The following is a 72,089-nucleotide window of genomic DNA, read 5'->3' on the forward strand; positions in this document are numbered from 1 at the left end:
TCCTTGTTCTCTTCGGTGACTGTATCATCTGAAGATGGAACCTCTGAAGGTAAGACCGGGTCAACTGCCATCTCGACCTTTTGACTTTCGTCTGGTATGGTTTCAGATGGTTCATCTTCAATGATAGATGCTTCGGCCGACCACCTGGGTGGGTTAGCCGGATTTTCAACTAGTGACGGACTCGGCAAGAGTTTTTTATATCCAGGAGGAAGTCGTAACGGTGAAACCGGACGATCGTCCAAAACTCTTTTAGCCTCGTCTAAGAAGGGACAACGGTGGACGACATGATCGCCTTCACATAGTTTACAAGGAAATCTATATTTTCCTTCTTGTCCTGGGGTTTCACTTTCACTAGTCGACGGTGTGTTTTCAACATGATCATCAGAGGTTGACGATACTGGGTTGTGCAAACGAGGAGACCAGTCCCTTAAGATCTGAGGGATGCAGGGACAATGTCTATGATAGTGGTCTCCTTTGGAAATGACACATGGCGATTTAGGCCTGGTCGGTGCAGTGTGTGGATTTTCGCTAGACGACGCTTGGTTGCCCCTTTTTGCCTTTGGCTCCTTCTTCTTCTTCTCTTTCTTCTTCTTTTCTTTCTTCTTCTCTGGTACTTGATTTTTGGCTTTACCAGCCTCATCAAGTGAAGAGGAAGGAGGAGAGGAAGAATTAGAGGAAGTAGAGGGTTGGGGGGTAACTCTGGAATCGTCCAATTGCCGATTCGATTGTTCAGGAATTGTGGTGTTCTGACCGACAGAGGTTGAGAAGAGCCATACGGGCAAGCCGATTGTCAATCCTGGAAGCGACAATGTGGCCATATGGGGTGCACCAACATCTCCCCAAGAGGAGAAGGGACTAGGATTTCCTCCAAGAGGAATTCCTTGGTTTGTGGGCTCCATTCTCTCAATCTAAAACCAACGTAGGAAAGGTGATGATTATTCCGTTTAAAATAAATTTTAGACACTTTGACACAACTTTTTTTTCAATTTTAAAGAGTCGAGAAAAAAACAAAAGATGACTCTAGTCGACTTCGATTTTTAATGAGCCTGAAGTGACAAGTGCTCAGATGGACCTTTTTCGTTAAGGAGTCTGAAAAGGAACGAAAGGGACTGCTCTGGAAATCTAGGCAGAGGGATTACCGAACCAATCGCAAAACTGCAGAATACTTTTTACGGTACGACAGTCAATATTCCCGAATGCTGTGTTCAGTGCATTGCGATTGATAGGGCGGCAGACACGGCTTCCTATGGATAAAGGATTAAGCCTATTGTGGTCTCCCAAAATATACTCGACGGTACGTGGGAGCACAAGTCCGTATTGGCACTTATCGTCTCAAAGTGGAGGAATCAACCAACCAACAGTGAGAACAACAATTACCAGGCTTTACGACACTGGAATACGTCTCTAGCCTAGACTTCTAGATGTTGTGCGTTAGGTTCCATAGCGTTGTTAGATTCATTAAATTTATTTTACAGTTGATCTTGCTTAAGAAATTTTCCTTTCAAGTTCACCGCGTGATGTAGATGTACAATTCCTAAAATGCAATCTAAGATGATAAACAGTCTTTTATCTTCTTTGTGCAATGAAAATCCTAGCTACTAAGGAAAGAGAGACAATATTCTTTCACAAAGAGCATAGAGCACACACTATATGCACTGTCCTAAATCAAACCAATCAAACAGTCTAAATGCAAATGCACATGCATGTATTTGTTTTCAGCCTTCTTAATATGTGAATGATAAAAAGAAAGCTAATGCGCAAATCTGAATTACTTTTCAAGCGACAATTACTAACAAGTTTCTTTTCAAAATCAAAATGAAGACGTGTTTTCGACACTAGAAAGACTAATAATTCAGATCAAATACAATAGTAACAGAGTAATCGACTATCAAGAGCAATCAGACTCTCTTCTATGACTGAAAACGACACTTGCGACACTTTCAAATCAAGAAACGACAGTACAATTACGTTACTTTTTTGCAAAGGAGAACTGAAAATGACTCAACAAATACACAAAAACATTTACAGTTCTTTGCACAATGGAGGCGGAATATCAGCAAGGAAAGGGGTTTCAAACAGAGGTATACTGACTACAGGCAGCAAAATTCATGAATAGAACTGAAAAGAATGAACACAGAAACCAAAATTGAGGAACAATGCCTAGTCTGATCAGCGCACCTGTAACACAGTGAACTTGAAATGCAGCGCACCTACTGCACTTGGGAAGTGCGTTGAATTTCAGATTCACAGAACAGAGACTGCGCTGGGCCAGAGACGAGACTTTGCTTGGGTTACGGGTCACAGTTTGCAGTTCAGTTCAGGGGCTTTGGCCGAGCAAGTGGTAATCAGTAAATCAACAACAGGGGTAAATCTAAGGAGGTTACTAGAGCCACCAAAAGGGCAATTAGAGAGTTTGTAAATCAGTTGTTTAATTCATAAACAAAACTTGGAGATTGACTGAAGCGATATTTATCTACTTTGCATTTGCATAGCAAATGCAGTTCGAAAGCTACCTGGCTCGACTTCAGGCTCCGTCTGTAAGTTTATAAAGTAAACAAAAATGTAGATAAACAAACAACCTAGTCGCTCCCCAGCGGAGTCGCCATTTTGTTACAGGGAAAAGTGTCTATGCAGAACTGCTAATCCCACTAAGGTGTGGTAGCTACCTTAGAAATAAACAAAGTAAAGCTACTTTCGTTTTCCTTTATGAAATATAGATGAGAGAAGAATAAAGGAGACCAACCTCTGTCTTGCGCTTGGCTCCTAGTTCAATTCCTCTCTCTTCTGATAGTCTTTTGCTGCTTGCTTCCTTGTACACCCAGCTTCATAGAGTACCTGTAGAATCAAAGCAGCATAACACTATACAAGAACATGGATCTATTATCATAAACAATCTAGGATCAGATGTAAATTGACCATACAAATGCATAAAACATAAACGACACAAGAGTATGGAGGAAAACTTGAATAGCTTTTATTGATAATCAAGAAAGAGCCAAGAGAGTTACAACCAGTTGTTCTGACCCAGCATCATCCTCTCAGCAAGTAAGCCCTTCTTCACCTCATGCAAATCTTAGATCACCCAACACTATGATGTTGCCTCAAGAAACCAACAACAATTCCTTACAAGATGCAAAATTCCAGCCTCTGGATCTCTGGGATGAGGGATCCATATATAGATATCTGTAAGGGAGATGAGTCAGCTTGTGATTTGATTAGTTTCTTCCCTCTGATAGTTCTTACTTCCACTTGGAGATTGATGATCTCTTACTCATCCTTGGTCGAATTCAGAGAGGCAAGTGTCATAGGAGAAGTTTCTGGAAGATTCCGTGCCTCTCCACCTCGCGGATTGACACTACCATTTGTCACTTCTCAAACCATCGCACCCCATAGAAGGGCTTTTTGAAATGCAACGCACCCACAGAGTGTACTTAGGTGAGATGCAATGCACTTTGCCTATGAAGCAGGTGAAATGATCCTGTTTTGACCAGTTCTGAGTAGTTTTTCATGGAGAACTTCTGGGAGAAGCTGTAATCAGTTGACCTTGTTCCTTTAGGGGTTAGAACAACACTTTTAGGGACTTAGGAGCCCTTGGTTTATGGACATTTTATGCTTGGGGTTGCCGTGCCCAAAAATGTCTATAACAATAGAGAACTCGTAGAGCATTCTTGGAGCACTTTAGCATTCACTTGGATTGAAGAAATAAAGCAAAGGAAAGCAAGGGAGCACAAGGAGATTGTTTGATGAATGGATACAATTGGATTTATTTGCAGCTAATAGGTTTCATGTGTGGTTTCCTTGCAATTTTTTGGATGCATGGTATATGCATATGATTCCTTGGTTATGTGTTGTCATTGGCATAAATGTTTTCATATATTGACAGTGGTTTCAACCTTGCTTTTCCATTTCTTGGATAGGCATAGTTTTGTGGGTTTCCCACGTGTTTTTTTGATTGGTGCTCACGTTCCCTAGGGCCATGTGTTTGAACAAACACTCTGGAAGGCCTAGAACAGTTTGGGTTGAGTTACTAGTTCTTGGAGTCATAGGTTGGGAAAAATGCTCTAGAGCCCTTGGTGGGTTGAGCTATTAGTTCCTGGAGCCGTAGTTGGAACAAACACTTTGGAGTCCTGGACGACTATGGGTTGAGTTACTAGTTCCTCGAGCCTTGGAAGGCTATGGGTTGAGTTACTAGTTCCTGGAGCCCTAGAAAACTTAGGTAGAGAATGATTGGGTCGATGCTATTTATTTATGAATCGTAGACATGGAATCATTGTGGTTGAGGGTTGAGGTAGTTTGGCCTCTAGAAGCCCTGGTTTGGTTTAAGCCACGAGATCCCACATTCATGCTTGGAATATGGCTACGGGGTGATTGGCTAAAAGAGAGATTTGGTTCAGCCCAATATATGGTCGGGTGGTACATGGAAGTCATTGGCTTGGTTGGCACTTTCATACATTAATATGATATATTTCCTAATGTGATCTACGAGCATTTGTGGTGATTATGCTAGTGATTTTATGGTTGATTTTCCATGGTATATATTCCATTTATATTCTAGTTATATGCTGGTTATATGATGTATTCTATATATGGCTATTGAAATGTTTGATAAGTTATTGAGTGGTTGATGAATGCATGGGCTAACAAGTGTTGTTGTAGCTACTTGAGAGGAAATTATACCTTCTTGGTGATTCTCAGATGAAGTTCATAGGTTTATGATCATATATGCATTCATGACCTGTAGCTTACAAGTTTACCATATGTTTGATGAATTGTCTATTATGTACTAGTAAGTATAGGGATAGTTATTAATTCACATTTGAATGGTTGGCGTTGTTGTCATGTTAAATATGATTATGGAAAGTTACAGGTAATTCTAGGTAGTGGGGTCGAGACTAGCCTGGAAAAGTGGCTCAGATCTCACAACCGCTGGCACTAAATTCGGAATTTAAGTCATAACCTATGGCACTGAATTGGGAAATTTAAGTCATAACTGCATGAATGCAAGCTTATGAGTGTATTTATAGCCTCATAATCGCATGCATTCTATGTTGTTGGTGTGATTGGGGGTTAAGCTTGTGAAATAACAATTCTAGCTCAAGATCTAGTCATCAAAGGTTGTGGACTGACTTTTGGGTAATCTAGTGCTCTTGAGGGATGGATATAAGTTGTCGGTATGTCAAACCCACTTCCATAACTAGAACTTGGAGGTCGTGTCATGTCATAATGAAACTCGTCTCATTTTTACCCTGGTGAGATAATGAATTTTGGTAAATGTGGGAGGAGGCATTACAACTAATTTGAGCATCTTATTTATACATCAAGTGGGGAGGAACCTCCTTGAGAGGAGGGTTGCATTACCCTAAAAAAAATAGGATATTTTCCCAGATTCAACTCACAACAATAGGAGGAGGTAATAAATTCCATAAGCTAGTTGAGTTTAGGTCATCCTGCTAAATCTAACAAATCCCTATAATATTTTCAGTGTTGGATCTATTAGAATCTACTCAATATCTCTGTAAATCACGCACAATAAACATGTTAAGTCACATAAAATATGAAAGCCACATTGAATTCTTCTAGAACCAATTAAGTTAGGAAAATATAACATTAAGTACAAAATATGGGTGTATAACATTGTTTTTTGTGCATAGGAGTGGATTGGTGGGCTTTATAATTTACCTATTCTGGAGGCCCATCATAGATTATTAGTCAAATACTACAAAGGATGCATGAGGATTCCCCAATATAGTTACCAATTTTGTTAACAAAATTTCACTTATAGTAGTAAGGTACTTTATACCTATAGGCTTGCTCAGTGCTTGTCACATATAGTATGTTCCCTAATCTATTTACCCCATTATGACACACATGAAAAAAATGGAATGAACAAGAAGAGGGACTATATAGTGCACCTTTTATTTAAGAGGTGATCACTCGATGTAGTCAGATGGAGGTGCACCAGATATCCTTACTCTAAGATCTCTCCATTAATTTTATGTTCACACAGAACTCATAAAATGCATCTTCCTGCAACACTTGTTAACATTGACATGATAAACCAAATTTAAATACATTAATCAATGAAGAGAAACAATTTACTAGGGAGCAAAAGTAGATTGTTTTTGTTATACCATAGCATTACAAAAGTCGCTCCTCCATAGTCCTCGATCAATTTTCCTCTTCACATCATAGCTCATTGTCAAGGCCCACATTGTCTGCGCTTATCATAAGGAAGCCAACAAGTTTGTATTTATCATTTCTTTGTTACAATAAATTTTCCTCCGCTTTGTTCCATGGAAGAAATTTCTTTAATAGATAGTTTGGAGGAGTGGTGACATTGCACCTTGACACTTTATTGACCATGTTTGATATGTTTCTTTCATCCTTATCCTCAAAAAGTGATCAAATTTGACCATATTTTCTGTTATCCATTTGCATTGCCATTGTAACCACCTTCCTCCCACATCTACCCAAGTAACTGACCAACTGGGGTAAACATGAGACGCAGGAGGCCTCTATGAAGGGATTAAACCTCCTTGGTGACCTTAAGGAAATGGAATCAATGAAACACATCAACCATACCTTCCACATAAGCAACAACACCCTCAAGAAACATCTTAGCCACTCAGGCATCCTGCCCTTGGGTCCCATTGATCTTTTAGACCTCTTGACCTCTGGACACTCTCATGCTATGGGCATGCCAGTGTCCAGGGACCTATGGACACTCTCACAGGCCTGCAAGCCAACATCCAAGGAATTTTCCTAGTAGACCTATGCCAGCGTCTGCATAATTCAAGGCACTTTTGTAGTCCAAAATTCGGCCACTACGCAAAACTTGTTGTAACTTTCAGAATCCATCAAAGACATGATAACAAGACTATTAAACCAAAAATCAACCTCAGGACTAGGCCTGACCATCCCCAACTGGGACTGACATTTTTTCAAACACTTTGCATCAAGGCAATCTACAAGTCTAGGATACAAGACAGAGCATGAGTGACTGTAAACTCTTATGAAACATGACAATAAGGATCACCACCTTCTCCCTTGAACTATTATAACACCAATTAGGTCTTGCATCCATCATTTTAACAATTACAAGTAAATACATGAAATAACCATGACATGAACCAATCAATTAACCATGCTTATAACCAACATAAAACCATGTAAATAACAGAGATATAACAACCAATAAATCCAAATATAAACAAGTGCAAAAGAAATAGAACTTAGTTTTCATTAATCATAGGAAAATTCAACCAGGTTCGGGACTTCCACGTACCACCCAACCATAGACATGGCTGAAACAAATCTTTCTTTCAGCTAGTCACCCTCGTGCCATATTCCAATCATGAATGTGGGATCTCATGGATAAAACAATCCAAAAACAACCAAGGGAATCCAAAGGTTAAACCACCTCCACCCTCACCAAACCGTGACCACACCATAATTGGTGCTTCGATCACAAAACCAAATCGAGATTGGAATTCCATTCGGAATCCATCACTATCCTTGAGGAATTTTCCATCTCCTTATCTCTCAGGCTTTACCGCAATCCAATCCCAGATCACCAGGCCCTAAACCAAGACCAGTCTCTTAGGCTTTATCATAATCCAAACTTGGATCACTAGACCCTAAATTGAGACTCCTCCCTCAGTCTTTACTGTGTATCCCGCCAAAACCAGTCAAGGGATTCCTAGGCCTTTGGGAATGAACCTTGAGACCACCTTCGCCCCAGATTTTGAAATCCATCTAGAAAATTCAAATATCAAAACCAAGATAAACATCCCAACGCACCATGGCATACACAAAAGGAAAGTATAGGTTGAAAACCATAGTCATAACCCGACAAAACCATGCCACCAATAGAAAGAGAACGATACACCAACATACAAAGCCATGCATGTCAAAACCAGCTAGGAAATCATGCATACAATATGTTACCTGCAAGTATTCCTATTGAAGATACTTGATCCTGCTCTTCCTTGCTTGATCCTTTCTTTCCTTACTTTCCTTGCTTTCTTTTCCCTTCCTTTGTCTAAAACCTGAGAAAAAGCTTGATCCAAGAGCTTGCCAACTGATCCTCAGAAGCCTTTTTATCAATGAGGCCTCTATTTTCTTCATTTTCCATTATTTTCCTTCAATTTCTTCCTCACATGCAACCAATGACCTTTCACCTTACTTTTCTCCTAATTTCCTTTATTTTAATAAATAAATGTGCGAAAAATGAACTTTTTCCTTTTAATGCCTTTTCCTTTTCCTTTTCCAATCTCCTTAGCCATAATAAACCAAAATGAACACCCACACCAAAATGTCCTACCCAACATTCAACTTGGAATACATGTCCCTTACCTGTGGTCTTATTTTTTCCTTTATTAACTTTTATTACATGGAATTTTCACCAGGGCTGTTACAGAACCCTCCCCCTTAGGGAACACCCTCCTTAGTGTCAAACCACACCAAGACCTCAACAAAACCAATGAAAAGAAAACATACTACTCATGGAGCTTTATAACTTAGCTCATTGCAGTATTTACAATGAAATACCCACTCAAAATCAAAACATCATGACAACATTACAAACATACCATTTGTTGGAGATTTACAACACAACTCTTTACGGTATTTACAATAACCACATATACACATATGCACATTTTCTAAACTAGGAAATTAAATGATACGATGCCTGTATCAATTAACAAGGGAATCCATAGGCTCACACCTCCACTCTCAAAGTAATACTAGGATTCACCTCCTTTCGAGGAAGTCCAAAATCCATTGTCATAGTTAAAGCTGCATCCAATGTCCAACGCTATAATCCTGCGCCATTTATCCTCTAAGTGAATATTTACCAACTCATTGTTTTAGGGCACACTCCCAATGTGCATCTGATTCCATCTAACAATGCTCATGACCAAAACAAATATATCCTTGACTTTCCCTTCTCTGCTACATAATCCCTCAGGAAATCTGATCACCCCCTTTCATGCAGTCACTCACCTTCCAAGTCCCCCAGCATCCCCTATCCCAGGCGATCCATCCCTTGGAAAGGCTTCCTCGCATCAGAAAGTCAAATAACCAAGGAATTTACCTACCTCAAATCATCATACTCGTCATAACATGCTCATGGAAATCAATGGACACTATTGGGTACCAGTGTCCCGCAATGGCCCTGCTCCTAAAGTGCTTTACCAACATACTACTGCATGTTACAAATCATTTTGTCATTGTTGCTAATGCTTGCAGTCAATTTCAACCACCCAACTGGGCATGTTCTTGCATTCCTTTTCTAAGCACATAATTTCCATTAGATTCAAAATAATTTGAAATAAACTCACATCATACCTAATTGGTAGCTCGTCAATAAGGTACACTTGCAATATTATTTAATTCCTATCACAACAAGTCAAACTAACATATTTGATCAAATCATCATGTATAAACATATTACATTAGGTTAGCTCAAAACACAACCATCATAGATCAAAATTGTAAATCACATGTAACCATCATAAACCAGAATCATAGATCACATGTAATCATCATAAACCAGAATCATAGATCACATGTAATCATCATGGACTAGAATCATAACTCACATGCATAATAAAACTGAAGTAAAACACTGATACTTATCCTTTAATCAATCCTTAGCTTCTACCTTTGTCCTTATTCCATACGCACTCCAGATCGATTTCCACACTCGGAAAACACCTAGTGCCTTATCCTCAACCATGTCCATAGACATATAGTGTGCATCACACACATACAACCACACAGGACATACAATGACATGTAATACATGCACCTATACTTGACATACAATGCATACACCTACGCCTAGCATACACGAAAAAACAATACAATGTATGAAACAATACATATACGTACACAGAGTACAACATAATGAATACACATGTCACAATACCATGACTGCACAATGTGCATACATAGTACCACATGCCCTCAATACAACATGTAGAACATACACACAATACCACATTTACACTAGTACCATAGGTACAACATGCACACAATACCACATGTACTCAACACCACCTGCACGACGTGTGCACAACATTTCATGTACATGGCATCACCTGCAAAATGTGTACACAACACCAAACGTACATCGTACCACCTGTACAATGTGTACACAACGCCAGACACACATAGCACCACATGCATGACATGTACACAACACCATATGCATGACATGTACACAACACCACCTACACACAACGCCACTTGTATAGCATGTACACAACACCACATGCACACAACACCACTTGTACAATCATGCACACAACACCATATGTACATAGCACCACATGTACAACATGCACACAACACCACATGTACATAACATTGCATATCCAACATGTACATAACATCATATGTACACAACACTACATATCCAACATGTACATAGCACCATCTATGCCCAACATTGCATATACAATATTCACACAATGTTATCTGTACCATCCTGTACACAACATTGCATAACAACATGTACACACTATATATACAAAACACCGCATGCAAAGAACATCACATATGCAACATGTACAACATTACAATATATGCACAATAGTAGTACCACACATCCAAAACCACATTGTCTCTACCAAGCAACCTTGTTTCCAGTGCCTCTCCACCATCCATGCTTATCCTAGCATGTCGCAAACCACAATTCTTTCATTTCGTTGATGTATGCCTCGATATAGCCTATCCATAACTTAGACATAATATAATCACATAATATCAATTCATATCCACGTGATAATAACCTTAGAGATCTGTCAGTGTAATATATTTAACCTACAAATATATGATAATGAAAATATACCCAATAATTGCAAATAATCCCAGGAGAAATACAAGAACAAGTATAAAAGCTTCAGATCTTTATTAATAAAATACTTGAGGTAGGGTAACCCCATACAATTACTCCTTAAGGAATGAGATCACTCCACAAGCCATCACTTGTCAATACAAAACCAATACTTGACATGTCTCAATGAAGAGTCTCTAGCCTCTATATAGGCTTCATACATACAATACCATGGGTAATTACCATGGGTCTCTTGATAACAAACATGCATTACAATGGGCTTATCACATTATTCCCTAACTACTTGTGGACCCTTGCATAATGTGGGTTGACCAATTTATTTATTAACTATGGCCCATTATATTACTACATCACATTATTCCTTTGGGTGCCTCCCTTTGTACCCCATATGCCCCCCTAGGTATACTACATTCCACCCCCCTTAAACATGTTTTGTCCCTGAAACATGAGAAGAACACAAATAATAAGATCTACTCAAAAGGGTAGTCCACTGGTACCCTGCACATGCATATAACCATCCCAGAGAAAGGTGAACACTTGATCTAGATAGTGTCTCGCTCGCTTGAGATGGAAGTTTATGCTGGTAGTTCCTCTATGTTGATGTGTTGTGGGTGGATAGTTGCACCTCTCTATTTGGCGTCCCGGGGTTGTTGTCCTTGTCGCTAATTCGTTGCTGCCTGGTTGGTTGTTGTATTGTTGGGTGATGTGGGCGGTGATATGCTGAAGCTTTAACTGATGAAATATCTCTCGTTAAGTCCTTTATTAATGGTGCCTAAGTGGTGTCTGGTGCTTTTTTTGGTACCTCCATGATTGGTGCTTGAGTGGTGTTTGATGCTTTTTCTGGTACCTAGTTTAAAGTTTTTGTTTGGTTGTTGACCATCAAAGGCTCAACATCTGGTATGTCAGTGTTGTTAGAGCTTTGTGCTTTTTCCTCCACAATATTTTCCTGGTTCTTAATGGAAATATTCTGCAATGTAATTTTCTTCTTTTTATACCAGAGCTTCATGAATTTCTTCTGCACATTAATATTGGCAGTACCCATAGATTCCATCCAAGGGTATCCCAAAAAAAAATCCACATTATCTGTATATAAACTATAAAAATTAGAAAGCAACACATACTTATCCAGAGAAATCTTCAAATCCTTATAAATTTGCACCTCGTCATCATTAACTTGTGTCTGCTTCATTTGTTTTGCTAGAACTTGCAATCTTTTAGCCAAATGAACATTAATAAAATTATGCTTGCAACTAGGATTGATAGACACAATGATATTCTCTTTCTGAATACATCCATGAACCTATAATAAGGATATACCCACAAAAAATAGCCCTTAATGTTTCTTATTGTCCTTTTTTTGAGTATGAGACCATTTTTCCAAAAGGATTTTTTCAAGTTCTTCACCAAGAAGTAGCCTCATTGAACTGTCAAGTGAGAACCACCATTTAACAACCTCATCTTTCATATCAAGCCCTAGACCAGTTGTCCAAAAATATTGGGATTGAGACTTTTGATATTGTATAAATTATTCAATAGTGGGACCATCACCTTTTCATGTAAAAATTAGCTTAGTAGAAGCCATGAAGAAGAATGAGGGTTTTGAAAAAATTACCTACTTTATGGGGAAAATTTAAAATGGCCACAACTCGGTCAATATGGATCAAAATCCTTATTATGGCCTATTTTTAGAAATTACATGACCATTCTGCATCTTCCCATATGATTGAAATCCCAATCTGGGCACTCTGGAACTCAAATTCATGCTGCAGCTGTCCAGCGGTCACAAAATTTTCTAAAAAAGGAGCTGATTTTAAATCAGCGATATATCCCTCATCTAGACTCTGATTCAACCATTTTTTCTTTTGAAATTGGGTGATATTTCAAAAGGAGCTCAGATCTAAAATTAATATTTTGAAATTCTACACAAAATAACAAAAAATGACTAGAGATCCACCGTCCACGAATGGTCATCAGAAAATTTTCTGCAACCAACTGATTTTAAATTAGTGCTATCTCTCTCATTCGGACTCCGATTCAACTAATTATTTTTTGAATTTGGGTATTTTTCCGCAAAGAATCTAGATATGCTACTTTTTTTTGCAAATTTTGCATCAAATCTTTCATATATGATCTTCAAACTTTCTACCCCAAAAATTACTGCAAAAAATGAAAAATGAATCTCCCTGCTTTGCCCTAGAAAGAGCTATGATATCAATTGTAGTATATATGAACTGAAATATATGATAATGAAAATATAACCAATAATTGCAAATAATCCTGAGAGAAATACAAGAACAAGTATAAAAGCTTCAAATCTTTATTAATAAAACCCTTGAGGTAGGGTAACACCATACAACTACTCCTTAAGGAAGAAGATCACTCCATAAGCGATCGCTTGTCAATACAAAACCAATACTTGAAATGTCTCAATGAAGAGTCTCTAGCCTCTATATAGGCTTCGTACATCCAATATCATCAGTAATTACCATGGGTCTCTCAATACCATACATCCACTACAATGGGCTTATCACATTATTCCCTAACTACTTGTGGTCCCTTGCATAATGTGGGTTAACCACTTTATTTATCAAATATGGCCCATTATATTATTACATCACATTATTCCCTTCGGTACCTGTTTGTTATGAAACCGGCTCAAGAAAAGATAGAAAAGATAGATCAACGCCTTAGAATTTAGCCTCTTCGAGGGGGCAACCTCCTTTACATTACATAAATGAACAATTCTTGGATGATACAAATGAAAAGACCTCCTTTCTATATATAGGAGTCTAAGGGGTCATAACATAATCAGAGCCGACATAACAATAATAATGTAAGGGCACAATAATAACGATATTGGGCTTCTATGGGGAACAATAGTAACAATATGGGCACTACATGGGTACATCAATATAATAAGTGGGTTATACTAATAACAATAAGGGGTTACACTAGTAGTATAGGGGCCTAACATCCCCTCTCCTTCAAAAAGCATTGTCCTCAATGCTTGAGTAGTTCTTGATGCTTTTGTATAAAATTCTTGTCCTGCCATGTGGAATATTCAGCAGGTAAGTTCTTCCACTTGATGAGATACTCTGAAATTGATCGATTTCATAGCTGTCGGGTTCTTGTTTCTGTGACTGCTCTAGGTTCCAATATGATTTTTTCTTCATCTTTAATTTCTGGCAATATTGTTTGAATTGGGATCTTTTGCAACTTTTGAATAAGTGGCCATACTTCTTTGTCCTTCTTCCATTCATCCCTTGCTTCGTTTATCCAATCTAGTTGGATAATATAAATAGCACAAAACAATGCTTCCACATCCTCATCCTTGAAGAGTCTTCCCATTCGGTAAGGTCGCCATTTTTTAAGTGCATGTAGTATTGCCAACATTTCCTTCTCATAAATAGATTGCTTGAGATGTAGCAGTAAAAAGTTATCCTTTAAAAGTTGGAGAACTTGTTGTTGATGCTAGATGTGATCTTTCACTGCTTGAACCTTTTTCTTCTTGATATGTCCTTCTATCTCTAGAGTTTGAGGAGTGGTAATTTCTTCCAATCCTTTACAAGATATGTTCGGATTCATTTCTTGATGCTCGATGCGATCTTTCACTTCTTAAACATTTTTCTTCTTTATATGTCCTTCTATCTTGATAGTTTGAGGAGTGGTAATTTCAAACAATGAATTACAAGATATGGTTGAATTCATTTCTTCTTTCTCGATGTGATCTTTCACTTCTTGCACCTTTTTCTTCTTGATATGTCCTTCTATCTTGAGAGTTTGAGGAGTGGTAATTCTTGCCAATGCTTTACAAGATATGGTCTGATTCATTTCTTCTTTCTCTGGGGTGGGGTCCTGGCGTATATATTCTTCTTTTGTTGTTTCTTGATCCTTTTCTTCCTCCTCTTCATATTCTATGTAAAAGAATCTCTTCTCAGCACACTTATGACCTTTAGTGCATTTGCTATCACAATTGTAACAAAGCCCTTTTTCTCTTTTTTCTTCCAATTGTTGTGGTGTAACCCTTGTAGGTTGTGGAAGACTAGGAGAAACAACACTTCCATATTTATAGTTGTGAGGGGTACACTTCCTGGTTTCCATAATTTTGCTTTCCACTATGTCACAAAGGCCTTTTACTCTTTCCAATTGTTGTGGTGTTGCTCTTTGTATCCTCATAATGTGCTATCATTTCCTTCGTGAAAATTGACCACGTAACAAGTTGTTTATGAGAACAAAGCCCTTTGTACCATAAAAATTGATCTGGTTCTAAATATGAAGATGCAATACATACCTTTTGTAATAGTTTTACACCATGTAGGTCAAAATATTGCTCCATCTGAAGTATCCAATTTACCGGATCCTTGCCATCAAACTTCCTCATCTTGCTTTTTCTTGATTTTAGGTGCTCGACCTTGAAACGACTGTAACTCTGTACTTTCGAATCTTTAAGTTCTGAAATTGTGATCTGTAGTAGCCCTCTGTGTTCTCTTTCCAATGCCACCAGTCTGATCCAAATTGGATTCTCCAAGAAAGAGTTATGCACAATCTCCCAAGATGACCTGATTATAGACTAGTTCAGTAGAGCAAACTTGTATGACGTTCCACGAGTCACTGTTTCCACCTTTGGATTTGAAAAATGCATACAAGAAACTACAATCCGTCCTCTTTCTATAACTTCTTACGAAATTTCAATCTGATCCCCAGAGAGAAAGTTATGATGATTTTCCCCAGGTCACCTGTTTTGAATGTAATTCAGGAGTCTGCAAAAATACCAACTTCCTCAGATCATATCTCCGCAAATATTAAGCGAAAATCTTTGAAATTCGGACCCAAGGTTCAGCGCGATTTCTTCTCAAATGGGTTTTTTTGCGACTTCTGAAACGTCACAGAAAAAAAGTTATACTGGAAATGCCACGATGACCTGTTTGGAGCAATGAAACCCTAGAATCCAAAGCTCTGATACCAAATGTTATGAAACCAGCTCAAGAAAAGATAGAAAAGATAGATCAACGCCTTAGAATTCAGCCTCTTCGAGGGGGCAACCTCCTTTACATTACATAAATGAACAATTCTTGGATGATACAAATGAAAATACCTCCTTTCTATATATAGGAGTCTAAGGGGTCATAACATAATCAGAGCCGACATAACAATAATAATGTAAGGGCACAATAATAACGATAGTGGGCTTCTATGGGGCACAATAGTAACAATTTGGGCACTACATGGGTACATCAATATAGTAAGTGGGTTATACTAATAACAATAAGGGGTTACACTAGTAGTATAGGGGCCTAACACTCTCTTTGTACCCCATATGATCCCCCTAGGTATACTACAGTCAGGCTACTCTTCTCACTTGATTCCTTGTGAGCCAGGAATCTCTTCATGCCATCCACCTGCATAAGCAATCATTTCACCACAATAATGATTCCTGATGACCCTGACAAATAGTGACATAGATAAATATATATAACATTATCACAAAACAGTCATGATCTCGTCAGAAAATGCTACCTACATACATGCATGTATACACACACACACACACACACACACACACACAGAGATATATATATATATATATATATATATATATATATATATATATATATATATATATATATACATATACATCGACACAATCATGATCACAACATAATTACCAGATATCATAAGGTCAAGGTTAAGAGAACTTTCTTTATCCATGCAACGCATGTACAAAATCAAGAATAAAAATACCCAATGTAGCTAAGGCATCTGATGCCTCAAATATATATAATTTACCTTTCTTATTAACTTTCTCATGTTTGTCCTACCACCATCCATTTAGACTACTGGATCCAACCAACTTAGTCAACTGTCATACTCTTGCCTTCAACTACCCTTATACATGCATCGAATTCATCTGAGTCTTACATCACCTGTTGGACTTCATTAGGCTCTCCCCAAACTCCACTAACTTTTCCTCTTTCCCAACCAATTTCCAAGACTCAAAACTTAAAAGGAAATCACAAGAAACAAACAAGAAGAAAACCATGAAAACCAATAATAATACAACACCACAAACAAAGTGGCATGATCATGCACTAGACATAACAAAAATGAAAATCAAGCACAACAAATCACCAAAAGATAAAAAGCACAATACTGACAACATATGCCATGAATCAATCCCCATGGTTCCTAATGCTTCCAAGGGAAATATCAACATGAGCCTTCTTTGAGATTTCATGGTAGCCTCTTTTCCATTCAATCCCTTGCATCATACTTCCATCAACACATAACAGCCATCACATAAATAAAAATAACAACATACTAGTTACCTTACCTTTTTGTGCCAAGCACATTGCCTTGTAAATTAACACATCCATGCCATCTTTCAAGGGACTCCAATTCCCATGACAAATCCACCTGTAACTAGAGACTAGCTAATATACCTACCAAGTACATGTTCATGAATATAGCACATATCCACATAATGTCAGACAATATTAAGGTTAAGAGTACTTCCTGTATGAAAAGAAGTCATTCGTTTGGAATTAGGGTTTCCAAACATAGACAAAGGAATTCTTGTCCAATTCATTTCTTTTACCTTTTTACCTTATTGCAATCAAGGCTATGTACTGTCACATCACCCAACTGTTAGTTATATAAACACATCAATTGTTACCTTGTCACGCTAATACCAAGCATGTTTCCTGCAACTATTTACACATGTCAACCACATGTTCCAAATATCAAGACAATCATATCTATCAATTTGAAATAAACCTTTACCAAGACTAACAATCATGTCATAATCCATAGTCAACTCATAGTCATTAGACATAATGCTACAACTATCACCTACTACACTCAAGTACATATCAACTGTCTCAACACATATGTGTTAGTACAATCATCTTAAAACAAGATCATTTGAACACATACTCATATTATGCAATTCAGCAAACATTCAACCAACTTGAAAACATACCATGTTAAATAAATCAACTAGATGACATAATAGACACAAAACATTCAAACACCAAATATACGACATAAGAAAACTCATACCTTAATGTATCTTAGGGGAGGCTATATTATATGCACAATCAATCTAGATTAGCATGATATAGCTTTACGACATATCAACTAAAACATAAATAAGGTCATGATATCCATAATAGTCACTAGCTAACATGTTCACATCATAAACTCATAAACAATTATCATTCATACATAATAATCACATCTGCATAGTCATCCTAGATTAGTATGACATAATATCACATCATATTAACTCATATTTGAATGTCATAACCCTAACCATTTTCATAGACCATTCCAACTTAGTATTATACATATAGCATCAAGGTCTTAATGTAATAACCCTAATCATCAAGTTTACTAGCATATAAAAACAACAAGTTATATATCATGTTCATCAACAACATATAACCATCAAGTTATCTAACATAAACCAACACTAGAAATGCATACAACAACAAGTCACTGACATTCACGACTATCTGACACATGTGCATATGAATACACTAATCAGCTAGCATCTATCGTGTATGTAACCATAACATCAATAGAATGAAAGGCATACACATAACCAATGAGTAGGTATTTCATTGTAAATACTCACGATGTTTTGATGATGCAATATTCACACCATATGCACACAACGCCTCATATCCAACATGTACATAGCACCATCTATGCCCAACACTGCATATGCAATATTCACACAACATTATCTATACCACCCTATACATAACATTGCATAACAACATGTACACACACTATATATACACAACACCATATGTGTACAACATCACAGATGAAACATGCACAACATATACAATATATGCACAACAATAATACCACACATCCAAAACCACATTGTCACTACCAAGCAACCTTGTTTCCAATATCTCTTTGCCATCCATGCTTGTCCTAGCATTGTCGCAGACCACACTGCTTTCATTTCGCTGATGTATCCCTCGGTATAGAATGTCCATAACTTGGACATAATATCAAATTCATATCCACATGATACTGACCTAGGAGATCTGTCAGGGTACTCTTCCCACTTGATTTCTCGTGAACCAGGAATCTCTTCATGCCATTCACCTGCATAAGCAATCATTCCTCCACAAGAACGATTCCTGTTGACCCTGTTAGAAAGTGACATAGATACATAGATATATACATACATATATATATAACATTAGCACAAAACAATCATGATATCATCAGAAAACTACATACCTACATACATACATGTATACATATGTATACATCAACATAATCATGATCACAATACCAGATATCATAAGGTCAAGGTTAAGAGAACTTCCTTTATCCATGCAACACATGTACAACATAGAGAACAATAATTCCCAATGTAGCTAAGGCATCTAACGCCTCAAATCTATTTACTTTACCTTTCCTGTTAACTTTCTCATGTTTGTCCTGCCACCATCCATTTACACTAATGGACCCAACCAACTTAGCTGATTGTCATACTCTTGCCTTCAACTGCCCCTATACATGAATCGACTTCATCTAATTAGTCTTACATCACCTATTGGACTTCATTTGGCTCTCCCCAAAATCCACTAATTTTAATGTTCCCCAACCAATTCCCAAGACTCAAAAGTTAAAAGGAAAGCATAAGAAACAAACAAGAAAAAAACCATGAAAACCAATAACAATACGACACCACAAAAAAAGTGGCATGATCATGCACTAGACATAAAAAATTTCAAATCAAGCACAACAAATCACCAAAAGACAAAAAGCACATACTGACAACATATGCCATGACTCAATCCCCATCGTTTCCAATGTTTCCAAGGGAAATCTCAACCTAAGCCTTCTTCGAGATTTCATGGCAGCCTCTTTTCCATTCAATCCCTTGCATCATACTGCTATCAACACATAATTTTTAGTGCTTAAATAAACATAACAACATACTATTTACCTTACCTTGTTGTTCCAATCACATTGTATTGTAACTGAACACGTCCATGCCATATCTCAAGGGACTCCAATTCCCTTAACAGATCCACCTGTAACTAGAGACTAGCTAATATACCTATCGAGTACATGTTCATGAATCTAGCACATATCCACATAATGTCAAACAATATTAGGGTTAAGAAGACTTCATGTATGCAAAGAACTCATTCATTTGGAATTAGGGTTTCCAAACATAACCAAAGGAAATATTGTCCAATTCCTTTCTTTTACCTTTCTACCTTGTTGCAATTGAGGTTTACTATGTACTATCACATCACCCAGCTGTTAGTTATATAAACACATCAATTGTTACCTCATCATGCTAATACCAAGCATGTTTCCTCCAACTGTTTACACATGTCAACCAGATGTTCCAAATATAAAGACAATCATATCTATCAATTTGAAATAAACCTTTACCAATACTAAGAATCATGTCATAATCCATAGTCAACTCATAGTCATTAGAAATAATGCTACAACTATCACCTACTACACTCAAGTACATAACAACTATCTCAACACATATGTGTTAGTACAATCATCTTAAAACAAGATCATTTGAACACATACTCATATTATGCAATTTAGCAAACATTCAGCCAACTTGCAAACATACCATGTTAAATAAATCAACTAGACGACATAATATACACCAAACATTTAAACACCAAATATACGACATAAGAAAAATCATACCTTAATGTATCTTAGGGGAGACTATCTTGTTTGCACAAACAATCTAGATTAAGATCATATAGATTTACGACATATCAACTAAAACATAAATAAGGTCATGATATCCATAATAGTCACTAGCTAACATGTTCACATCATAAACTCATAAACAATTATCATTCATACATAATAATCACATTTGCACAGTCAGTCTAGATTAGTATGACATAATATCACATCATATTAACTCATACCTGAATGTCATAACCCTAACCATTTGCATAGACCAATCCAACTTAGTACGATACATATAACATCAAGGTCTTAATGTAATAACCCTAATCATCAAGTTTACTAGCATATAACAACAACAAGTTATATATCATGTTCATCAACAACATATAACCTAATCATCAAGTTATCTAACATAAAACAACACTAGCAATGCATACAACCACATGTCACTAACATTCATGACTATCTGACACATGTGCATATGACTACACTAATCAACTAGCATCTATCATGTATGTAACCATAATATCAATAGAATGAAAGGCATACACAACCATAATGAATATAACAATCCTTAACGTACATACATGCATTCCCAACATACAAGCTTGTATGACGACATGCTCTTGCCTCGAGGTCCAATGCTGCAACTTCACTTTAATGATATGCATCTCTTGCTCTATCTCAACCAACACATTAGCATCATAACATACCAATAACATCATGATGACCTAATTGCATACAATGAGCTCATGCACGACAACCTTCACCAAGACGATGCATGCCTAACAACATATACACACTGACATTCGTAACAAATGCATAACTAACATGCACTCATGACAATCACATCCAACAACAACACCATCAACTTCCACATGGTGAAACAACTGCCATAATGAGAACCACCATGCATACAAAATAATCACATAATCCACAAACATACAGAACACATATGCAACTGACATGTATGCATGAAAAACACATTCACCCAAGGAGAGCACAACCACGTTTTGATACCAATCTATAACCACCTGCCTCCCACATCTACCCAAGTAATCGGCCAAATGGGGTAAACATACGATGAGAAAGGCCACTATGAAAGGATTAAAACTCCTTGGTGACCTTAAGGAATTGGAATCGATGGAACACATCAACCATACCTTCCACATCAGCAACAACACCCCCAGGATACATCTCAACCACTCAGGGATCTTGCCCCTACGTCCCACTGATATTTTAGACCTCTTGACCTCTAGACGATCTCACGCTATGGGCATGCCATCGTCCAGGGACCTCTGGACGTTCTCAGAGGCCTGCAAGCCAACGTCAAGGGACTTTTCCCAGCAGACCTGTGCTAGTACCCACAAAAATCAAGGTAGTTTTCTAGCCTAGAATTCTGGCCACTACCCATAACTTGTTGTAACTTTTCGAATCCATCAAAAACATGATGAAAAAACTAATAACTAAAAAATCAACCTTCGGACTATGCCTGACCATCCGTAACCAGGATTGACATTCTGCCAAACATTTGGCATTAATGCAACTTATAAGTCTAAGATATAAGACAAGGCATGAATCACTGAAAACTCTTATGAAACATGACAAGAAGGATCACCACATTCTCCCTTGAACTGTTATAACATCAATTAGGTCTTACATCCATCATTTTAACAATTACAAGTAAATACATGAAATAACCATGACATGAACTAGTCAATTAGCCATGCTTATAACCAGCATAAAACCATGTAAATAACATAGATATAACATCCATTAAATCCACATATAAACAAGTGCAAAAGAAATTGAACTTAGCTTTAATTAATCATAGGAAAATTCGACTAGGTTCGGGACTTCCACGTACCACCTCGACCGTAGACATGGCTGAACCAAATATTTCTTTCATCCATTCACTCCTCAAGAATGAATGTAGGATCTCATGGATAAACCAATCCAAAAATAACCAAGGGAATATAGCTGTTATAGACATTTTTGTGCCTTGCAGCTCCAAGCATGAAATGTCCATAAACCAAGGGCTCCTAAGTCCCTAAAAGTATTGTTCCAACCCCTAAAGGAACAAGGTCAACAAATTACAGCTTCTCCCAGAAGTTCTCCACCAGAAATTGCTCAGAATAAGTCAAAACAAGATCATTTCAGCTGCTCCACTGGCTAGCTGCGTTGCATAGCACCTAAATACACTAGCTGGGTGCATTGCAACGCACATAAATGCACTATCAGGGTGCGTTGAGCGGGAAATGACAAATGGCAGTGCCATTCCGCGAGGTGGAAAGACAATGGAAGCTTCCAGAATCTTCTCCAATGACACTTGCCTCACTGAATTCGACCAAAGATGAGTAAGAGGCTTTCAGTCTCCAAGTGGAAGCAAGAACTGACAGAGAGAAGACACTAATCAAATCATAAGCTGACTCATCCTCCTTGCATACATCTATATATGGATCCCTCATCCCAGAGATCCAGGGGCTGGAATTTTGTACATTGCAAAGACTTGCTGTTGGTTTTGAGATAGATATTAGAGTATTGGGTGATTTATGCTTTGTTGGAGGTGAAGAAGGGGCTTCTTTGCTGGGAGGTTGATGCTGGGTCAAGAATCATCAGTTGTAACTCCTCCTGGATCTTCTTGCATATCAATAAAAACTATTTGAGTTTCTCCTACATGCTTGTGTATCATTGATGCTTGTTACATTTGTATGTTTAGCTTAAATCTGATCCTAAGCTGTTTATGAATATAGATCCATGTCTTTGTATAGTTTTCTTCTTCTGTGATCTTACAGGAACTTGGTGAAGCTGGGCAAGTAAGGGAGCAGGTATCTGGAAGCTGCCAAAGAAGAGAGGGATTGGATCAAAGGATTAACGCAAGACACAGGTCGGTTCTTTCTATCCCCCTCTATCTTTAATTCATAAAGGAAATACAAAAGTAGTTTTCTCTGTTTGTTTCTAAGGCAGCTGTCACACCTTAGTGGGATAGAGCAGTTCTAAATAGACACTTTTCCCGGTAACAAAATGGCGACCATACTGGGGACGATTGTCTAATTAGTTTGTTTGTGTATCTTTTTGTTGTTTGTTTCATAAACTTATAAGTAGCATTCGAACAGCATTTGCCATAACAAATGCAAAGTAGACATCTGCTACTTCAATCCATTCACTAGATCTGTTTATGATTTGAACAGCTGATTCACAAATGATCTGATTTCCCTTTGTGATAGCTCTTAGACCCTCCTTAGATCTACCCCCTGATTGTGCATTACTGATTGCTTTTACTCGGCCAAAAACCAAAGACTAAACTACAAACCGTGACCCAGAACCCGGATAGAATTCTCGTTTCTGCCCCAGCGCATGTACTGTGAAGAGTTCCTGCATTTCAGCGCAGTTCCCGAAAGGGAAACATGCGTTGCAATCCAGTTTCTCTGTGTTACAGGTGCGCTGATCAGACTAGCCTTTTGCAGCTGAGGTTCTTGTGCTTCATTCTTTCTAGTTTTGTCTCTGATTTTTGCAGCCTGTGATCAGTGTATGTGTCTGTTTTAAAACCCATTTTCCTTGCTGTTATTCTGCCTCCTTTGTACAAAAGAATTGTAGATGTTTTTGTGTGTTTGTTGAGTCGTTTACAGTTTTCCATTGCAAAAGTAGAATAGTCGTACTGTTGTCCTTTGATTTAGATCTGTCGCAAGTGTCGATTTCGATCTTAGGAGAAAGTTTGATTGCTATTGATGGTCGATTATACTTTTACTTTTGCCTTTGGTCCGAATTTGTGTTTTTCTAGTGTCAAAAACGAGTGTTCATTTCAAAATCATAAAGTGTCGTAATCGTTTTTATCTTTTGATTTCGAAAAGAAGCTTGTTTGTGTTTGTCGCTTGAAAGCAAATTCAGATTTGTACATCAACTTTCTTTTTAGCATCAATACTAAGAAAGTCGAAAACAAATACATGCACATGTGCATTTGCATATTGACAGTCTATTTGGCTTGATTTAGGAAAGTGCATTTACAGTGTGCTCTTTGCTCTTTGTGAAAAGATTGTGTCTTTCTTTTCCCCTAGTAGCTAGGATTTTCATTGTTGAAAAGAGATAAAAGTTTGCTTATCATCTTTAGATTGCATTTTAGGAATTACATCTACATCTCGTGGTGAACACAAAAGGCAAACTTCATAAGAAAGATCAACTTAAAATAAATTCAATGAATCTAACAACACTTTGGAACTTAACGCACAACATTTAGAGGTCTAGGCTAGAGACGTATTCCAGCGTCGTAAAGCCTGGTAACTGTTGTCCTCACTGATGGTTGGGTGATTCCTCCACTTTGAGACGATAAGTGCCAGTACGGACTTGTGCTCCCACGTACCGTCGAGTATATATTGGGAGACCCCTATAGGCTTAAATCCTTTATCCATAGGAAGCCATGTTTGCCGCCCTACCGATCGCAATGCACTGAACACATCATTCGGGAAGATTGACTGCCGTACCGTAAAAAGTATTCTGCAGTTTTGAGATTGGTTTGGTACTCCCTCTACCTAGATCTCCAGAGCAGTCCCTTTCGTTCCTTTTCAGACTCTTTAACGAAAAATGTTCATCTGAGCACTTGTCACTTCAGGCTCATTAAAAATCGAAGGAGACTAGAGTCATCTTTTGTTTTTTCTCGACTCTTTAAAACTGAAAAAACAAGTTGTGTCAAAGCGTCTAAAAATTTATTTTAAATGGAATATTCATTACCCCTTTCCTACGTTGATCTTGGGTTGAGAAAATGGAGTCTACCAACCAAGGAATTCCCCTTGGAGGAAATCCTAGTCCCTTCTCCTCTTGGGGAGATGTTGGTGCACCCCATATGGCCACATTGTCACTTCCAGGACTGACAATTGGTTTGCTTGTATGGCTCTTCTCAACCTCTGTCGTTCAGAACACCACTATTCCTGAACAATCGAATCAGCAATTAGACGAGTCCAGATTTGCCCACCAACCTTCTACTTCATCTAATTCTTCCTCTCTTCCTTCCTCTTCGCTTGATGGGGCTAGTAAAGCCAAAAGTCAGGTTCCTAAGGAAAAGAAGGAAAAGAAGAAGAAAGAGAAGAAGAAGAAGGAGCCAAAGGCGAATGGGGGAAAACGAGTGTCATCTAACGAAAATCCACACACTGCACCGACCAGGCCTAAATCGCCATGTGTCATTTCCAAAGGAGACCACTTTCACAGAGATTGTCCTTGCATCCCCCGGATATTAAAGGACTGGTCTCCTAGATTGCACAACCCGGTGTCGTCAACCTCTGATGATCATGTTGAAAGCACACCGTTGACTAGTGAAAGTGAAGTCCCAGGACAAAAAGGAAAATATAGATTTCCTTATAAACTGTGTGAAGGTGATCATACCGTCCACCGTTGTCCCTTCTTAGAAGAAGCTAAAAGAGTTTTGGATGATCGTCCGGTTTCACCGTTACGACTTCCTCCTGGATATAAAAAACTCTTGCCGAGTCCGTCACTAGTCGAAAATCCGGCTGGCCCGCTCAGGTGGTCGGCTGAAGCACTTATCATTGAAGATAAACCATCTGGATCCATACCAAATGAAAGTCAAAAGGTCGAGGTGGCAGTTGACCCGGTCTTGCCTTCAGAGGTTTCATCTTCAGATGATACAATCACTGAAGAGAACAAGGATGACACCATCCAAATTCTCTTCATAAGCACAGACTCCAACGAACATGGGGGCAATATACCCTTTCCTTTACCGCAGGAAGGAAGTTCATCAGAGTCATACCTGGCCGTCTATTCGGTCCCACCTCCAAGCAACCTAGTTGTCTCCTTCGACTGGAATCAACTAGGCAGACCCCGTTTACCAGCTAGCGTACCATTCTGAATTATTGTCCAAATATATAGAATGGTTATGGCTGGTACCATCATAGATGAGGGGGTTTCTGTGAGTATCCTTTCCTCGACTGCTTGGAAAGCGCTTGGTTCGCCATCGCTTTTGCTTGAGATGAGAAATCTGACAGGCTTTGATAAAGGAACCAGTCGACCTTTAGGGATCCTTCCTGATGTGCCCACAACATTGAGAGGGAAAACCGTTTACTTGAACGTAATGGTAGTTCAAGGACCCCTAGATTACAATCTACTCCTTGGACGAGACTATATTTATTGCATGGGAGCGATTGTCTCCTCACTCTTTAGAGTAATTTGTTTTCCGCACGAAGGAAGAGTGGTCAAGCTCGTGGACCAGCTTTCATTTCCCAGATCATACCGAGCAAATAGTCATATACCATACCTGAATGGTCTTTTCACGCAAGAAATGTCTCAATCTCCAGTCCATCCTCCCGATGAGCGCGAGTAATTTGGAGGGATATGACTAAAACCCAGGGGGCATGCATCCTGGTCTGCTTCGGCAGGAAAACTTCGGGTATAGGGTAGGTTTCCGCGGGAGAATATGACTAGTCTGTACCCCGTCCGTGATTGGAAGAGGGGTTATTCTAGAACAAGATTCTCTTGTCAAAGTTATGTGAGTTGGCGGGCATCGTCGCTCACCTTTGTTTGTTTCGATAGACATCACCGAAGAAGTGTTTTGTTTGCAGTGCGAATAGAACAATCTTTGGGTAACCTGTAAGAGGTAGGCCTCTCTCGTCAAAACAAGTGTTTTGACGGAGAGAAGTAGAGGTAACCTTGAAACTCTGTTTTATACCTGGGGGCATGCAAACCTTTTGGAGTGCAAGCAAAGAGCGACTATTTATTTTATAAATTTTTAGGACCTCTAACCCTTTAAACTCGTAGGATTGGTCGTCTCCTAACTTTCATAAAGAAAGGATGTGGGGCAAAACTCTAAAAAATTGCCGTTTTTATATGAGACATTCTTATCATACGACTGGATTAATCGAGCAGTGTTACTGCGAGGTTCAAGCTTGTTAAAAAATAAACCCGGACCGAGCAAATGTTCCACCCGCGTTTAAGCTCGTTAAAAAATGAACTATTCCCTGGTAAATAACCACCGTGAATGTAGTACTTCAGCCATTAAAGCCTTGGTCGTGTTTGCACCGTCACCTCCACTTTTACAATTGGCCGATCATTCACCTCCATTTGATTGTTTAGCTATTTTGAGGAACAGCTGCGAAGAGTGATTTCACTAGCCATCCTTGTGACACTGCCGTGATTTGAAAATTACAAACCTTACCTGGAATCAGCTGCTACCCATTTTATCACTCGTTCCTCAAAAGACGAGTCTCCTTTAAGCTCTTTTCAACTGACTCGTAAAATATAAAAAGATTGCCGAGCCATTGGCCTCTCCAGCTCGTTAAAGGGACAAGAAGTGCTATCCCTCCTCTAGATTTTAATCTTTTTGGACTTGAGGGATTATTGCACAAAAAGATCGAGTGCTTGTTTTATTCGACTCGTTAAAACTGTAGAAAATTCATCCCTTCTGTATTGTTTTATACTTTTTCGGACTTGAGGGATTAGATGACGAAAAAGGAATTTTGGAGTTACCTTTACGTACCTTTTCAAACTCTCTAAAAATGAAAAGGACCGAGTTATCTTTGTCGTTAAACTCGTTAAAAAGATTAATAGCGACGAAGTTGTCTTTAGACGAGAACGAGTTTCACTATCGCTAGGCTCGTTAAAACATAGCGATGGGTTTTCCCGAAGGGCAAATTATAGAACAAGCATATGTTATCCTCCTCAAGCTTGACAAAAATAAAGAGGTACTGGTCAGCAATGACTGGGGAAAAATTGGGAAGAAAACTCAAAGAATCTTTATTGGTAGCAAGTAGCTCTTGAACATGACACTTCCACTCCATGTCCGAGTCGGGTTGGGTTGTTTCATTCACCGGTCACATCACCATGGTCGCACCATACCATCTACATTTGGGGTTAATGCTACCAATCCATCACATCAGTGTCACCGACATGTTCAAGAGAAGTCATCCAGAGAAGCCACCTGCGTCCCACCCACTACCATACATTATACTTCATTCTTTCATGACCGCCATCCTGAACCGTATATCATCAGATTGTTTTCACCTCCATCAAAATCATTTGCTCCGTTCCGTGTCATTGATGTGGGATTCATTAAGGCCCTCCTTTGACGGATCACTTCTTGTCGACATCAGCTCATTATCCAAGAAGTTGGTCTAGGAACACCCCATTCAGTACTTTGAAGCTTGCATGCCTCAATGGCAAGTTTCTCACTTCCGGCGACAGGTTTACATCAATGGCCTTCGACCGAAAGATTTTGCGTGGTGTTCGACGCCAAGTCCTTTATTCACACCACATGAATTGTACTGTAGTACCTTGAGGGTCATTATCATTATCGGTGATTCCTCTTGCACTTGTTAACAGTTTACATCATTGACTGGTAATCAAGCGATGTCTTTCCATGTTCGACTTCAGAACATTTCTCACATGGATTGACTTGTACTTCGAGTGAAGATCGGACGAGATTGAAGACCCCGGATCTAGTTTCATCCATCCGGGCTGCGATATATATTCAGGAAAATAAAGACATTAAAATGTACAGCATTGCAGCACAGATAATCATCCTACCAAAAGGATGATGGCTCTATCAGAATCATCAGTCTACACTTAGACGATTGTCTGTCCTATGTACATGAAAATGAATTTATAAAGCTGAGCATGGGAATGCCCGCCTCAGCTAGATCATGAAAAACAGTATGAAGATAATGTATTGTATTGTATCTTATTACAGGTCTCCTCCCAGCATTGAAAGAACTTCGGATCCTCATAATAAAGCATTTCACCCGATTAACGACCTCATACTTTAGGGGGCAACTGTTATAGACATTTTTGTGCCTTGCAGCTCCAAGCATGAAATGTCCATAAACCAAGGGCTCCTAAGTCCCTAAAAGTATTGTTCCAACCCCTAAAGGAACAAGGTCAACAAATTACAGCTTCTCCCAGAAGTTCTCCACCAGAAATTGCTCAGAATAAGTCAAAACATGATCATTTCAGCTGCTCCACTGGCTAGCTGCGTTGCATAGCACCTAAATACACTAGCTGGGTGCGTTGCAACGCACCTAAATGTACTATCAGGGTGCATTGAGCGGGAAATGACAAATGGCAGTGCCATTCTGCGAGGTGGAAAGACAATGGAAGCTTCGAGAATCTTCTCCAATGACACTTGCCTCACTGAATTCGACCAAAGATGAGTAAGAGGCTTTCAGTCTCCAAGTGGAAGCAAGAAATGACAGAGAGAAGACACTAATCAAATCATAAGCTGACTCATCCTCCTTGCATACATCTATATATGGATCCCTCATCCCAGAGATCCAGGGGCTGGAATTTTGTACATTGCAAAGAATTGTTGTTGGTTTTGAGATAGATATCAGAGTATTGGGTGATTTATGCTTTGTTGGAGGTGAAGAAGGGGATTCTTTGCTGGGAGGTTGATGCTGGGTCAGGAATCATCGGTTGTAACTCCTCCTGGATCTTCTTGTATATCAATAAAAACTATTTGATTTTCCCCTACATGCTTGTGTATCATTGATGCTTGTTACATTTGTATGTTTAGCTTAAATATGATCCTAAGCTATTTATGAATATAGATCCATGTCTTTGTATAGTTTTCTTCTTCTGTGATCTTACAGGAACTTGGTGAAGCTGGGCAAGTAAGGGAGCAGGTAGCTGGAAGTTGCCAAAGAAGAGAGGGATTGGATCAAAGGATTAGCGCAAGACACAGGTCGGTTCTTTCTATCCCCCTCTATCTTTAATTCATAAAGGAAATACAAAAGTAGTTTTCTTTGTTTGTTTCTAAGGAAGCTGTCACACCTTAGTGGGATAGAGCAGTTCTAAATAGACACTTTTCCCGGTAACAATAGCGGTTAAATCACCTCCATCCTCAACAAATCGTGATCACACCAAAACTGGTGCTCCAATCGCAAAATCGGACAGAGCTTGGAATGCCATCCAGAATCCATCACTATCCTTGAGGAATTTTTCGTCTCCTTGTCTCTTGGACTTTACCGCAATCCAATCCCGGATCCCTAGGCCCTAAATCAAGACTAGTCTCTCAAGATTAACTGCAATCCAAACCTGGATCACAGGCCCTAAACTAAGACTATGTATCCTGTCAAAATTGGTCAAGGGATTCCTAAGACTTTTGGATTGAACCTTGAGACCACCTCCACCCTAGATTTCGAAATCCATTTGGAAAATCCAAAGCTAAAAACTGAGATAAACATCCCAACACTCCATGGCATCCAGAAAAGGCAAGGCTAGGCTAAAACCCACTGTCATAAACCGAAAAAACCATGCCACCGATAATAAGAGAGCCATACACCAATGTGCAAAGCCATGCATGTCAAAACCAGCTAGGAAATCACGCATGCAATATGTTACTTGCAATTATTCCTGTTGAAGCTGCTTGATCTTGCTCTTCCTTGTTTGATCCTTGCTTTCCTTCCTTTCCTTTCTTGTTTTTCCCTTCCTTGCTCTAAAACCTAAGCAAAATCCTGAGCCAAGAGCTTGCTAACTGATCCTCATAAGCCTTTTTATCAATGGGGCCTCTATTTTCTTCATTTTCCATCATTTTCCTTCAATATTTTCCTCACATGAAACCTGTGACATTTCACCTTGCTTTTCTCCTTATTTGCTTTATTATCATAAATAAATGTGCCAAAAATGCCTTTCTTCCTTTTAATGCCTTTGCCTTTGCCTTTTCCTTTGCCAATGTCTTTAGCCATAATAAAATGAAATGAACACCCACACCAGGATGTCCTACTCAACATTCAACTTGGAATATGTGTCCCTTACCCATGGTCTTATTTTTTCCTTTATTAACTTTTGTTACATGGAATATTCACCATGTTTGTTACAACCACTTCAACTCTATTTTGTAGAATAACTGGAGACTTTTGATATGATATTTTTGAATCCATCACGCTAATTTTTTTGGTTGATGTTTTAAGCCAGCAAGTGTGGCTCGTCTTTAGGACATTGATAAGAAACCTAATCTAGATTTGAAGAATAAATAGGTGAGAGATGGGGGTTGAAAATGAGAAAAAGACATCAGGTTAGTTAAACGTTATAAAGTCAAAGATAAGGAGATTGAATAACTAATAAAACAGATCATAAGATCAAGATTCAAATGACCATACTAATTATTTAAACACAAATATAAAAAATAAAGAAAATTATTATTAAAGAAGAAAATTATAACCAGAAGAATAAATAAAACAGATGAAAATATATATTAAGAATCATTAATAAAAGAAAACATGTCAAGAAAAAGGAAAGATTCAAATGGTAAAAAAATATTAATTAATAAATATATAAATATCTTAATAAAATAGTACAATGATATGATTATTATATTATTAAATAATACCAATAATAGAGGAATGTATTTATACTAATAATAACAACAAAGAGAAGAAATTAAAAATATAAATATAAATATTATCGTCCTATTATTAAACATATGTATTAATATAAAAAGAATCAATTAATATTAGTATAGGGATATTAATAACAAATACAAATATAATAAATGTATAATTGGAGAGTTGTTGAGCCCTTCAATTATATCTCTCGAGTCACTTGGAGCATTGTTAAGCCTAAAAATTTCATCTACTGGTGCCTGAGGAACATTGAAGGTACAAAACATTAGTTTTTATGAAGTTTGCATGGACCAATATTTGCATTCCAATTCTTAGTATGATGTTCTTCCCTAATGAACCCAAGGGGGTGACATTTTGAGCTATAAAAAGGGGGTAACAATTATATCCAAATCAACCAAGGAGGGGTTGATTAGCGTGATCTATTGTTGTACATGTAATTTTCTTAGCTGGGTCATTATCTTAGGATGAGAGCCCAACTAGGTTTAAATAATTTTAATGATAAACTAATTTAATTGGGCATAATTTTTTGTGTCAATATTTTGAGACTAGTTATGCTTTTGTTTTCACTAATTAATGTTAGGAACCTAGTTGTGTATTCATTTAGTAGATTTGTAATTTTCTAGGTTAATGGATTTTCGGGTCCTAGGTATGCAGGAGATTTAACATTGGAAACATATCAAAAAAAGAATGAATGAATTCAAACCTAAGAAGATCCACATTTCTAAGAAATTTTCATGATAAAAATGTTAGTGGATCATTGCACCATCTTTAACGTGATTTCAATCAAAGATTATTTACCTTGGAAATCAATCATTATGTTGAAAAATACTACAGCTATATCAAACTAGTTCAAATAAAAAAGGGTAGCATTTATACAAAGCAATAATAAGAATGTAGGCTATATTTATCTTTATGTAAGTTGATTTCATTGATTTTCATATATTATAAGGAGAGAGAGAGAGAGAGAGAGAGAGAGAGAGAGAGAGAGTATTAATTACCTTGGAAATCAATCATTATGTTGAAAAATGCTACACCTATATCAAACTAGTTCAAATAAAAAAGAGTAGCATTTATTCAAAGAAATAATGAGAGAGAGAGAGAGAGAGAGAGAGAGAGAGAGAGAGAGAGAGAGAGAGAATTAATTACCTTGGAAATCAATCATTATGTTGAAAAATGCTACACCTATATCAAACTAGTTCAAATAAAAAAAGTAGCATTTATTCAAAGCAATAATAAGAATGTAAGTCATATTAATATTTATGTTGATTTCTATTTCATGGCATTGATTTTCATATATTTTAAGGAACCTAGTTGTGTATTCATTTAGTAGATTTGTAATTTGCTAGGTTAATGGATTTTCGAGTGCTACGTATGCAGGAGATTTAACATTGGAAACATATAAAAAAAAAGAATGAATGAATTCAAACCTAAGAAGATCCACATTTCTAAGAAATTTTCATGATAAAAATGTTAGTGGATCATTGCACCATCTTTAACGTGATTTCAATCAAAGATTAATAACCTTGGAAATCAATCATTATGTTGAAAAATACTACAGCTATATCAAACTAGTTCAAATAAAAAAGGGTAGCATTTATACAAAGCAATAATAAGAATGTAGGTCATATTTATCTTTATGTAAGTTGATTTCTATTTCATGGCATTGATTTTCATATATTATAAGGATGGTGCGAGAGAGAGAGAGAGAATTAATTACCTTGGAAATCAATCATTATGTTGAAAAATGATACACCTATATCAAACTAGTTCAAATAAAAAAGAGTAGCATTTATTCAAAGCATTAATAAGAGAGAGAGAGAGAGAGAGAAATACTACAGCTATATCAAACTAGTTCAAATAAAAAAGCGTAGCATTTATACAAAGCAATAATAAGAATGTAGGTCATATTTATCAAGTTGATTTCTATTTCATGGCATTTATTTTCATATATTATAAGGATGGTGCGAGAGAGAGAGAGAGAGAATTAATTACCTTGGAAATCAATCCTTATATAATGCTACACCTATATCAAACTAGTTCAAATAAAAAACAGTAGCATTTATTCAAAACAATAAGAGAGAGAGAGAGAGAGAGAGAGAGAGAGAGAGAGAGAGAGAGAGAATTAATTACCTTGGAAATCAATCATTATGTTGAAAAATGCTACACCTATAAATCAATCATTATATTGAAAAATGCTACACCTATATCAAACTAGTTCAAATAAAAAAGAGTAGCATTTATTCAAAGCAATAGAGAGAGAGAGAGAGAGAGAGAGAGAGAGAGAGAGAGAGAGAGAGAGAGAGAGAATTACCTTGGAAATCAATCATTATGTTGAAAAATGCTACACCTATATCAAACTAGTTCAAATAAAAAAGAGTAGCATTTATTCAAAGCAATAATAAGAATGTAGGTCATATTAATATTTATGTTGATTCATTGATTTTCATATATTTTAAGGATGGTGCATGAGAGAGAGAGAGAGAGAGAGAGAGAGGATTCAAACATGATCCAAATGATCACCATAAAGTAAGTTGGTTATAATATAACACTAGATATATTTGCTAGCAATGTAACTTGAGAGAGATGCAGATCTAACAACCTAGATGAAATTTGGTAAATCAATTTCTAATTTGTGGGAAGGTTGTGATTCTATTTTATTTATTATTATTTTTACTTCTTGATTAGGGGCTAGTTTGAAATGAATAAGTGACATAAGTCCAACCCTAGAAAGAAACTAACTAGAAAAGATACTCAAATAAAACTATATTAGAAAATAAAATAGATCTGAATCATAAATGAATGTGACGTTAAATGAAAGATTTCAAATCTGGTGATATATATCAATTAATTAGATAAGTTGAACCTTATATAAAAAATGAAACAAGGAGAAAATGATATAGATTTAAAGGAAAATAAATTTACTTTATTTTTATTTTGAGGTGGTTGAAGGCAAGATATACCATGGATTGAGGGTTATGGAGACACACAAGTAACTCAAAGTGATACCAGGGTTTAATATGGGGTAATGTTTATGAAACTTGAAGGATTATATTTCAAGAATTATCCAGGGTGAGTAGGTTTCTTAGGATCTAGTAGGGGGGTTATCTAATTTAGGATAATATCCAAGTGCAACAAGCTGAACTCGAAGGGGGTGCACAATGAGAGGGAAGAGTCCCTAAACATTTAAGCTCAATGTGATACTACTTATTGTTTAATGATGAAAGGAAAACTAAGAAGAAACCTCACCTTGAAATTTCTTTCTAGTGGACCATGGTTCCCTTCTTTGGCCTTCAATATAGCTCTATCCTCCAACAAACCTATAAGAAAGATAGAGTCTATCCTTTTACCAATTCCAATAATCACTAAGAAAAGATAATGTGCTTAAAAACTGTATTAGGAATATTTCTCATTATTCTTTGACAATTTGGAAGGAAGGATGATCCTTATCCTTTATATTGAATTCCAAAAGGAGGGCTCAAAACCATGAACACTCAACCACTTTCTCAAATTATGGGAAATGTTACATTAATAATAAATCCACCCTTTGAATTCTCAGCAATGGGATTTATGACAATATAATAATCAAAATTCTGATTTATAAGGGTTTACAATACATATCATGGGCCATAAAATCCTTCTTTCCTCAAATCATGGATTTAATTATCATTCATGAAACTAGAAGCTGGCACAATCTTCAAATTTCATTATCAATTCAATGTTTATTGGGTTGTGCAGAGATGTCCAAGGTAAATAACTGATGCAATATTCTTCCTTGCTAATGGAATGTTCATTAGAGTGGTGATAACAACCTCTTTTTGATTGGTAACATGGTGTAAACCTAATGGCTTTTTCGACAAAACATAGTAATGGTCATTTTGTTGGTTTTCATAAGTAAAATCTAAGGGGGGACAACAACAACAATCAATACATGTGTCAAATATTAGGTTAGGTCCTTCTTCCTAGGAGGCCACAAATGTATGTTAAATTTGGTAAATTTATAGTAAGGTGGATGGGAATGAATCCTTCATAACTTGATCTTTAAGGTCAACTTTAGACATAGGTCAGATCATTTTCATGTCTATCATTGAAGATAGGATTATTTACATCCTTTCTCAAGAGGAAGCACTGAATTTTCATTCCTTGGCATCATTTAATATACCCCATCGCTTGATTAATTAATTATTTGATTCATTGAATACATCCTTTTCATTTTGATATTTTTTATACAAGTTGGGGACTACGGAATAGGCACATAATGAGGTGGACTAAAACTTATTTTGTTTAATATTTTCCTCTTCACCTCTTTTCCCCTTTTAATATTTGATAGGAAACCATGGAAATTTTTTATTCAATTAAGTCTTTCATGCTTGCATTAGAAATTAAATGATTGAACCCTTGAGAAGCCATATTATGAAGGGGGAAAGATCATTTTTCATTAGTGGAATGGAGGTGAAGGGAATGAGTGGAAAGTGTTATGTATGAGAAGAATATGGAACAATACTTAAGCATGCCAGTGGCCACCTAGTAACATAACCTAACCATGGGAGATGCCACCCTTAAATGATATAAAAACCCCAACTTTAGACATAGATCAGATCATTTTCATGTCTATCATTGAAGATAGGATTATTTACATCCTTTCTCAAGAGGGAGAATTGAATTTCCATTCCTTGGCATCATTTAATATACCCCCTATTTTGATTAATTAATTGTTTGATTCATTGAATACATCCTTTTCAGTTTGATATTTTTTATACAAGTCAGGGACTAAGGAAGAGGCACATAATGAGGCGGACTTAAACTTCTTTTGTTTAATATTTTCCTCTTCACCTATTTTCCCCTTTAAATATTTGATAGGGAACCATGAATTTTTTTTATTCAATTAAGACTTTCATGCTTGCATTAGAAATTAAATGATCAAATCCTTAAGAAGCCATATTATGAAGGGGGAAAGATCCTTTTTCATTAGTGGAATGGAGGTGAAGGGAATGAGTGGAAAGTGTTATGTATGAGAATAATATGGAACAATACTTAAGCATGCCAGTGGCCACCTAGTAACATAACCTAACCATGGGGGATGCCACCCTTGAATGATATAACAACCCCAGGTTAAATTTCCATGAAGATATAAGGACATTATCAGATAAAAAATAAAACCAAGATCATGGGACACGTATTCCAAGTTGAATGAAGGGGAAAAACATTACATTGGGGTCCACTTGTGGTTAATTATTGATTGGCTATGGAAATCAGCATTAGCAAGATGCAAAATGAAATAAATGGAAAATTAATTATTACAAGCCAACAAGGACATGAGGCAAAAATGCAAAAGAAATAAGGGAAAATGAAATAAATTCCACTTCAGAAAGTGGGGAAGAGGAAGAGACAAGAAAAGGACAAAAATAATAAAAGAATATGCATCCAAGGAAAAATTAAGTTAAAAGGAAAAGAAAGGAAAAGAAAATGGAGAGACAACATTCTAGGATTCTCTTTGGGAAACAGAGAGGAAAAAGGAGATAAGAGCTACAACACTAGAGGACTTTGGGCACAAGGAACACAAGCAAGACGAGCAAGAGAAAAGCAAGGAAATCAAGGATCACAAAAGGAATTCTAGGAAAACCAAGAAGAAGGTTGGAATAATAGCCAGTAAGGGACGAAAAGAGTAGCCAATAGGAGGATTTTTGCAGGTAATAATGTGCATGTTTGATTATCTTGCTAGGATTGGAATACTTGGTTCATGCATTGGTTTACCAATGTTTTTGCTATCATGGGTATGGAAATTTTCCTGGATTGGCAGTCATGTACAACCTTACCTTATGTCATTTCCTAGATAGCCATGATGTAGTGGGTTCCCTATTTGGTTGAGCTTTATATGCCAATATATTTTGGATCTTGGTTGAGTTGGTCTCAAGAAAATCCAAAGGGTCGAGGGTGGAGATGGATTTCTCTTAGAAGCCCTTGACATGTGGGTGGAGAAAGGAAAATTCCTTTGGGTATGGTGAATAAATCCTGAGGCATCCAAGCTTGTATTGGTTTTATTGATTTCCAGACCTAGTATTATGTGAAATCATTTTGGCTTGAGGGTGGAGGTAGTTTTCCTCTGGATTCCCTATTTGGTTATGTTTTGTTTTATCCCATGTAATCCCAAATTCAGGATTGGAATATGGCACAAGGGTGATTGGGTTGGAAGAAAGGATTGGTTCAACACAATCTATGATCGGGTGGTACGTGGAAGTCCCTGACTTGGTTGGTACTATGCATATGTTAATATGTGTTATTCTTTAATGAATATCAATGAGCACAAGTTTTGGTTTAATGTGTTAATTATGTGACTAGTTTGTCATGGCTTCATTCTGGTTAAATGCTTGTTACATGCATGGTATATTTCTTATTATATGAAGTGCTCTTGTTATTGATCTTGCTTATGGTTGACAGTCTCTTGGATGTTTTATATGGACATATGAGTTAATTTATGTTTTATGCAACTAGTATGAGAGGGAAATAAGACTCCTTGATGAATCTCTCACAAAACTAATGAAACAATGAAAAAACTATGCATTCAAACCTAAAGGCACCTTGGTTACAACATGTTCGTAAAAATGAATAACTTGTACCGGGAAAGCTTGAGTAAGAACAGGGCTTAGAAATGAAGCATGAAGACTCAGGAACCTTGTTGACATAGTTTTGGGCAGTTTTGGATAGTTGACTCGAAGGCTGGCCTTAAATTTCTAGAACAGAGTTTCTGTCCACACTGTGAAAAGTGGGAAATTTTGGCCACAATAGCACCGAGGAATTCTTAGCCGTGCGGCTGGAGCCCTTTGGCCAGACTGACAAGACTATATCCATGTGAATGGGGTGTAAGCTAGGATAAAGAGTAGAATGATCTCAGGAGAAGCGAACACCAAGAAAAATTAAGATGATAGTAGTGTGATCATGTGTCTTTTAGCGTTTATAGTAAGTGTTGGACAAGTGGACCCCATTTCCATAACTTCATCTTCGATGTTGCAGCATACATAGTAAATATATCCTCATGCTTACCCTGGAAAGTATGTCAAGTGGGTGAATGTGGGGTGGGGTGTTACAGAGTGGTATTAGAGTAGGTTCATAGAACTGGACCTCGAGGTAAATGCATAATGTTATGCGGATCTATATGTTTCTCGTGCATGCATGTCAGTTATTTTGTAGTTATTGTTGCTATATCAATGTATGTGATGTTTTTATAATTTTAGTGTCATTATCTTGATTCATGCATGAACTGATATGTGCTTGATATTATTATGTATCATGTTAATCTGGATTGACCTATGTAGATGCAATAGCCTCACTAGAAATAAAGTGAGGTAACGATTTTGATTATACCTTTTAGTTGGTCTATCTAACAATAGTATGTTGATGGAAAATAAAAGGCCAAGAGATGAAGAGAAGAATGGTTGAGTATAGTTCATATGACTCCTCGTATAGGCCAAAACCGAGATCGGTGGGATGGGAGAAATAAGTTGAGCAATAGGGAGAGGGAGACTCTCATGATATAGAGGATACATTAAGAAGTCTAAGGGAAGATACCAGAAGTAGTAAAGTTGATAATGAGCAGTTGATTGAAACCTACGAAAGACTTACTAAATCTCAAGAAAATCAAGCTGAGGTTAATGCAGCTATTCTTCAAAGCCTTTGAAATTTACAAAAGCATGAATAGTTGGGGATCAATCATGTATACAAACAAGAAGAAAAGACTAATGGGGTAGATGGAAGCCGGTCTCAGAAGAAGTACAAGATGGAAAATGATGGTACATTAAAGAGTGGCAGATCCTTGAGGACACCTGAGAAAATGGCTAGTACACATGTATTTTATTCTATATCTACTTCTAGGATACATCACCATCAACATCATTATAGGATGAGTGAGAAGGGGTATTTGGCAGAGGAATTCAAGAAAGCTAAGCCTCCTACTTTTGATGGTGAGATGACCAAATCAGAAGATGCAAAAGCATGGCTTCTTATAATGATAAAAAAAATCAGACTTCATGATTACTTAGAGAATATGAAAGCTAAGATAGCTACTTTTAGTCTCAAAGGAAAAGCATATATTTGGTGGGAAGATGTCAAGCATGTCAAGGGCATCAGGGAAGAGAAGTTGACTTGGGAAGAATTTGAAAGACTCTTCAGAAAGAAGTACCTATCTGAGAGGTATTATGATGGAAAGGCCAAGGAATTATATGAGCTCAAGATGGGTTCCATGTCAGATGAAGAATATACAACCAGATTTCTAGAGCTATTGAGATATGTGCCATATCTCAAGGATGAGAAAGCAAATATCCAAAGGTTCATCAATGGATTTCCATTATCATTCAAAGACCGGATTGACTTTGATGAGCCTCAATCATTAGAAGAAGGCATTAGGAAGTTGAAGAATTTCTATGAGAAGTTGTTACACTAAAATTTGTCACCATGACTATTTGCAGTCAGTATGGCTCCATCAATTGTCATACTGTCCTCCTTGGCAAGTCTTATACCTCTGCTCCTCATGTCAAACTCCAAGAAAGAGAGAAAGTCCTTAAAAGTCAATATAACTCTGGTTACGCAGCTTCTCTTACCCTTACCTGCGTGTACGCACCTCAAGTTCATAATACCTGCGTACTTGTACGCTCTGTCTGTAAAGGGGTGGGTGCGTACTCCTGTAAAGGTCAAAAGGCGCAAGTTTTACTTCAAAAAAGTTACTTGTGGTCGAATCTAGAGCATTCTAGAAGATGGTTTGACGTGGATTGAGCGCCTCCAGATGGTTCATGCATCCCAAAGAAAGAGGAACTTATCCCATCAAGAGGGGAGCTATCCCATTGAAAGAGGGGTTTATCCCATTGATGGTGGACCTGATTAACTTCCTCCAAAGCATTATAAATACAGGCATTGGGCCAGAGGGAGGGGAGGTTGAAAAGTTGAACATTCCTAAGGGTAGATGCTGTTGAAATTAGGACTCCCTTTTAGAGCTTGAGAGGAGAGATTCCCATCCTTTCTTAGCTTCATTTGGAAGTGGGTGAGCTGATCAAAGTAAAGGAGAACTCTTGCTGGACCCTGGGAGGGACCTGCACAACACCAAGGCACTGGTTGTAATGGTTTCTTTTGTTTCCAATTAATACAATTAAGTTCATTTTTCTCAACAAGTTGTTATATATAATTTGTTTCATATACTCCTTGGTCTTTATGATGAATATGTTTTATTATATGAGTTATTCAGGTGTTATGTAATTGTTTGCTTGTTAGTGAATGCAGGCTTCAAGGAGAAGGAGGAGCTCATCTGGATCAGAGAGGCTTGGCTGCTACAAACAGCGTTGGACTAAAAGTATGCTTTAAACACCTGGTTTCTCGTATTTTAAACGCATATTTAGGGAAAGATAGTGCTTGATTGTTTTGTTTGTCACTAGAAAGCCTTAGCTTCTAGGGAGGTCGGTTTTGTCCGCAAAATTGACTCTTTACGCATGACAAAATGGCGACCATACTGGGGAAACCATGGATTTGATTGATTTCTCTTTTGATTGATACTTTGATTTGAGAAAAGTCGATTTCTTTCTGGTTTTCGACTGATTGACTGTGAATTTGAGTGGAATAGCTTAGGGTTGAGTTAGTTTTTATTTTTCTTGGTTTTGAGAGCAGTACGCACCCTCTGCGTTAAGCATAGTGCGTACCTGTACGCACTTCGATTTTGTACACAGAGCGTGGCCGCACCTGTGCAAACAGGCTGCCTGTGTACCCTGTCAAAAGTCTAGAAATTTTCCATTTTTTCCTTTTTACCCATTAGATTTTGTTTATAATTTGTTTTTTACTGCCCAGATCCACTGGTTACCTGTCAGAAGTCTTCATCTAAGCTTGTTTCATTAGCATCAAGGTTTTTAGTGAAGTTCATAGAGATTCTAGCCCTAGGTTTGATTTTTGTATTGGTCCTGTAGTGACTTTGGCTTTAGAAGTTGTAAAAACCTTGGATATCCCTAGTCTTTTCAGTCTTCTAGGAGTCGTACCTTTCATAAAATCCACCTTTGTGAGAAACCTACCTTTGTGTTGTCTCTTTGCGGAATTTCGAGAAGGCTTGTTGGTTAAGCTGTGAATTTCATTCTTAAGAAAAAGAGCAAAAGCTTTTTATTTTTGTTTTTGACTAGTTTATGATTCTGCATGAATTAGTCCTTGGTTGAATTGTAACTGAGTAAAACATCCTGGAATTATATTTTGTAGGCTTTTACCTCATTAGATTTGCTTTTAGGTAAATTTCTCTTAGATTTTCATAGATCTTAAAGTTGATTTTTGTTAAGTAGTTTTACATGCTTTGTTAAAATAGGAAAAATACAAAAATCTCTTTTGAAGAAAAGTTTGTTTTAGTAGCATTTGAAGTCTTTGAAAAGAGAAAGGAAGTTTTCGTGAAATAATTAGTGGTCATGAGTTGTGTGCTTTGGAAAAGATAAAGAGATTGTTTCTTTGATTTTCATTGCCAAGAAAGTTGTATTTATAAGTTTTGCATTCTCCAACTCTCTTAGCTAGGGAATTCATTGAAAAGGAAAGATAATTTAAATCATCCTAGGTGCATCTTTTAGTGGATTTGAGTCGAGTCTACACACCATCAGTTTCATCTCCACTACCTTTTGTCCTAAAGAAAAGCCATAAAAATTAACGCTTAAAGTAAAATTAACTTAGTAACTTTTTATTTACTAGGGCTCTGAAACACCAATATAGATCAGGCTAGTGTCTTGGAGTAGGAGAGTAATTAACTCTCCAAGACAGCAAAACCAAACAAGTAGCTCATCTTGTGGTAGGATAAATCCAATAGTTACATTTATGCTCTGGGAAAGCTCCTCTTAAAGGAGAAGCACGAGATCGTGTCTGAACCAGTGAGGGGATCAATCCTCCTTCATTGGGAACGACGCCAGATACGCACGTACTACAAACGGTAAACCTCAGATTGACCATTGTCGAGGAGCCTGGGGTCACTTGTCGGTAAACCTTGGATTATTGTCAAGGAGCCGGCAAGGGGATTGAGCTTGTTACTCTGCCCTTGCGTGCTATCAGATCGTAGACTGTTCCCCCAGGTATATTTGTTTCTTTTGGTGACCTTAGTGACCATTATCTTTAGGGTTATACCCAAGGTGACGGTGGAGGGAAGATCCCACTGTACCTAGAGCAGACGTCGGCTAGACTCACTTGGATTTTCTGGGGGGTTCACTTCACTCGAGACGGCTAAAGTGGAGGAACTTGTGCCAGTCTATTCATTAAGCAGGTTGCCGGGGTAACTGTTCCACCCGCCACTTCTGTACTGAATTCTGCGATGTTGGATTTCATCACCAACTAGTGTTTTCGATCCGGAAAGTTACTGTTTGTGTGTGGTTTGACACCCTAGATTCTTTAGGCGTGTGATTCGAATTTGTTTGGTTCTTTAGAGACTTTAGGCGGTTTGCTTTGAGATTTTACTTTGTTTGCGTGTGCAGTAGTTAAAAGTTTTAACTGTGGCTGAATTACCGAGACAGTCCCGTAGACTTCGGGGCCAGTCTCCTGAGGTTGTAACTGTGGCTGATTTGTTGAGGAAGTCCCGTAGACTTCGGGGCCAACCTCCTGAAGACGTCCCGGGTCATTACGAAGGTTTGAAAGTCCTCGTAACTCCTAGTGGCAATAAAGTAGGTTCACCTGAAGAAGGAGAGTCTTCGTTGGTAGTTCATCCTGATTACCAAAATCTAGGAATAGGTTATAATCCTGAAGCTATTGCAGTTTCCGAGCTTGCTGGTAGTTTTTCATCTACTAGTGATATAGGCGAAGAACCTTAGATATATGAACCTATTACTCCAACATCAGGGTTAGTCTCTCCAACGTCTAGTGCTCCTGATTCACCTAGGGTAGAAAGAGTCATCACCGAAAATATTCCTTCTGGTCTGATAGCTATTGAAGAACTTGCTCCAGAAGAAGAAATAGGCATCCCTATCCCTGAAAATCAACCTACTATTGATCTAAGGGAGCGTGAATCCATTTTTTACAGTCCACCTAGAAGTACTACTTGGTATCTTTCTTTAACTAATTATTTGGACAACTCAGGGTTAAGTTTTTCTCCACCTCGTGCTCCTTATCCACCTGGAGGTCTTTATACTCCCGTAAATATGTCAGGTCAGTCGTCCATGTTTACTCAATCGCCTGAATCTTTTTTGTACAGCGGTCCTTCTGTTCCCTCAGGGTATTAGTCACTTTCTGGTACTTTTGCGGGAGCATCTCCTCAACCCATTGAACATGGGTTATTAACTGGAAACAATGGTAATAAACCGTTGAGCGTAGGAGACATTTACATGATGTCAGGTTCAATTCCCAGTTCTCAACCTCAAGGTGGCCAGTTACCGCCTGGGGGGCAGCCTCAATTAACGCCTGGGGGGCAACCTCAAGGTACACAAATTGCGTCTGGGGGGCAACCTCAAGGACAGTATGTACCCGTGGTGCAGTACATTCCTCAAGGTCAACCCCAGCTTCAATATGTACCCCAAGGTCAACCTCAGTATCAATTTATACCTCAAGGTCAACCCCAGTATCAGTACCTACCTCAAGGGTATATACCCCAAGGTCAATACTCGAGTCAAGGTTTCCAGCCACCCCAAGGTCAATCTTATGTTCAAGGTATGGGAAATGTACCTTTCAATTATCAATCCTACCCTCAATCTGGTTATGGATCTCAATATCCTCAACCTGTTATGGGTCAATACCCCGGAATGAACATAGTGTGGGATCCATCGCAAATTCAACAGGTGTTGCAGCCAAGTGTACAGTTGTCATCTCAAACTAGACAACCCTTAGTTTCTGGTTCACCCCAGCAAACCAGCCCAGTCTAATATTCAAACTTATGTACTTTCGGTAGTTTCTTAGTCTGGGCCTATTGCACCTAGTACTCCATCTCAAACGACTGCTGCAACTACCGCAACATCTGTTCAATCTACCCCACTTACTTCTGGAGTATCGACAACTCCGGTTTCTACTGTCTCTGTATCTACTCCTCAGACATCTTTACCATCGTCTGGATCCACGATTCAAACTACGGTTCAGATGCCTATAGGACAACCTGGTTTAAGTACGGTTGTCACTAGTCAACCACAATTCACTTATCAACCGTACCAGGGACAGTACCAATTCGGTCCTGCTGTCCAGCAGCCAGTTTACCAGTATCAACAGTATCCTGGGTACACTTATCAACAATCACAACAACCCCAGTACGGTCCGGTTAATCCTGGTTTTCCAGGAGGATACAATATCCCGAACGCGATTCCTATTCCTAGTTATCCTGGATATCCTCCTCCTGGGACTGGTCTCGTGACCCAGAGTTTTAGGGATCCTAATCGGCAGTTACAATTTATCGCAACTTTGGATTTACCAGACTTGTCATGCCTAACGAATGATCCAATAAATTATCTTCCGTTTTGGCCGCCAATGCCAAATAAGTTGCCCAGTGACATTCCCAAGTTCGAAGGTAAGTCTGGAGAGGACCCGTCAAATCATGTGATGACTTACCACCTTCTGTGTGCCTCTAACTCCATCTCGGATGATTCGATCCGCTTACGTCTTTTCCAGCGTACTCTCATTGGTCTTGCGGCCAAGTGGTACATTGAGTTACCACGGGCCTCTTTTTATAATTTTAGCCAGTTAGCTACCTCATTTTTAACTCATTTTCAGTTGCCAGTCAGATATGATAATGGCATGGAGTTACTAACTTCGTTAAAGCAATCGACGTCCACTTATATTTCCGATCATATTCATGAATGGAGACGTCGAAGGCGGTTAGTGAAAGTTTTTATCCCGGACCAAATCTTAGCTGAATGGTTTGTTAAATCATTGTTACCGAAGATTACTGAAGATGTAGCTAAGGCCGGAGTAGTTACTGAGGAGCAAGTGATTGCTCAAGCACAGTACCTTGACTTATTTTATACTCAGTCAGGTACGTTACACGAAAAGATCCCAGATCTTCCTAAGTCAAATCAAATCGCTGCTGCTCCTTCGGGGTCTCATGCCGCTGATGGTATGATTGGTACGGTGAACACTAAAAGTAAGAAGAAGTCTTCAAAGAATTCTTCTCCTATTATAACCTTACCAGACTCCCCGACAGGAGATTCTTCTGCTGAAGTTTCCGCTGATATTCACGCTGTAGAGTCATCTACAGCTAAATCAAAATCCGGTGGGAAAAAGAAAGGCAAGAAGAAGAATAAAGCAGACAAAACTCTAAAGGAGAAAACTAAAAAGTTGGAAACCAATGACGAAAAGCGCAAACCTCGTTATCCTTGTCTTATTTGTGAAGATGATCATTTTACAAGAGATTGCCCTCATCGGGCAGAGGTTGTGAAAGATTGTTAAAGGTTCCCAAACTCCTGCTGTTTTGAAAGATCCATTTCCAAAGCAGGAGAGTAAGATGATAGGTTCTTCCTCGAGTGCCAGTGAAGAACCCATATTGATGATGTCTCATGTAAGGATTGCAACTCGATCGCAAGATTATGGTAGTAAAAGTCCTGTTGATGGCAAATAAGCAGAATCTTCTCATTCTAATCCATCAACCTCAGCTCCCGGTTCCGATCCACTACAGATCGAGAAACCTAACCCGGACTTAGTAATCAAACCACCCGCCAAGGGTATACTTCGAAAGTCTGCTTTCAATCCACATGCGAGAGCGGGCCCAGAATTATAACATTGTTGAGGACTTAGCTGTTTCACCCTCAGCAATGTCGGCTTTGGAAGTGCTGCAATCATGCCCAGCACAGCGCAAATTACTTTTGTCGGCTATAGCTGTTGTTGTTCAGGACCCGAACCTAATAATCTTTGATCTAGAAAATAGTACACCGCGTTTGCCTCATCAAATGGCTTTCCAGATCCCAGTGATAGTAAAAAACAGGCCTATTCATCGGACTGTAATTGATGAGGGAGCTTCCACGTGTATTATGTCGATACAGTGTTGGAGATCGCTTGGTTCTCCTTCACTAAATCAATCCCCGACAATTCTTAAGGCCTTTGATGGCCGTGGGTTCCATCCTTTTGGCATTCTTCAGGATTTGCCTATTGGGGTTGAAGGAAAAACCGTTAGTCTGGATGTGGAGGTGGTTGATGCCCCTCTAGACTACAACCTTCTCTTGGGTCGAAGTTTGTCTTACGCTATGACAGCGGTCGTTTCATCGGTCTTTCGAGTAATAAAGTTTCCACATAATGGAAAGATCGTAAAAATAGACCAGCTGGCTTATTTTTCATCCGACCCATCCTCTTCAGAGAGTATTCAGTATGTCGGTAAAATGACTATCCCTTATAAGGATGTTGGAGTAGGATTAGTTAAAGATGCCGGTTTACTGGGAACTTTTCTTTTTCCTCCAATCAATGCATTGTCTTCGTTTGCATCCATTCATATGATTACATCAGACACCATTGTTTATGACGATCCTTGGATCGTTCCTTCTGAATCTGAGATAGACTCATTTGGTGATGCTATGCCTTTAAGTCCATATGAAATTTCCTATGAAGCTGTGCAGTCTTTTACCAACCCGCGTTCAGCCAAAATCGACCAAATGAATGTGGTCCGTGAGGAATCACTTTTCACATCAACCTCGGAGTTAATAGCATTTCCCGGAGTTGTTTCATCTGACGAGCAACTTCGTGAAGTCCTGTGTGTAGACGATTTACCATGGGAAGATCTCCATCACAGATCTTCGTTTTTACCTGAGGATGATCGTTTTGAAAATGATTTTTGATCAATCTTTACAGCTGAATATGTCAAAGAAGCTCAAAATCCAATGAAACATCCTGATTCAGAGCTGAATTTGGGAAACATTTCTCGAACTATTCCCATTGACATTTCAGTCAAGCCTGGAATTGTTGAGAACATTCATATAGGTGCCTTGTGTACAGATGATGAAATTCAGACATACAAGGCCCTATTTCAAGAATTTTGCGACGTGTTTGCCTGGTCCTATGAGGAAATGCCAGGAATTGATCCCGCGATTGTTGTCCATGAGATCAAGACTTACCCGGACGCTAAACCCGTCCGGCAATGTTTGCGTCAGATTCACCCACGAAAAGCGGCTGCAATTAAAGCAGAAGTTGAGAAGCTGTTGAAAGCAGGTTTCATTTATCCAATCCCGTTAACGGATTGGCTATCGAATATTGTTCCGGTTAACAAAAAATAGGGAACAATAAGAATATGCATCGACTATAGGGACATTAATCGAGCTTGTCCAAAGGACAACTACCCAACACCCTATATCGATCAAATAATTGATGATTGTGCCAGCAGTGAAATATTTTCCTTTATGGACGGTTTTTCCGGTTACAATCAAATCAATATTCTACCTGCCGATCAACCAAAAACGGCTTTCATTTGTCCATGGGGGACATTTGCTTATTGCAAATTACCTTTTGGGCTTAAGAATGCCGGAGCAACTTTTCAAAGGGCGATGTCTTATGCGTTTCATGACATCAAACACATTGTGCAACCGTATCTCGATGATTTGCTCGCTCATTCATTTCATCGAGCTGACCACCTTGTCCATTTACGAGCAATCTTCATGAGGTGTAGGCATTATCGTATTCGGTTGAACCCACACAAATGTGTCTTCTGTATAGAAGTGGGTCGATTACTGGGATTTGTAGTTTCGAAAGCCGGCATTTGCGTCGATCCCTCGAAGGTCGAAGCTATCATCAAATTGCCTCCTCCTTCGAGTCTTCGCCAACTCCAAAGTTTGCAGGGGAAAGCAAACTTTTTACGACGATTCATTCCTAACTACGCCGAGGTTACAAAAGGTTTTACCCGGTTGTTGAAGCAGAACGCTCAATTCTCTTGGGATGAGATAGCTCAGAAATCTTTTGATGCACTCAAGCACGCGTTGACCCATGCACCGTTGCTGCATCCTCCCAACTACAACTAGGATTACTTTTTGTACCTCGCCGCTGCTCATTCCACCATTGGAATGGTCTTAATTCAGGAAGATGAATTCGGAACGGAACATGTGATATATTACCTTAGTCGGACGTTAAATCCAACTGAGCTAAAATATTCACATGTGGAGAAATTGGCATTGGCAGCCGTTCAAGCTGTCCAACATTTTCGTCACTACATTTTACTCCGTAAAACTACAGTCATTTCGGATTGCAACCCTATGATCTACATTTTGACTAAAAAATTGCTAGGGGGCAAGTACTCTAAATGGATTGTTATCCTACAAGAGTTCGACTTGGAGTTTGAGAAATCTAAGTCTAAGAAATCTTTAGTTTTTGCAAAGTTAATGTGTGACTTCCCGCGTGCTGACATGGAAACTGTGGCAGAGGAGCCCATTGCGGACGAATCTTTGTTTCTCATCAGCACTTTAGATCCGTGGTATGGGGATATCATCGTCTATCTCCAGACCCAATCCTTTCGGCCTGAAGTTTCAAAGACGGAACGTCGGAAAATTCGATTCCAGTCCCAACAGTACAAAATTATTGGAGATACTCTTTATCGTCATGGGGCGGACTTGGTTTTTCGACGTTGCTTAACTCACGAAGAAGCTGAAAGGGTTCTGAATGACTGTCACTCTGGAGCGTGTGGCGGTCATATGTCTGGGTATGCCACAGCCCAAAAGATATTGCGCGCTGGCCACTTCTGGCCGTCCTTGTTTAAAGATTGTATTACTGTGGTCCGAAAATGCCACAACTGTCAAGTGTTTGATCGAAAGATGCGTGCTCCACCTGCTCCTCTCCACCCTATAATTGCCGTTGGTCCTTTTGCCAAATGGGGTATCGATTTTATTACATGTAACCCTCACTCAGCCAGGGGGCATGCGTATATCATCCTTGCGGTAGATTATTTTACTAAGTGGGCCGAGGCGATGCCTACATTCGAGGCAGACGGCAAGACAGCTGCAATTTTCGTGTTCAATCACATAATTGCTAGGTTTGGTGTCCCACAAGCGATAATCACTGACCATGGACGCCATTTTTGAAACTTTATGATGACAGAACTTACAGGCCAACTTGGTTTGCACCATGATAGCTCAACTCCTTATTATCCACAAGCGAATGGTTTGGTTGAGTCCATCAACAAAGTTTTAGTTATCATGATCCGACGAATCATTGGTATTCATCGGTCGAATTGGCACAACATGTTATTTTCAGTGCTTTGGGCATACCGAACCTCAGTGAAAACATCAATAGGGTTCACTCCTTTCCAACTAGTTTATGGTTTGGAAGCTGTGCTACCCATTGAATGCGAAATCCCGTCACTGCAAATGGCCATCGAGTTACTTCCAGCTACTTCCGAAGAGGAGAAGCGTTTATTATACTTAGCTCAATTAGATTAGACTCTACGTGATGTTGCATTGGCGATCGAGACTCACGCAAAACGTATGAAAGCTCAGTATGATCGAAATGTGACCCCTCGAAATTTTTCGGAAGGAGACCTGGTGTTATTGTATGATCAAGCTAATGATAAATTAGGTGCTGGAAAATTCGTTCCTATGTGGCATGGGCCTTATATTGTCAAGCGAAAGCTAGCAAAAGGGAACTATGGGCTGGTAGACTTTAACGGGGACTCTTTGGGTAAACCCAGAAATGGACTTTACCTAAAGAGGTATTATGCTTAAAGATGGATATGGAGATTTTAGTTAGGTTAGGTTTTTCTTTCTAGCTGGTGTGTTTGTTAGTTTAGACAGTGTGCTTAGCTTAGAAAGTGTGTTTTTCGTCATTATTCTGGCTTATCTTGGTTTTACTCTTGATATTGCAGATGTCGATGCCTCTCCAAACATACATTGGGTTTGCTGATGGTGCTTGTCGTAGTACACGTAATATCTCTTCCGCAGCTTGGGTTATCTATTCGCCCTCTGACGAGTTAGTTTCTATGCATGGGGTGAGCCTCGGTCAAACAACAAACAACATTGCCGAGTACAGTGCAGTGATTGAGTTATTGTCTGAATCTATTTCATTTGGGATTCAGAGTTTGATAGTGAGGTTAGATTCTGAACTCGTTGTATAACAGCTTAATAGAGTGCATGCCATTAGAAATCCAGTGTTATTAAGGTTATTTTTGAGAGTGCGTCTCTTGGAACCTGAATTTGATTACATTGAATATCAACATATTCCAAGGTCTTTAAATACATTAGCAGATGCAATTGCTTCTCGAATGTTAAATAGACATTTGCAATAATCATACATGTAAATTTAAAAACATTTCATCACACATGTTCAACAGATAAGCCGGTAATAATGATATATATAGATAGGAGTGTGTCAAAAAATACATCGTCTTCGATCATAGGTTGAAAAACACCTTATGATCGGCAAAAATGATAAGTACAAAAAACCAAAATGTCACATGTGTCTACAAAACGACCATACAATCACTGGTGATGATCTCTATATGACACCACTGCACGGGCCACCCTACATAAGAACCTCCTAAAAGGTCCTGGGACCCCGACTACATAGCGCTGAAGCCTAATAGGAATATCATCTATAGTAGTCTCCGGTATATCTGTTGTAAGACGCTCTAGGTCTTGTTCCAACTCAGCTAAGGTCTCTGTGGCCTTGTCCTGTGGGGCCGGCGCCGCTGCAACTGGTAGTCTCCTCTCGAAAGGCCGGAGATTGGCTGGACGACGTGGGCCTACATCTACATTTTGAAAATTATTACTATCAGTTTTAAGACGATATAAAAACAAACAAAAAAAAAATAGATAGTTTAAAAACTTGTGAAAAATGAATTACCTGTGTCATCCCATTGTTCTCCCAGTGGAAGAACCATGTCCGGATCTCCACGAAAATCAACTCCGGCATAAGGAAAATCCTGTATAGAAAAGACCTGGTCCTCTAACCAGTGAAAGTACTCCGGAGTAAATCGGACGACCTCCGTGCCCTCATCAGGATGACGGGCCATAACCGCAACCCATCACATCAATTTGGGCTCTCGGGGAAGCCCAGCCTCAACAGTTAGCTGCTGTGGGATCAGCATTGGAACCTTCTCTAAGCCAAAACTCACAATTAAAGGCCCATAACCAAAAGTCTTTAGCTGTCCGTTTTTTGCTCTAGTCAGTTGGCCCCTTAAATTGGCCAACACAGCATCACACCAGTTGAAAATGGTACCTCGATAGCAATCAATCGCCATCCGCATCTGGGATCCAGTGGCAATGTGTAAAGCGGCAGCCCCGCAAAGTCTGGTAACTGTAAAAGCAATCACCATAAGTTCAGGGCGGGATATAGTTTTGATCTCTATCCCCTTCTCCTGAGATTGAGTGTTACACCACTCTAGTCGAAGACTTGCGATGGACTGGCCACCCGGCCTAGTCCTGAACAGAGTCAAGTGTTTGCCTCTCTTGGGCAAACCAGTGAGAAAGTAGATATCTGCGAGCTCTATCTTGAGCTGGTGCCCTCCAATATAAAAGCACTGGTCCTGAACGTTCCATCTTTCTACCAGCCACTCTAGAAAGCGCACTTGGGCCCTCATGCCAGGTATGGCCCAGTATTTGTAAAGGCCGCATGCCTTAAAAGCATCAATTGACGGTTGATGATTAATGGCGGCCAAATCAACATCTTCGTGCTATCTCTTGCGCCAATCAAGCATGGTGAACAATCTACACACCAGAAAACATCCATTAGAATCCATGAAATCAAAAAATTTTGGTCCAATTTGGAGAATTTGGGGTTTGAAAACTTGTTTCGCGGGGTACGCACCCCGCCTTTAGGAACAGAGCGTGCGTACGAAGGTTCCCTTAAGGCAAGGTGAATACGCCCGACATTTTCCCAACTGAGAAAATGTCGGGGTACGCGGGTCCCTAGTGTGGCACCTGCGTACCCCGAAAAGCGGATCTTGAAACCCCAAAGCCTCCAAAAAATAAAATCTAGGGCCTAAAAAATAATTCTAAACGGATGAAAATGAAGAGGAGGATGTTGTAGAATACCTGAAAGAGACGGCGTTCGATTTCGACGGTCGGATTCTCCGCAATGTCCACGGGAAGTTTCTTGCCAAAAGCCCTTTTTCTCTCCTCAACAGTAAAATGGTAAAAATGAATTGGTAAAAACCCTTTTTATAGGTTTTTTGGGTAAATAAATGGTAAATTTTTTTATTTTTCACCACGAAAAGGTATTTTTCAAAGTATTTTTATCTATCTTCAACAGGTATGAGTAATGTGTTGGTTTTTGTGCAGGATAAAAGACTTTCAGGGAAAATTGTCATTTTTCACAAACAAAAACATCAGAGTCATCTTTAAGCCCTTTTCTGACTCCTAAAACATGAAAATATTGCCGAGCGTTTCTTTTACACTCGTTAAAACGGAATTAAAAGACGGTCCTCTTACAGCCCTTTTCTGACCGTAAAAACATGAAAAGATTGCTGGATTTTTGTCGTTTCAAATTCGATATTGGAAATAAAACGACGTGTCCTTGATCGCTTTTTACTTTTCAGGTCAGAGACACTAATCATGAAAGTACTCCTTGGTCATAAAGATCAAGCGGTTCTCTCAAGTATTATTTTATACTTTTTCGGGCTTAGGAGACACAAATTTACGAAAAAGGACAACCCTGGAGTCTTCTTAAGTTTTTCAGACTCTCTAAAATTGAAAAACGCCAAGTTTCTCCTATACTGGACTCGTTAAAATTTCATAGTAAAGGACCTGTTTGATTACAAACAGGAACGGACCACTCCTTCTTAGGGTTCGAATCTAAACTAAGTTGGACTCATCCGAAGGATGAGCTTATAATCAAGCATATGTTATCCTCCTCAAGCTTGTAAAAAATAAAGAGGTACTTGCCAGAAATGGTGGGGGAAAAGAGAGGAAAATGAGCCTATTTGTTATCCTTTGTCTCAGAAAAACCTTATCACCACTCTTGAACACGACACTTTTCATTCACCTGGGTTGGGAAATCCTTTGCCTAATAGTTGATCAAACCACATTGAAAATCTTCAGCCGGTTTCTGGGTATTAACTTTGGGTCAATTGTCACCAAGCCATCTGTTGTGTCGTTATGTGTTCAAGAGGTCACTGCAAATAAACCATTCATCTGCAAAATACCTGTCATCCATCTTGACCATCCCTGAGTCAGTCCTTACAGCTACATTTCTTCAACTTGATCTATGATTTCGTGTTGTGGGCTTGCCTGCAACGGATCGCTTTCTATCGACATCAGCACATTATCTAGAAAGATGATCTAGGAATCGTCAGTACCTTGAAGTCTACATGCATCAATGGCAGGTTTCTCGCCTTTGACGACAGTTTACGTCATTGACTTTCGATCGAAGGATTCCGTGACATGTTCGACATCAACATATTCATTCACATCTCATGGATTGTGCTGGGTACTTTGAGAACCATTGACATCACTGGTGGTCTCTCTCACACTTGTTAACAGTTTACATCATTAACTGGTAATCAAGTGGTTTCTACCATGTTCGACATCAACTCATTTATTCGCATGGATAGAATCGTACTATTTCGGGAAGTAGAAATGAAGACCCTGGATCTAGTTTCCACCATCCAGGCTGTGAGGAGTTTTGTATTCATTATACAGTAGACTAATCATAAATAGATGGCTGCGTCCATACTCTGTCTACATGAGTCTATGATTATGATGTACTGCGAAATCATTCCTATATCAGAGCAATAGTTAGTTTGTTAGTTAAAGTTTTCAATCTGAGTATGGGAATGCCTACCTCAGCGATGATATGATCTTATATATGTATTTTGTGTTGAATATTTGCAAGTTCCGACTGGGCTCTCCAAAAGATAATCCTTGAAATGATAAAGTACTTCACCCTTCCTAGATGATATGAAACCCTAATCTACTACAGGCTTCGCACTTTAGGGGGCAATCTGTTACACAAAATTTGTCACCATGACTATTTGCAGTCAGTATGGCTCCATCAATTGTCATATTGTCCTCCTTGGCAAGTCTTATACCTCTGCTCCTCATGTCAAACTCCAAGAAAGAGAGAAAGTCCTTAAAAGTCAATATAACTCTGGTTACACAGCTTCTCTTACCCTTACCTGCGTGTACGCACCTCAAGTTCATAATACCTGTGTACTTGTACGCTCTGTCTGTAAAGGGGTGGGTGCGTACTCCTGTAAAGGTCAAAAGGCGCAAGTTTTACTTCAAAAAAGTTACTTGTGGTCGAATCTAGAGCATTCTAGAAGATGGTTTGACGTGGATTGAGCGCCTCCAGATGGTTCATGCATCCCAAAGAAAGAGGAAATTATCCCATCAAGAGGGGAGCTATCCCATTGAAAGAGGGGCTTACCCCATTGATGGTGGACCTGATTAACTTCCTCCAAAGCATTATAAATACAGGCATTGGGCCAGAGGGAGGGGAGGTTGAAAAGCTGAACATTCCTAAGGGTAGATGCTGTTGAAATTAGGACTCCCTTTTAGAGCTTGAGAAGAGAGATTCCCATCCTTTCTTAGCTTCATTTGGAAGTGGGTGAGTTGATCAAAGTAAAGGAGAACTCTTGCTGGACCCTGGGAGGGACCTGCACAACACCAAGGCACTGGTTGCAATGGTTTCTTTTGTTTCCAATTAATACAATTAAGTTCATTTTTCTCAACAAGTTGTTATATAATTTGTTTCATATACTCCTTGGTCTTTATGATGAATATGTTTTATTATATGAGTTATTCAGGTGCTATGTAATCGTTTGCTTGTTAGTGAATGCAGGCTTCAAGGAGAAGGAGGAGCTCATCTGGATCAGAGAGGCTTGGCTGCTACAAACAGCGTTGGACTAAAAGTATGCTTTAAACACCTGGTTGCTCATATTTTAAACGCATATTTAGGGAAAGATAGTGCTTGATTGTTTTGTTTGTCACTAGAAAGCCTTAGCTTCTAGGGAGGTCGGTTTTGTCCGCAAAATTGACTCTTTCCGCATGACAGAAGTTAAAGCGCAAGCGTGATTGGAAGGGTAGCGAGAAGACTAAAGGAAAATGACCTAAGAAGTGAGGAAGATATCAGGATGCATATGAGAAGGAAAATATGGCTCCTCATAAGAATTCCAATGTAGCTGAGAAAGGACGTGGGCTTTAGCCTGTGGAGCAACAAAATAATGGCAGTGGAAAAGAACTATTGAGGTGTTATACTTGTGGTAGAGACCACCGAAAGAGGGATTGTCCATCATATCAAGGTGGCAGGCCTCAGATCTAAAATGCTCAAGAGGCACAGATAGTTGGAAATGTAGCTCAGAACATTCCCAAAATCTATGCAGTAGTTGATAATAGGTAGGCATACCACCAAGCATCCATCATCGAGATGGAAGGTAAGCTTTTTGATCTAGTTGTTTCTGTTTTGATTGATCATGGGTCAATTATAGCTAAATTAGTCCCCAGATGGTGGATCAATGCTTTTTGGATAATGAAGTACATGCAAAATATTAGTTGGTGAAGTTGGCTACAGGGACCAAGAGAAGAGTTCACCATTGGGTGAAGCCTTGTGCATTTGAGATTAATGGCATGCCTACAACAAAAAACTTGAATTTGCTTCGTTTGGGTGCATATAGTATGCTAATGGACATGGGTTGGTTGTTTATTCACAGGACCAAGATAGACAGTTATGAGAATGCCATTGAGTGATTGGATGAGATTGGAAAAAGGCAAAAATTGCATGGGAAGTAGAAGCCTACATCAGTGAGGACGATTATAGCCATGCAAGCTAAGCACAACCACCAAAAAAGATGTTTATTGTTTGTAGTACATGTCTCCAATGACAAAAGGTTGGATAATGAGGATGGTGAATTCTTGAGGATGTATCCTATCTTACAATAGTATCAGGATGTGTTTCCAGTAGAGATTATAGGGCTACCTCCTCATAGAGAGGGAGATTTCTCTATTGAGTTGATACCTCGAGCAACACCAACATCTAAGGCACCATACAGGATGAACACTCCCGAGTTGGTGGAATGGAAATTACAACTTAAAGAGATGCTTGATAAGGGATACATAAGTCCAAGTGTATCTCCCTGTGGAGAACCAATGTTGTTTATAAAGAAGAAGGATGATACTCTCAGATTATGCATTGATTACAAGAAACTGAACAAGGTGGCCATCAAGAACAGGTATCCATTGGATTGACGATTTGTTCAATCAGTTGAAGGGACCTGCATTGTTTTCGAAGATTGATCTGAGATCAAGATATCATTAGGTGCACATAAAAGAAGAATATGCCTATACTACTGCATTTCGTACAAGGTATGGGTACTTTGAGTTTGTGGTGGTTCCTTTTGGCCTTACCAATGCTCCAACTACCTTCATGTGTATGATGAAGAATGTGTTTTTCCATTACTTGGATAAGTTAGAGATAGTCTTTATTGATGATATATTGGTATATTTAAATAATGAGAAGAGCATGCAGAGCGTCTAACAATAATATTGAGATTGTTGAGAAAGCATAAGTTGTGTGCCAAGCTCAACAAGTGTTGTAGCTTCTTTCAGTCTCAAGTTCATTACTTGAGACATGTTTTTTCCAAGGAGGGGATAACAATGGATCTAGAAAATATTAAGGCTATCATGGAGTGGCAAGCTCAGAAGAATGTGAATGAAGTCAGATCATTCATGGGACTAGTAGGTTATTATAAGAGGATCATCAAGAATTTTTGCAAGATTGGCTATCTTGTCACATCTTTGCATAGGAAAGGACTTTTTTTAATGGAATGGTGAGTGTGCAACCAACTTTGATAAGTTGAAGCAATTGCTTACCAATGCTCCAATTTTGAGGATTGCGGATCCTAATAAGGAGTTTGTGGTTTGTTCATATGCATTCAAGGAAGGACTTGGAGGAATCTTTATGCAAGAAGGGAAGGTGGTTTGTTATGAATCATGGAAGTGGAATGAGCATGAGAAGAATAATGTGACTCGCGATCTTGAGTTGGAAGCTATCAACCATGCATTGAAGATGTGGAGACATTATCTCCTTGGTAGGAAGTTCATTTTGATGAGTGATCATAGTAGACTAAGGTACTTGTTTGACCAACCTAATTTGAATGCAAGGAAAGCTAGATGATTGGATATTCTCAATGAGTTTGAATTTGAAATTATGTATACCAAAGGCAAGGAGAATTGGGTTACAAATGCACTCAGTAGGAGAGTACATGTGAATCATATTTCGACTGTGAGCTCTTATGGGATAGATTTGAAAGAGCAGATATTGCATGTAGGGCAGCATGACGAGAGGAACCAGTAGCTGAAGTAGAGATTGTAACAACAAGGTGAGGGTGATAAGGATGAGGAGAATTTCCTCACAACAGATGGCTTGGTAAGATTCAAGAGTAGGATATATGTGTCTAATAGTAGTGAATTGAATAAGCTTATTTTGAGAGAGTTTCATGTCAAGCCATATTCAGGCCATTCAAGATACCAGAGGAATTTGAAAATCATTAAGAAGTTATACTATTGCCCTAATTTGAAGAAATAAGTGGTTGAGTTTGTTGCTAAGTTCTTGGACTATCAACAAGTGAAAGTTTAATGCAAGAATCCAACTAGATTGTTGTAGCGTATTCTGATTCTAAAATGGAAATGGGAGGTTATTTCCATGGATTTCATTACAGGATTTTCAAGGACAACAAGGTAGCATGACTCCATCATGGTTTTGGTTGACAGGTTTATCACTTCATTGTAGTAAAGTCTACTAATTCAACTAGTGAAGTAGCTCAAATATTCATTAAGGAGATAGTGAGGTTGCATGGAGTTTCCAAGAGGATTATATCAGATAGAGATGCAAAGTTCAGTTCCAATTTTTGGAAGGAATTGTTTGTAGGTGTGGGACAAAGCTAAATTTTAGTACAACTTATCATTCGCAGACATATGGGTAGAAAAATAGAATCAATAGTATCGTTGAGGATATATTGAGGATGCATGTCATGCATCAACAAAGGAAGCGAGAGGAGTAGCTTCCACTGGTGTATTTTTTTTATAATAATTAGTATCAAGAGTCCTTGAAGATGAGTATGTTTGAGGCTCTTTATGGGAGGAGTTGTAATAATCTTATCAACTAGAGTGATCCAATGAGCAGGGTGATGGTTGGACCTCATATATTGAGCGAGATGAAGCAAGAGATGCAGGTTATCAAAAAGAATTTGAAGGTAGATAAGGATAGGCATAAGAGATACATGGATCAACAAAGAGTATTCAAGGAGTTTTAGGTTGGAGAGCATGTGTACTTGCGTATCAAGCCAAGGAAGAGCTCCTTGAAGATTGGATCATGTGTCAAGTTGACACCTCATTATTGTGGACCCTTTGAAATCCTTAAAAAGATTAGACCAATGACATATAGGCTTGATTTACCTCCATCAGTGAAAGTCCATGATGTTTTTCATGTTTCTTTGCTTAAAAAATATGTATGTGATGTTGATAATGTGATTAATTGGTCGATATTGCAGGTAGAACCAGAGGGAGAGTTCTAGCCAGATCCTCAATGCATCGTGCAACAGAGGAAACTCACGCTCTAAAACTGAGTAATAGAGCAAGTTAAAGTGAAATGGAAGCAATTTGGGCCCGAGTAAGCTACATGGGAGATGGCTGATCAGATTCAGGCATTATATCCTTCTTTGTTTATTGGTTGAAGCAAATGTGCTTAGGTATATATGTGTGTATATGTCATTATAAATACTACATCGAGCTGTGTTTATATATATATATATATATATATATATATATATATATATATATATATATATATATATATATATATATATTGTAAATACTATATCGAGTCGTGTTTATAAGGCTCCAATAAGCAGAATGTTTGTCACGTTTTCAATAGTTTTTTCTTGTCATAAGAAACCTAGAACACTTAGGATGGTGTTCCCCCATGGGGGAGGGGTTTGTAATAGCCATGGGTTAAATTTCCATGTAAATAAATGGGCATTATGAAAGCAAAAATAAAACCAAGGTCATGGGACAAGTATCCAAGTTGAATGAAGGGAAAAAAATATTACATTGGGATCCAATTGTGGTTAATTATTTATTGGCTATGGAAATTGGCATTGGCAAGAAGAAAAAGGAAATAAATAAAAAATTAATTATTACAGGCGAGAAAGGACCTGAGACAAAAATTCAAAAGAAATAAAGGAAAATGAAATAAATTCCACTTCAGTGGGTGGGGAAGAAGAAGTTAAAGAAAAGGAAAAAAATGGTAAAAGAATATGCAAGCAAGGAAAAATGAACGAAAAAGGAAAACAAAAGAAAATAAATTGGAGAGACAACATTCTAGGATTTTCTTTGGGAAAAGAGAGGAAAAATGAGAGAAGAGCTACAAGACTAGAGGACTTGGGGCAGAAGGAACACAAGTAAGACAAGCAAGAGAAAAGTAACGAAATCAAGGAGTGCAAGAAGAATTCGAGAGCCACTAAGAAGAAGGTTGGAACAATAGCTAGCAAGGGTTGAAAAGAGTGGCCAATATGAGGATTTTTGTAGGTAACAATGTGCATGTTTGATTATATTGCTAGGATTTGAATGCATGGTTCATGCATTGGTTTGCCGATATTTTTGCAGTCATTATATGGAGATTTTCTTGGATTGACATTCATGTACAACCTTGCCTTATGCCATTTCTAAGATAGACATGATGTTGTGGGTTCCCTGTTTGGTTGAGCTTTGGATGCCAATAGATTTTGGATCCTGGTTGAGATGGTCATATAGAAGCCCTTGATAGGTGGTTGGAGACAGGAAAATTCCTCTAGGTATGGTAAAGAAATTATGAGGCATCCAAGCTTGTATTGGTTTTGGTGATTTCTAGACCTAGTATTAGGTGAAATCACTGTGGCTTGAGGGTGGAGGTAGTTTTCCTCTAGATTCCCTATTTGGTTATGTTTTGGTTTATCCCATGTAATCCAAAATTTAGGCTTGCAATATGGCACATAGGTGATTGAACTAGAAGAAAGGATTAGTTTAGCCCAATCTATGGTCGGGTGGTACGTGGAAGTCTCTGACTTGGTTGGTACTATGCATATGTTGATATGTGTTATTTTTTAATGAAGATCAATGAGCACAAGTTTTGGTTTAATGTGTTAATTATGTGACTTGTTTGTCATGGCTTCATTCTGGTTAAATGCTTATTACATGCATAGTATATTTATTATTATATGAAGTTCTCTTGTTATTGATCATGCTCATGGTTGGTAGACTCTTGGATCTTTTATATGGATGCATGAGCTAATCCAGCTAGCATGAGAGGGTAGTAAGCCTCCTTGATGAACAAACTATGCATCCAAACCTACATGCACCTTGGTCACATGTTTCTTAAAATGAATACCTTGTACCAGGAAAACTTGAGTGAGAACGGAGCTTAGAAACAAAGAATGAAGACACAAGAACCTTGTTGACAAAGTTCTAGACAGTTTTGAGCAGTTGACTTGAGGGATGGCCTTCAATTTCTGGAACAAAGTCTGTGGTCACACTATCATAACTAGGAAATATTGGTAACATCCACACCCAAGAAGGTTTTTCCGTGTGGTTGGAGCCCTCAAGACGCACTGATAGGCCTGTATCCATGCAGCTAGGGTGTAAGCTAGGATAGAGAGTGTATTAAGCTCAATATAAGTGAACACTAAGAAAACTTAGGTTGATATCAGTGTGATCATGTGTCTCTAGGCGTTTACTATAAGTTTTGGAGAAGTGGAACTGATTTGCATAACTGCATCTTGGAAGTTGGGTCATGCGTAGTAACTCTCTCCTCGTGTTTACCTTGGAAAGCATGTCAAGGGGGTGAATGTGGGGTGGGGTGTTACAAATGAGCACACCATATCCTAGATAGTATTACAAGGAAAAATAACAAACTAAAAGGACTATGGAGAGTGGTAATTCCCACTTCAATAAACACCATTGTCACATTTTCTCAATACCATCACACCATCTAATTAAAAATCTATACAATCAAATGATCATGAGAACTACAATCCTTATGCCATTTAAGTTCGATGATGCCTTTTGATACCTCATGGTTGAGCAAACTAAGAAATTGATTGAATGCATGAATGAGTTATTTGAAGAGAAAATTTGATCAAAGAGGTACTAAAGGGAAACAACATACACCCTTGTGGGTGCCTCTTCTAGTAGTTATCCCTTGAGGGGATAATAATTCCTTCTTTCTGGAAATGTCTTTCCAATGCTTGATTATAATCCACTAAAAACTCTAGAGCAAGCTCACCCTTCAAATTTGAGATGTTTGTCTCAATTTTTTCCCCTTGTTGAGAAATAGCCTCTATAAGTCTCTCCATGGGTTATGTGACACCATATTGACTACTCATGCTTACATTATTCAATTTTGAATCATCTTGTAGTAGTATTGGTTATAAATATTCCAATATTTGAAGGATTTCTAAGCCAATATCCATCCAGTTCTTGTATTTAAATTTCCTTTCCGTCCCTAATTCATATGTAATCCTCTTTGATCCATATTAGTAACCCGCTTTGATACCAAATTGACACACATCCATACTTAAATGGATTAAAAGACTACATAAATGAGATACCATAGTACAAAGGGTACATAATATTCTATGGTGAACCTAATAAATCATTTATAAAAAACAATGATTTACATACACATTATCTCAATACAAAGAACACTAAACATATATCCTTAAGATTTATTAATATTTAGGAAATAACCTACTATTGCAAAAGATAATTCACAGGGGGGGGGGGGAATTTTTCATACCATACAATGGAGATGTCTCTATCTCCGAAAATCCTCTATTTTCATCTGCCCAAAAACCTCTATGCTCTTATATGTAGTTAACAAAATGGAACTAAAAAATAGAGCTACATTTAATATTAAACTAGATTTGAATTGTGTGTGATCTAACTACCCAAACATATATTCCCTCAACATAATTTCAAGCAATCATGGCAACAAAGTTTTTATATGTGTGCAAATTGGAAGAACGATTCTATAAATTGTAAATTGAAATAGCTCTATGATAAAATCAATAAAAAAAATAAATAAACATAATATCATTTATTCAAGTTTTATAAGGATGACATAAGACAATTTATTCACCCGAAGAAAGTGAAATATATTAAGAATACTCTCAAAAAGGTGTAAGCTAGTAAGTTGTCCCATTGAGGTAAACTTAGATGATTCAAGTTGTACAAGGAATGAAATGAAAGGAAGGAAAGGAAATAAAACAATCATATAGAGAAATATAATAGAGAGAACAACAATATAGCAAAAACCCAACTTCTATTAATAAATAAAATAGAATAACATTGTAGAACATGAACTAGAAAGAATGGTGGTAGCTATCTCTAGAGAGAGAGAGAGAGATTACGACTAGATACATTTGCAAAAATCTATTATATGAGGCCAAAATAATGGCATTTTAACATAAATAAAGAACCCTAGAGATCCAAAATATTAACCCTAGAAAATGAAGCACCAAAATATTTATGGGACCTAAGGTGGTTAGTTGGTACATCAACTTCTCAAGGGCACAAATTTTTCGTACAATCTCCATTTTAAGTTCACAATAACTCGTTTATTACAAATTTCCACTAGGAATAAGGTATTTCATTAGAATACTAGAGGAGCTTGCTTGATCTTAATGGTCCTACTAATACCTAGGTTCGACCCCTTCTAAACCCACATTATTGCTTTAAGGAAGAGCCTGATGAACGAGGGTTACTTACCAGCGTGCACCCTAGTCTTTTCTTTTAATACTCCCTTTTTCTCAGAGTTTCACTACAAATTTGCTAATAAACTCCGAAAAAACTAGATTGATTTCTCTTCACTCTCTATCCCTACAATTGATTTCGGAGATTCACTACATTTTCTCTACTAAACTTTGTCCTTTCTCATCTCCTATATTTATCTCTATCCTTTCCTACCTAAAGAGATGAGTGAGAAACCGCGTGAAAGGCCATTTCCATTCATTTTCTTGCCACTTTAGCCACATGTTAGGGGATCCATAGCCACTGTATCGACAACAGCCACTGTATTACCTCAAGTACCAGTATATTACCTTTAGTGAAGCTTATTTTTACTCTCAAACCTCCACTAAGGAAGATATGTCAAACCTCTGCTAAGTAAGATATGAAAAAGCAATATTGAAAGTAAAGAGAAGGGGAAGTAGTTCAGTGAATAAGTACTGATAAGCTATTCTTTTGATGTGAAAATACCCCATCCCGACAGAGTGAGTGAAGTGCACAAATTAGCAGCTTGCATACCATGATTGATAGTAAAAAATGACAACCTATTAGTCCCCTGAATGGCCAAAAAACATCAATTATGGCCTCAAGAGTCAAAATGGCCCTACAAGTAAAGGACTCGATAAACTATAAAAAAATTTCCAAAAGGGTAAAGAACTATTGAATCAGAGGAAGAGGTGGGTGGCCACTTAGATCCACTTGGATTAGTCCTCCCCACTTAGGAAGCAATGGTATCCAATGCATCAAGTCCCTCATTAGATGGGGAAACTTCTGATGAATTTGGATCCTAGTGAGCCACTTGCCTTGGTGAAGACTCCTAGCTTGCTTTGATAACATAGTAGAGTTGTATGTGTTGTTGGTGGGTATCCTTCATATTGTTGTCCTTGGTCCAATCCACTTATCCTATTCAATGTAGTTAAGAATGATTTTTGTGGGGGCTAATTTCTCAACTCCCTCCAAGGTATCTATCAAAGGCAGAAAATATGGTCAAAGTAGATCCACATTAAACATTGGGTGAAAGTCAAGGAAAGGTGGAATACTCAATTCCAAAAAAAATCACCCACAACCTTTGTGATTGTGTAAGTTCCATATCAAAGAGGTTTGATCTTCCTCTGTGGGCTTGTGAGGTGCTATTTTTATAGATGTAATGACACCTTATCACCAAAATAAAACTTGTGTGGAACCCAATGTTGGTCATGTCGTTGTTTGTACTTAGAATTGGATTTATGCAATATATCATAACTTGTTTTTGGAGGTGTTAGAGATATTCAAAAAATTTGGCATCTCTGTTTTCCTTAGCCTAAACATGGAATGAATCTACTAGTGAACTTGCAATGGGCAGAGCTACATCAATTGGTGCCAATGGTTGGAACCTTGAGCACCCTTGAAAATGAATGTAGAAATTAGAGCTATGGAAGAATCTATTATAGGTATGTTAAACATATATAAGGCTTTTGTCCCATGTGTGTGAATGCTTGGAATTGTACATGCATAATATATGCATAACCAACATGTTTACCACTTCTATTTGTCCATGTGTTTGAGGATGAAAGGAAACCACTTTTGTCAACTTGGTATCCATCAGAGACCATATGTTGGATTAGAAGGTAATAAGGAACATATTGTCCCTATCTAAAATAAAGATCTGAGGTAACCCAAATTGAAACAAAACATGCTAAAAAATGTTTTTAGCAGTGGCTTTGGTTGTGATACTTTTCTTGTATGTCCCCAAAATGGCCAACTTAGAGAACTAGTTGACAACCATAAACAATAAATATTTACCATGCTTGGTGGAGGGTGTTATCCTTTACAATGTCCTGGGCTGATGAGGAGATCGAAAGAGGTAACTTCAAACCAATTATAGTTCAACATCTAGCCCTTATAAACCAGAGAGGGATCTCTCTAAGGATTTATCAGTCAATGACTAGGAGAGTAATGGATTTTAATGGTAAAAAGACCAACTTTCAAAAATTTAACCTATTGACCTAGTGGTGACCTAACATAGGCTTATTAGGTGAATTATGAATATAATGACTATGGGACTCTTATAAAAATGATTTGACTTGACCAAGATGGTTTTCTTTGACCACGAGAGTTAAAGGAATAGTAGAGACTGGCCTTCCTAAACGGCGACCAAATTTTTTAGTGAAAAACTCTTTGAAACTATAAAAATTTGACCCGAAACCCTAAAAAAAACTATGTAAGAGCACATTTGATCATCGGTGACTGACAGGCACTAACATTGGCTCTAGCTGGGGATGGAGGCTCCTTGGAGGTGTCAAGAACACTGTAGACCAGGTAGCCTTATTCATTGGGCAATGAATTCAAAATGCCATAGACTAGACTCAAATTGAAAACTAACTGACTATGTGACATGATATGACTCTAAAAGAAAAATAAAACCAACTGCTAATCAAAGAAGCCTCATGGCCTTCTCCTTGGGCTTCAAAGTCCTATGACTTGACACTTGAACATAAAAAGTAAACTGGTATATACAATGGTAGTGAAAATTTGCAGAAATTTCTTCAGGTATAGTAGTGCTTGAGAAGCCTACCATTGATCGCTCCTCCTGAATAATCTTCCCCATTCATTTCTTCCAATAGAAAAGCATTCTTTCCTCTGAAAGATGAGATTCGGTATGGTCCTTTCCATAAGTTTTCAAACTTGCCATGTTTTCCTTTTTCTTCATTTCTAGCATCCCAACGAAGAACCACATCACCTAAATTGAAATTGTCTTCTTTTGTCTTGCGATCATAGATCTTTTTTATTCTTTCCTGAAGTTTAGAAGTATTTTGAAAAAATTCCTCCCTAGTTTGTTGTAAATGGATCATCTGATTTATCCTTCGTTGCATATCATTTGTTTCGTTGTCCATTTCCTATAGAATTTTCATGACTGGGACAACAAGAGATGAAGGAAAAACAGTATCAACCCCGTACATCAACTGAAAGGAGACATACCTATGGATTTATTTGTACTGACCATATCTGTCCGTAAAGCATTAATGAGCTTTTTGTGCTAGTTTTTCTTATTGACTTCTAAAACTTTCTTGATGATGTTGATCAGAGATTTGTTGGAAGATTCAGCCAAGCCATTCCCTTGTGGATGACAAGAAATAGGATGCCCTAATACAATATGATATTTTGCACAAAACTCCACCATCTTCTGGACTTTAAAACAACATCATTATTGGTGCTTATCTTTTGTGGGCAACCAAATCTAGACAAGATATTAGATTCAATAAACTAAATGATAACAACATCAGTAGCTTGCTTGGTAGGGATTGCCTCAGTCCATTTTGTAAAATAATCTGTGTCTGTTAGGATCCATTTGTGCTATGTAGACGATGAAGGATGAATTTCGCCAATAAAATCAAGACCCCATTGCTAGAAAGGAGTTGTGACTGAAATGGGCTACAAGGGTAATGGTAAAAGTTTTCTTTTTCCTTGGAAAATCTGACATTCATGAAAGCTCATCATTGTTTTATATACATCAAAAAAAAGAGTGGGCCAATAAAAACCGGCTCTCAAAATTTTTGTTTACCGTGGTTTTCCAGAAAAGGTGGCCACCACAATCTCTTTGTGGAAATCTCTCATTACATCCTTTACTTCATTTTCAACCAAACAGTTCAGCAACACACCACCCGGATCTTTCCAAAACAAAACACCATCAAGAATACAATATTTGGAAGCCTTTAATTTTAAGGGTGTACTTTTACCTTTGGGCACTTCCGGTGGAGGATTTAAATGCTGCAATACATAAACAATGTCGGAGTACCATGGAGATGAAATGAACATGTTAGACACATGTAACTGCAAATATTCTTCTTCTTCTTCTTCAAAAAGGGTAGAAATCAGATTGATATCTAATGCATGCAAATTAGATTCAGCCATGAGCTTGGAAAAACCTTGTCCCTTGATGAGCTTTGTGGGCTTTATCTCCAAATCATATTCTAGCATGGCTGCGATGCATTTTCCCCGCCTACCCTCTAGATCAATCTACATAAGAACTTCCTTTACAGTTGTTGTTGGAACATAAGAAATGGTGTGAGAATGAAGAATGTAAACTCAAAAATCTTTGAGAGATCTCACCAAATCCAAAGCTTGCTTCTCAATTATATTATATTTCAGTGTTGCATCCCTTATTGTTCGACTGAAAAATACTATAGGCTGTTCATTTTTCTAATCTCTCTTTTTCATTAGGACACCTGCTAAGGTATGCTCAAAAGTGAATGAAAATATAATGAAATTTGAAGTATAATCAAGACTAATCAAAGTAGGAGCAATAGATAATTCAAATTTGACTGCATGGAAAGACTTCTTGGCATTTAGAGACCATTTTACCTCGCTATATTTTTTCAGCATGTCTGTCATTTCTCTCAAATGTTCAACGAGGTTTGGGATGAGCCTCCTCAAAAAATTGATTTTCCCATTAAAAGACTCAGTCTCTTTTTTGTTCCTTGGGAAATCTAATTGTTGAATAGCTTCTTCTCTTGCAGGGTAAATGTGAATGCCATCCTTGGAGATAATATGTCCCAGTAGCTTACCTTCTTCCATGGCAAATAAGCTCTTTTTTGGATTAAGTGATATAAAAAAAATTTTGCATTTCTAAATGATAATTCTCAAATGATGTAAATGATCTTCATTAGATTTAGAAAAAACTATGAGATCATATAAATAAATTACCAGAAATACATCCTTTTCATTAGCGAAAGCTATGTCCATAGCCTGTTGAAATGTCGCTCTTGCATTCTTTAATCGAAATGGAATTTTAGCGTACATAAATGTACCCCATGGTGTTGTGAAGGTTGTTTTCAACTGATCATCCTTATGCACCAATATCTAATTGTACCCAGAATATCCACCAAGCAATGACATCTTGGAAGACCCAACTACCCTCTGAAGGATATGATCCATCTTTGGAAGGGGATAGTTGTCCTTCAAGGATAATTTGTTTAAATTTATAAAATCAATGCAAAGACGAATCTCCCCTATCTTCTTTCTCACCGTCACAAGATTGGACATCCATTTAGAAAATCTAATATGAACTATAATGCTAGATTTATAAAGCCTATTTACCTCTTTTTCAATTGATGACAACAGCTTAGGATTTATCCTCCTCAGCTTCTGGCGAAATGGTTTTTTATCAAGCTTAATCAATATAGTGTGTTGAATGATGTTCTTATCATAAACCTTTAAATCTGAATAGTCCCAAGCAAATACAGTAGAAAATTCTACCATCAAAGCAATGTACTTACTTTTCATCTCAGAGATAGAGACTTTGACAATTTTACCATCTTAGGCTTGTCTGTTGTGCCAATGTTCACATCTTCAACACCTTTCTCTATGGGAACCATGGTGGGCTTTTTAGCAACATCATAATGATCAAATAACTCTTCCAAAGGTACAAGACCTCTTGGAATGTTATTGTCCTTCAGCTACAATATTTCAATCTCGACTGCTTCAATTTCTGGATCATTCATATTGGATACATCATCAGTGCAGGAATTCTAGAATTCATCTTCCTTCTGCAGAAAATTATTGATATGTTTGTCATCCCAAAACACATGCCAATATCTCATATTATTAGGAACACTTGGGCAATGTTCAACATGAATTGAATACTTCTAATTGGAGTGAATAGGAATCTTCACCATACTAGCTGCAATAGCAAGAGAATTAGCTATAATATTCTGAGTTCTAGGAATCAAAGACAAAGTATATTCTGAATTTTTTTTAAGAATGTCAAGGACAACATTGTGATAAGCTCTCATTCTTGGATGCTTGGCCTAGTATTCCCCTTTCACTTGTTTGATTACCAACTCGGAGTCGCCATAAACAAAAATTTTCTTTGCTCCCAACTTTTTCAGAATTTTAAGGCCAACAATCAATGCTTCATATTCTGCCTCATTGTTTGAACAATCAAAAGCCAAGTTATAAGAAATTATTCTTACATTGCATGGAATTTTACATGAATGATGAAATGGATGCAATGGACCATGAATCCACACACCGATCCTAGCTCCTTATTTTCCCAACACACTATCAAACTCCAGGGTCCAAAGACCATTTTCTTCATTCGGAAATAGAACTTTGGAAGGCTGAACTGTTTGATTTTTTGGAGGATGACTTGTTGTTTCAATGATCTCTATTTTCTGCACTAACTCAGCAATCCTTTCAAGAGAATTTACTGGCTGCAAACACTCTTCTTTCTTTTCTTTTCCTTTAGCAATCAAAACTTTTTGCACACTACTTATGACATCCAAAACTTCTGAAATTTCTACAAGCTGACTATCATCATCTATTGAATTCATATCACTATACAAAATGAAAGATTCTAGATCAATATGTACAACATGTATGGGGTGATTAATTGGTTTTTCTTTGCTACTAATCATGAATTTCATCTTCTTCTCCCGATATAGTTTTCTAAGCTACCCAAATACTGGAATAGTAGCATATGAAAAATCAAGTTATAAGGTTCCTTTCAGCTTTGCCCCCCAAGACCGTGAGAGAAACATACCAAACCGAGGAGGGATATTACTGACCACTACATCCATAAACACATTCTTGGCCAGAATTTGGTCCAGGGACACTACTAAATCTTTGATAAGGCCAAGACATTTCACCCTTCCTGAATCACATGAGTAGAGGTCATGATAAGGTCGAGTGATACTCAATCCTAGTTTTTCCATAATAACTTTTGGCATAAGGTTATGTGAGGCACCGGAGTCTAGAATGGCGTTATGGAGGATGAAATCATGAAGTTTCAGACTAATATAGAAAGCTGGAACTGTCATGCGGAAAGAGTCAATTTTGCAGACAAAACCGACCTCCCTAGAAAACAAGGCTTTTCTAGTGACAAACAAAACAATCAAGCACTATCTTTCCCTAAATATGCATTTAAAATAAAAGCAACCAGGTGTTTAAGGCTTACCTTTAGTCCAACGCTGTTTGTAGCAGCCAAGCCTCTCCGATCCAGATGAGCTCCTTCTCCTTGAAGCCTGCATTCACTAACAAGCAAACGATTACATAGCACCTGAATAACTCATATAATAAAACATATTCATCATAAAGACCAAGGAGTTTATGAAACAAATTATATATAACAACTTGTTGAGAAAAATGAACTTAATTGTATTAATTGGAAACAAACCTTACAACCAGTGCCTTGGTGTTGTGCAGGTCCCTCCTAGGGTCCAGCAAGAGTTCTCCTCTACTTTGATCAGCTCACCCACTTCCAAATGAAGCTAAGAAAGGATTGGAATCTCTCCTCTCAAGCTCTATAAGGGAGTCCTAATTTCAGCAGCATCTACCCTTAGGAATGTTCAGCTTTCAACCTCCCCTCCCTCTGGCCCAATGCCTGTATTTATAATGCTTTGGAGGAAGTTAAACAGGTCCACCATCAATGGGATAAGCCCCTCTTTCAAAGGGATAGCTCCCCTCTTCATGGGATAAGTTCCTCCTTCATTGCGATGCATGAACCATCTGGAGGTGCTCAATCCACATCAAACCATCTTCTAGAATGCTCTAGAATCGACCACAATTAAGTTTTTTGAAGTAAAACTTGCGCCTTTTGACTTTTACAGGGGTACGCACCCACCCCTTTATAGACAGAGCGTACAAGTACGCAGGTATTATGAACTTAAGGTGCGTACACGCAGGTAAGAGTAAGAGAAACTGCGTAACCAGAGTTATATTGACTTTTAAAGGCTTTCTCTCTTTTTTGGAGTTTGACATGGGGAGCAGAGGTATAAGACTTGCCAAGGAGGACAGTATGGTTATGGATGGAGCCATACTGACTGCAAATAGTCATGGTGACAAATTTTAGTGTAACAGATTGCCCCCTAAAGTGCGAGGCCTATAGTAGATTAGGGTTTTATATCATCTAGGAAGGGTGAAGCACTTTATCATTTCGAGGATTATCTTGTGGAGAGCCCAGTTGGAACCTGCAAATATTCAACACAAAATACATATATGAGATCATATCATCGCTGAGGTAGGCATTCCCATACTCAGATTGAAAACTTAACTAACAAACTAACTACTGCTCTGATACAGGAATGATTTCGCAGTACATTATAATCATAGACTCATGTAGACACAGTATGGACATAGCCATCTGTTTATGATTAGTCTACTGTATAATGAATACAAAACTCCTCACAGCCTAGATGGTGGAAACTAGATCCAGGGTCTTCATTTCTGCTTCCCAAAATAGTACGATTCTATCCATGCGAATAAATGAGTTGATGTCGAACATGGTAGAAACCACTTGATTACTAGTCGATGATGTAAACTGTTAACAAGTGTGAGAGAGACCACCAGTGATGTCAATGGTTCTCAAAGTACCCAGTACAATCCGTGAGATGTGAATGAATGTGTTGATGTCGAACATGTCATAGAATCCTTCGATCGAAAGTCAATGATGTAAACTGTCGTCAAAGGCGAGAAACCTGCCATTGAGGCATGCAGATCTCAAGGTACTGATGATTTCTAGATCATCTTTCTAGATAATGTGCTGATGTCGATAGAAAGCGATCCGTCGTAGGCAAGCCCACACGA

The sequence above is a fragment of the Pinus tabuliformis genome, chromosome 7 (assembly GCF_031772625.1).
Source record: "Pinus tabuliformis cultivar Carrire ecotype Pingquan chromosome 7, CPIR1, whole genome shotgun sequence".
In the NCBI taxonomy this organism is placed as follows: Eukaryota; Viridiplantae; Streptophyta; class Pinopsida; order Pinales; family Pinaceae; genus Pinus; species Pinus tabuliformis.